We start from the raw sequence: 71,129 nt of genomic DNA on the forward strand, positions 1-71,129 counted from the left end.
TCACTGTGCCAACACCACCATGAAGTCCAAGACCATTTGACCAGGCAGTGTTCGATATGACAAGATGGAATTAAGTTGGGTCTTCTGTGCTTAGCTCTGTTTTGAGAGGAGACATTCATTGCCTACTTTGATTTACTGATGGAGGTGAAGACAACTGGGGATGAAATGCATCAACAGGCAGCTGCAGTTTCTTGTATCCAAACAAAGAATCTGAGGGACAATATTTGTATGGTGATATCAGAAACCAAACCTGTTCAAGTAAAGGGAGGTTTCCTAAATTAGGAAAGATCTAGGCTGACTACCCAAGCTTTGAAAAGGAGAAATTATTCAGGTGGTGGTCCATTCCACCACCACCCTTTATTTTTTTAGCAGTGCACAAATGACCAGCAGTATTGGATGCTAACCTGTAACCAAGATCAGCCTGAGCTTCTCTGCCAGGACCCTCTAAAACCATGGTCCCCTGAATTGGAACCCCTGTAGATAGGAACCCTTACACCTTTGATTTCCCTATACTTTGAGGATTTCACAAACCTCTGCTCCTTCAACACAGGGAACCTATGAGTCACTGTGTTATGTATGACCATGAGTTTGGGTAAACCATGGCTCAATTAACCATGGGGAAGCATCTTCTGCAAATAAGTCAGAAAAGCCTACGAATGCCTCTTCCTTTCCCTGGTTGTAAAAATGTAATAATAATAACAATAATAACAACAGCAACAATAAAGCAATTCAATATTCATGGACTGTCTTTCTGTGACCCTAAAATAGGGCTGGGCTAAGATATTCTGCCTAAGATGAACAAGAAAGTGCCTCCCCTCACTTTCCATATATAAAAGTCAACAGATCTACCAGTTCAATCTTTGTTTGATCATGGTGTTGGACAGTGTCCTTGCAACCCCAGAAGCAGTGCTGTAGTTCAATGGGCACATGGCAAACTACAAAGTTCACAGCTATCTCTCTTCCTATACATTGGTACCATCTCCCAACATCTGCCTCCTGAAGCGACTGCTTCAAATTGCCCAATGATAGGATTGGTCTTGCATTTATATCAACTATCATTAGTAGGTGATTACCTCTGCATAATGATTGCAATGTTCTTGGTGCTTCTGTTCCAGGACCAGAGAAAATTTGTTTATTCTTATTCTAATTTGTTCCTTCTTTCTCTCATTTTCTCCTCATATTCACTGTTTGGCCTTTTTATTAAGGGTGTGAAGATCAAGTCAAATCTGATTTGATAAATTGATTTGATTCAGGTCTATCACTGATTTGATTTGGATTTCCAATCTGGATTCATGAATTCAGGAGATCTTATTTGGATTTGATGGAGGGCCTTTCTGCACACAAACAAAAGACATCAAACTGTCAGAACCATCTGGAGGCTACTGGTTTGATTCAACAGTTTCATCCAAATCAACGATCCAACTCAGAAAGTCAAGCCTGTTTGTAAATTATGTTGAATCAAATCTTCACATCGCCTTATTTTCTTCTTGCTCAGTAGTCTTGTAATAATACAGTGGAATCTCTTTGCTCTCTTGATTCATATGGTCTCTTTTGCAGGATAATATATTGGCCTGACTTATCATTGGGGGTGGCCAAATAAAAATCTTGCAAAAACCTTGAGGATAATGATGAAAACCAGCTGGAAGCTACTTCATCTTCCCTGCCCCCCACCTCACACGCTGAGAAAAGGAAAAGAGAGAGAAAAATTGCCAGGAGTTTATGAGGCTTGACCTTTTCCTGCTTGCCCTCCACCCACCTAATCTGCTTGAAGAAATCTTTCCATTCCTACCTCTCTTGTATTTCTCTCAGGTATCATAATTTGTTGGGGAGCTGTTTTTTTTTCTCTCTCTCTCTCTCTCTCCCTCTCCCGACAAACTCTCTTGAACAAGGAAAAGTGAGGGAGATGATAAATCCAGGCCTTGCTATCAGGAAAACAACATATGTGGGGACAGTGGATTTGCAGCTGGGCTATTTTCTCCCTAAACCAGGCCCTTAAAATAGTTTTTTATTTGTCCTCCACTCTCATCAAAGCATTCTGCTCTGGCAAGGGAGTGAGAGGCATGCTTTAAACTAAGGATGCATATCCTGTACTTTAGAGCAAGTTGGAAGTAAACAAGTGAGGTCAACAGTGCCTACTGTATATGGACTCATATTGAAGAACTACTCAAATGTCCTTGGTTGAGCAGTACTTGAATAAAACAGAAGAGAATGGAATGAAGCAAACCTGTAGGCATCCATAAATAGTTCCTCATCTCCCTTCCCCCCTACCCTCTTGCCTTCTTGCTACTCAAGTATGCTGCTCTTACTAGTCCGTCCTCTTTTCACCCTCCAAGATCTTCATGGTGCACCGTATCTTATTGTTTAATTCAGATATCTGGTATTCTTCATTTCAAGATGTTCCAGTTCTAATTTCTTGAGAAAGTAGCTTCAATCTAGCCCAATTGATGGTAAGACTGCAAGAAGTGAATGTCACATCAGAAATGCACATCAATAACTCGCAAAACTTTTCCTGATGAATGTCTTTGGCAAATCTCTCTCACACACACTTTCTATAAGGTTCTCAAAACTTTATATAGTTTTCATGTTAGGTATCTTTTTATGACAGATATGTTTTTAACTATTTATATTCTTCAACACATGTCTGCATTACAGTTATCACATCACAGCTCCTGGAAATAGGGCTGAAGCAGTAGTTGAAAGATATTCCCCCAAAGAAGTAAAGTCTAGATTTTGTAGCTAGATGACAAGAAGAAACACATAGAAATAGAGGCAGAGGTAAGTCTGAGGTAAAGTGCTTCTTTAAAAAATATGTGAGTTTTTTCTAATGACCTATTTGCTTCTCTGTGCACAAAGAGCCTATCTGTAAATTAACAGATGTTACCTATTCAGTATAAAAGTTCAAGGCAAAAAAGCTGACCATGGAACTAAAGAACTGTAAAACAATAGCAATTAGATGTTTCTTATTGGGCATTAACTTCATCTTGCTTTTTTATTCTGGATAGAATCAAAGCTAACCAAACTGGCAGAAGTACAAAATATACTGAATTAAGATTAAACATACACCTCATTTCTAATGTCTGGAAGAATCAATTATGTTTTCTCTGCTCCTAGAAGGATTACCCTTGAATGTTCTATATAGTTGGTGTCCATAGAAGAAAGTGTTTTCTTTATTCTGTTTGTTGTACTTCTGACCACACTTATCTTCTGTTAAAGATATGCAGTTAAACACTTAACAATGAGCCATTTGTATGTTTGGATAGATATAGGTGTAGAAAATCTCAGATCAAGGACAAATAGGCTACCTATTGATCTTTTAAAACACTTGGGGTTGGGGAATTAAATGACATGGATGAGCAGAAACTTGCTATAAATTGTTACTCTGGGTTACACATAATATAAACCCAGTTCAATTGTTTTGTTTCATAATATCCGAAAAAACTGAAGACTTTGATTTAAGTCACTTGTGGTCAATGTAAGAGAACCCATGGTGTTTTGCAATTGGATTCTAACAGTCAATACACAGCAGGGTTATTGATTCTTCTAACCTCACATGAAAACATATTTTCCAAACACTAAGCCAAAACAAAATTTTGATCTGTTTCATTGACAGATCAGAGAGCAAAGTGAGATTTTGACTTTTGCCTTTCTCTTTCACATGTCATCAAATTTCATGGCCTCGATACAATACAAATACATAGGGTGTGCAAGGGAAGGATTGGGTTTCAACAAGTCTGAGTCATGATGCCAAAATTGGTTTGGTGAACCTTTTTGGGGTTGCACAAAATAAAATATTATATGATAACTTAAAACATATCTCAAAAAAAGAGGATATGAAAGATAATAGCATTGTGAGCAACACATGATAATCAAATTAGTTTTGCTGTTTTAAAATTACAATCCCAAATAAGTCCCATTCATCTTTTAATACTTCTTGATGCATTAACTTTAGGTTTTCTGCACATGTTATTGTAATGGTAGTAGCTGGTCATAATAAGTTCCTCAGCCTACATAAACAGAACTTAAGACTGTTAGATTGCACTGATCACAATGGCAAAGGAGCACGGATGCTAAAATTAAAAACATCTTTAGGTCATCAAGCTGGGGAAGATATATCACGGTCCTTGAAAGCTCCAGAGTCCAAGCTGGCAATATGCCTTGTATGGCGTGGGTACTGCCTTTCCATCATAGTCTGCTTAATGTTACCATTTTCAACCTTATGCTCTCCACACCCAACATTTCTAGTCTGCATAGCAACTACTTGCTGGAGAGGTTGGCAGGTGTAACATGTGGAGAGTACTAGGCTGGTGTGCATGTGTTCATGTATGTATGAGAAGTGGTCGTGATGCATTAGGTTGTCATGGTATCCTGCTAGGCAGCAGCTGTGGTGGCAAGGCATCCAACTGATGAGAGTGGTTGGCATGGCAACCTCAAGGGGCCTGCCTTTATTCTGCCCATACTTAAAGGTTTGGGTGGGGAAGGTCTTTCTTGGAGTGGTTATCCTAGGACCACATCTGCTGGTACTACTGCCATAAAGCACATGATGAGGCCCATCTTCAGCCACTGAGGAGCCTTCTGGAGGAGAGGGCGGCTCCTTAGATGCCAGGAGCGCTCTTCCCTCCTAAGAAGCGTGTTGCCATGGCGCCAGTTTCAACGAAGATGCGGTTGCCATGACAGCAATGCGGAAGGCAAGGTGGAAGGAGCACCACGCGCCGCGACCTCCGGACGCCAGGGGACGCTGCCGAGCGGAGGGGAGGCGGAAATGTGATATGACATAACGCGGGGTGGGCACTCTATCTTCCCGCCGCTTACTCTATGGCATCTGTCCGAATTTCGGGTTTCTGCGTCGTTTCTGCTTCCAGGATGGTGCTGCCAGTCAGCTGCAGAGAACTCGTTGGTGGGATTAGGTCCGCCTTTTCTGGCGGAAAGATGGCGACCGCCAGTGCTGTCGAGTGATCGGTGGAAGTCTTCCCCGTCAGGAGTGAGTTGGGGCGGGAAGCGTCGCGGTGGGGCTTTCCCTTGCTGCATCCTCCCCTGATACGCATGGGGGCTCTGGTCCCGCGCGTGGGGAGGGGAAACACGGTTCTCCACGCTCTGTTCGCTGTAGCCCCAGGGCTGCCCCTGCCTCTTTCAACTCTCTTCCGGAAAGGGGTTTCGATCACCCCTCTGGGCTCTCCCGTAAGAAACTGAACCGGCGAAGGGTCGATTCAAGCTGGTCCCCAAACCCCGGCATCTTGCGGGCCGTAAATCATTGAAACCTCTACGTAGTCATTGAAATGACTGAAGGATGCCGTGGCCCCAAAGGACCTGCGGGGGAATTTCCCATTGTGGTCTCTATTTTCTTTGACCCGGTGGCCCTGACGTTATATTTCTGTCAAGTGGGGGAAATCGTTTCTCTGTGAGTGAAACTGCCCACCTTAATAGATGGCTAATTCTGTAGACTTCCCTCCTTCCACTTAGGTGAGAAAACTTCTGTAGAAAGGGGGGTGCTGGCTGGTTGGGTGAGGAGTGAACACCTCTGACTGCAACGTTTTAAGAATGCCTTTTATTTACAAGGCTTCTATCCTGCCTTGCTTCCAGGAGACTAAAGCGGCACACGTAATGCTCCCTCCTCCAATTTTCCCTGCAACAATTACCCTGTGAGTAAAGTTGTGCTGAGAAAGAATAACTGGCCCAAAGTCACCCACTGAGTTTTTATGGCTGAGGGTGGATCTGAACCTGGATCTCCCCACCTCATTGGCTCTACTTACCTACCTACCTACCTACCTACCTAAGAAACTCCCTTCCACCAGATCAGCTCCGTATTGTCTATCCTGACTTACAGTAGACTTTCAGGCAAGTGTTTTTTCCACCTGCATCTAAATATTTGAAATGTTCTAAATATAAAATATTTATTCTGCCGCCGAGTTATGACCATTTTACATATGTTTAAGAAAGAAAGGGGGGGCGGGGGAGAACAAGGAACAAACTAATAATATTCAGTTTAAAGTCAGCTGAGACATACTGCATTCTGCCCCAAATTTGGAAACACTAGGTAGAATGGTTGGGCTTGGATTCAAATTTCTATTCAGATTCTAAAGTTTTTGTCAGTCCAATCTACCTCACTTAGTTACAAAGGAAAAAAATATAAAGAAAACCCTAAGAAGAAAGATGGAAATCCATGCTATTACAGATGTATTGCTGCTGTTTGAACCCCCTCATTCTTATTTGCATCAGGTTGGATCATATTTCATAACAGGTTGAATCAGTAGTTTCAGCTGCTCTTTCTGATATTCTGAATTACTAGATTACATCATTGCTACTTCAAGTTGAATGAAATACTCCAAAAGAGGGATGGGTTTTCTCCTAATTTTTAATCAAGTCTTCTGAGCAATTTGTAATTTACATTAAATATTAGCTTGTTTCATTTGGGAAAAGAAAAAGGAGTGCCTACATAATTGTAAGCATATTATAGCTCAGTTCATGTGATAGTAATTTTGGAAAGCAGTACAAAATATTGGAGAATCTTGTGGCAACTTAAAAATTAGTATATTTGTTATGACATAAACCAGAGGCTGAATTCACCCTGTCATCACAGATTTAGTTTTAGAATTGGCTGCCTTTTGTAAGAACACAAATGTGTTTCATCTTAAATAGATGTGGGTTTAAGACTGACGTCTGTTTCCTTGAATGTCTTCCTTCTCTCTACAGTTTCACTATCATTGCCCCCAAATTTTCCATTACTTGACAATATGATCTGCCCTGTGGCTCTATCAGATCCCAGCATTCCTGGGACATTCTCTGTTTGAAGAAATTAGGATGGAACATGAGAACCCAACCATCAGACCTCGTCGGATCCAGAACCAGAATGTAATCTATCGTTTAGAACGTCGAAGGATCACCTCTGGAAAAATCGGGACGCACTGGCACCAAGTCCGCATCTTCCATCAAAACATTTTTCCCAATTTTACTGTGGTCAATGTTGAGAAACCACCCTGCTTTTTACGAAAGTTTTCCCCTGATGGAAGGTACTTCATTGCCTTCTCCTCAGATCAGACTTCTCTGGAGATCTATGAATACCAGGGGTGTCAGGCAGCAGAGGATCTACTCCAGGGTTATGATGGAGAGATCTTGGCTAATGGCAATGACCAGAGGTCCATCAACATCCGTGGGAGGCTCTTTGAACGGTTCTTTGTCCTTCTTCATATTACCAATGTGGCCTCCAATGGTGAGCACTTGAACCGTGAATGTAGCTTGTTTACAGATGATTGTCGATATGTTATTGTTGGCTCTGCTGCCTATCTGCCTGAGGAGCCTCATCCTCCCTTTTTTGAGGTTTACCGCAACAGTGAATCAGTGACTCCTAATCCCAGATCTCCTTTGGAAGATTATTCTTTGCACATTATAGACCTTCACACAGGTAGGCTGTGTGATACCCGAACATTCAAGTGTGACAAAGTCATCTTATCCCATAACCAAGGACTCTACCTATATAAGAATATCTTGGCTATTCTCTCTGTGCAGCAGCAAACTATCCATGTCTTTCAGGTAACTGCTGAAGGCACCTTTATTGATGTACGAACTATAGGACGCTTTTGCTATGAGGATGACCTTCTCATGCTTTCTGCTGTCTATCCAGAGGTCCAACGGGATTCGCAGACAGGAATGGCAAACCCATACAAAGAGCCATTCATCAATTCTCTGAAACACAGGTTGTTAGTCTATTTGTGGCGAAGGGCAGAACAAGATGGGAGTGCTATGGCTAAAAGGAGGTTCTTTCAATATTTTGACCAGCTGAGGCAGCTTCGCATGTGGAAGATGCAGTTGTTGGATGAGAATCATCTCTTCATCAAATACACAAGTGAGGATGTAGTCACATTACGAGTGACAGATCCTTCACAGGTAGGAATCTAGCTTTTTTGAGGGACTTACCTGACAGATTGTTGAAATTACTTTGCCAGTCATTTATACCCTGTTGTTAAACCTTCCCCAACACTGGTCCTTCCAGATATTTTAGCTTGCATCTTATATTATCCTTGACTGTGAGCCAAGCTGTTTGCAGTTGATGGAATGTGTAACCTAAAACATTTGGAAAGTCTCAGAGCTACTGTTATCCATGCTTCCAATCAATATACTGCAATGAGGTAGTTTGTGCTGTGAAACAATAAGTAGAGATTTCTTGAATTGCATTGAGAGACTCCCCTAGTCCACCCTGCTTCCAATCAAGACTACACAAATTCTTTCTGTAAGGACAACAGAAATGAAGGCGCAGTTATTCTATATTGGTTGACGTATGCTTGGAAGGTCTTCGAATCTGGAGGTCCCAGTTACAGTAGACAAGTCACAATATTATAAGAACCCCACTGAGTTAGACCAATGGGCCATCATGTGGTGTCATATAGGGACCAACTAGACGCATTCAAGAATTTGTAAACATAGAAGAGCTATAGCTTTTTTCAACTGCTGCTCTTCAGCAGTTGATACCTTTCATTCTGGAGATTAACACTTTGTCCTAACTGGAGTTGTTAACAGTTCCCCAGGTATATGAAGTAAGAGGGGTAGGAACTCAAAGACAGTTTTTCTGTAGTAGACTTCACTTTGTGGAACAGTCTTCCCACCTTCCCCCTGACTCCAGGCCTGGTTGGTGCCCATCTTGGCGTCATTCCCGCATGGCATCAAAATGCAATTTTTCTATATTGCCCTTAAGGTATAATTATCATATTAGGGCTGATGCCTTTGGTTAATGTTTTATCCGTTACTCTTTTATTTGATTATGGGTATTTTGGGTAATTTTATTGTATTTTGGTTTTGTCTGCTTGTAAATGGTAATGAGTCCATCTGATTCAACTGTATACAGAGATGAAAATAAAGAACTATCAAACTTAGTAGCCACTGATAGCTCAGTCTATCCGGTACCCCTTTAAACCATCATTGCCTCATTAGATGGCAGCAAATTCTGTAGTTTTTGTGTGTAGAATAAATAATCGTTTTGAATTACTGTTTTGAACTTCTCCATATTTTGTTTAAATGGGTGACCACCAATTTTAAAGTATGAGAGAAAGAAAAACTCTCTATCCACATTTTCTGCATGTACAGAAATGTACAGAATCTTCCTACCAGACTCTACTCCATGTAAAAAAAAAACCTCCGGTGCTGCCATATTTTCTCATGGGGGACTGATTCTTTTTAAAATGTGTTGATCAGAACTGTACATCTTATTTTAAATATGGTCTTGCATACAGACACACACATTACTGTACTGGCTGCTTTATTTTCAGTTATCTTCCACATGATTCCTAGCACAGATTTTTGCCATTTTATAGGGTTAGCATTGTCACTGAAGTATCTACTATGACTACAAAATCCTTTTCCTGATCAGTCAGCTTATCTCTCATTAATGTAAAAGTTGGTTGTTCAGAGTAAAAAACAACCCTGAGTCTAATATGGTTTGGATTCCTGAAGCTCTGCTTTGGCTGTTTATCTTCACTTTTCATACATTTTAGATGCATACAGACATGCATCCCACATGGAGCAAGAGATGTAATTTGCCAGGAGACCTTCTTGCCATGCCTATACACACGGCAGGGACTAAAGCAAACAATGTTCCCCCAAAGGACTGATAAATTTCAGTTATCTAAAGAAAGAAAACTCATGCTGGCTGACAGGACAGACTTCCTGGAGGGCTTCATAAGATTATTGCAAGAATGCAGAAAGAACCCAAATGGTAGGGGGTGGGAGTGGGGAAAGATGATTGGTGCTGGATAAATTAACCCAAGATTTAAAGAAATGATGGAGGAACATATCCTGAGAGTTAGCAAATGTTGATAAGGGTGTAAGAGAATATGAGAGAGTTATTATTTGTAGAACAAAAAAGGAACAAAAGAAGGTTGAACATTCGGCGAAATGGGCCTTTATACAGTTGTTATATGACACGGTATCTCTGATTGCACTCTTCAGTGAAAAGCTGTATGTTTTTTTGTTGGGGTTACGTCTTAGCTCTTCACAATTCTCCCTTACTTAGGTGAGTAAGCTGGGCTCATAAGACATTTACTTGAAGCCGATGCTTCTAAAACTATTGGCTTTTCTTGATGGAGAATCAACATGGTATGAGGTTTTTCAGATAATCACTTTGTTGTGTATCCAATATGCAGTGTTTTCAGTTGCTTGTGGCAGTTCAGTGGAGGGCCTAAGCACACCTATTGTGATTGGAAGTGTCGTATGAAATACGGTTGCCTCCATGTTTCAAGCATTGATCGCTGCCACAGATATATGGCAGTATCCATTCTGAGTATTATGCCAGCCAGATCATGCTTCTAGAATTTCACTGCTTTTTTGGCCCCACAAATATCTTTGACAAAGATGGTTGCAGCAGAGCTGAATGGGGAGATATAATACAGAAATTGGTTCATGTCCAGCAAAGCAGGGGCTGGGGTCAACTGAGCATGGGGAAAGCCTGATTTTTCTTATAATTTTATAAATAGGTATATAACATTCATGACAATATAAGCTATAGCTTTTTTAAAAAAGAAAAAAAAAAGATTCTCAAGATGCATTGCTGGAAAAACTTAAGCAACAAGTCTCTAGAGATGCAGAAATATGATCAAGATTTTGCATTTATCTGCAACATATTTCCTAAGGAAAAATGTCTTTACCACTGCTTAGGTGACTCTGTAAAATCAAAATATACCTTTTCAACATTCTTGGATAAGAACAACAGTAATTCAAAAGAAATACTTAATGGCACTCATCCTTTCTTTTCCCAACCAGCAGGAGATCCTAAACAGTACACTGTTTACAGGCAGCAACAGAGCACAGTGCAGTTTAAAAGACTCATCTCAGCATGTTAGAAATATTAAGATAGCAAAAGAAAATGACTGTCCCCCAACCCCTTCCCAAATAAGTCGTACAACTCTCACCTCTCTGCATATACAGGAGTAATCAGCTGCCAGCTCACACCTGACTGAAAAAAAAAAGAAAGAAAAAGCCCCATCTCCCAGCAGGAGCAAAAATTAAATCTGCTTCTCTGAGAAGAAAAGCAAAATAATGTTTGGCAGAGAAAGGAGAACTGGAACATCGATGTGTCCAGTTTGAAATAAACAAAGCAAAAAAAGAATTGGAGGAATTTCACATAGCTTTGCAAATGATTTGACAGTGGTTAATAACTAAGTTAAATTTGCTCTCATTTCAGACGGTGGAAAATACAATGAATTAGTGACAAAATGCAGGATTTTTCCTGTGCCCAGCCACAAAACAAGCATTTCCTTTGGTTGCTGGGTAGTGGTGGGAGTTGCTTGCTCACCTGGTTACTACCTCTTCTACCCAACTGGCATCAATTTCTGCTTCCTTCTTCCAGCCTTCGTTTTTCGTTGTGTACAATATGGTAACTACTGAGGTAATTGCCGTCTTTGAAAACACATCGGATGAGCTGCTGGAACTCTTTGAGAACTTCTGCGACCTCTTCCGCAACGCCACCCTCCACAGCGAGGCCGTTCAGTTCCCTTGCTCAGCCTCAAGCAACAACTTTGCCAGGCAGATCCAGCGCCGGTGAGCCTCATGCATTCTGTTAACCCAGTAGGAGCCACAAAACCAGCAAACTTGAAGGGGCTAAAACTGGACTTCAGTTTCAGCTCCCCAAATTAATTGTATTTGTTCTCATGTCTTCAATATATATGAAGGGTGGCCAGCCTTTTGGTAGGCAAGGCTGATATTTAACACTTTTGGGAAAGGGAAGAGCAGCAGTGGGTCAGGCAGTGATGCAGTGTAGGTGGGACTGTGCCACACTGTATTTTTGTAGATGGGGAGAAGCAGGAATTTGGCTTTTTTAAACAGTTATTTGATTGATTGATTGATTGATGGATTATGTGCGATCAAGCCATTGTCAACTCTTAGTCACTACACAGATAAATTTTCTCCATGTCCCTAACCTTGTCTTTCAGGTCTTCCAACAGTGCACCCACCACCACTATAACTGAGTCCCTCCACCTTGCTTCTGGTCATCCTCTTCTTTTCTTTCCTTCCACCTTTCCCAGCATTAGAGCCTTTTCCAGAGAGTTAGGTCTTCGTAGGATAATATGAGGCTGGTCATTTGTGCCTCAAGTGAGAACTCTGGATTGATTTGTTTGATGATCCATCTGTTTGTTTGCTTTCTTAGCTGTCCATGGTATTCTTACTTTACAGTTTATATTACAGCTTTTCTGTCTTGCTATGCCTCTTATTCTTGCCAGCTGTAGTTGGAAGGGACTCCAGGAGCTGCACAAGATCCTGGGGACCATCTGGTGTATATGATGCTTTAATAATAACAATAACAACAACATTTCTATCCAGTGGCCTCCAGATATTTTGGACTACAGCACCTGCAGTGCCAATATTTGTGCTGGCTGAGGCTGATGAATGTTGAAGTCTGAGACACCTGGAAAGCTTCAGATTGTCTGCTTCTAATGCAGACTCTTAAAGTATTCCTCACCTTGTAAGATAGATCATTATGAATATTCTCATATACAGTGGGGCAAAAAAGTATTTAGTCAGCCACCAATTGTGCAAGTTCTCCCACTTAAAAAGATGAGAGAGGCCTGTAATTTTCATCATAGGTATAACTCAACCATGAGAGACAAAATGGGAAAAAAATCCATAAAATCACATTGTCTGATTTTTAAAGAATTTATTTCCAAATCATGGTGGAAAATAAGTATTTGGTCAATATCAAAAGTTCATCTCAATACTTTGTTATATATCCTTTGTTGGCAATGACAGAGGTCAAACGTTTTCTGTAAGTCTTCACAAGGTTTTCACACACTGTTGCTGGTATTTTGGCCCATTCCTCCATGCAGATCTCCTCTAGAGCAGTGATGTTTTGGGGCTGTCGCTGGGCAACACGGACTTTCAACTCCCTCCAAAGGTTTTCCATGGGGTTGAGATCTGGAGACTGGCTAGGCCACTCCAGGACCTTGAAATACTTCTTATGAAGCCACTCCTTCGTTGCCCGGGCAGTGTGTTTGGGATCATTGTCATGCTGGAAAGACCCAGCCATGTTTCATCTTCAATGCCCTTGCCGATGGAAGGAGGTGTTCACTCAAAATCTCACGATACATGGCCCCATTCATTCTTTCCTTTACACGGATCAGTCGTCCTGGTCCCTTTGCAGAAAAACAGCCCCAGAGCATGATGTTTCCACCCCCATGCTTCACAGTAGGTATGGTGTTCTTTGGATGCAACTCAGCATTCTCTCTCCTCCAAACACAACAAGTTGAGTTTAGACCAAAATGTTCTACTTTGGTTTCATCTGACCATATGACATTCTCCCAATCCTCTTCTGGATCATCCAAATGCTCTCTAGCAAACTTCAGACGGGCCCAGACATGTACTGGCTTAAGCAGGGGGACACGTCTGGCACTGCAGGATTTGAGTCCCTGGCGGCGTAGTGTGTTACTGATGGTAGTAGCCTTTGTTACTTTGGTCCCAGCTCTCTGCAGGTCATTCACTAGGTCCCCCCGTGTGGTTCTGGGATTTTTGCTCACCATTCTTGTGATCATTTTGACCCCACAGGGTGAGGTCTTGCATGGAGCCCCAGATTGAGGGAGATTATCAGTGGTCTTGTATGTCTTCCATTTTCTAATTATTGCTCCCACAGTTGATTTCTTCACACCAAGCTGCTTGCCTATTGCAGATTCAGTCATCCCAGCCTGGTGCAGGTCTACAATTTTGTTTCTGGTGTCCTTCAACAGCTCTTTGGTCTTGGCCATAGTGGAGTTTGGAGTGTGACTGTTTGAGGTTGTGGACAGGTGTCTTTTATACTGATAACAAGGTCAAACAGGTGCCATTACTACAGGTAATGAGTGGAGGACAGAGGAGCCTCTTAAAGAAGTAGTTACAGGTCTGTGAGAGCCAGACATCTTGCTTGTTTGTAGGTGACCAAATACTTATTTTCCACCATGATTTGCAAATAAATTCTTTAAAAATCAGAGAATGTGATTTTCTGGATTTTTTTTCTCATTTTGTCTCTCATAGTTGAGGTATACCTATGATGAAAATTACAGGCCTCTCTCATCTTTTTAAGTGGGAGAACTTGCACAATTGGTGGCTGACTAAATACTTTTTTGCCCCACTATAGTAGATGATGAAATTGAGTGATTAGGGTTATCTAAACAGTAAGGAGCAGCAAATAGAATAATATTTCCTGAAATTCACCTTAGTGAAGAGAACATGGAGCACTCCCTGTTTCCTAACCTCAAAGCAAGCAATTACTTTACCTTGTTTACTACAGACCAGTGTTTCTCAACCTTGGCAATTTGAAGATGCGTGGACTTCAACTCCCAGAATTCCCCAGCCAGCCATGTTATGTTGGCTGGGGAATGCTGGGAGTTGAAGTCCATGTGTCTTCAAGTTGCCAAGGTTGAGAAACACCGCTATAGACTATTTTTTTCAACAGCTTATCAAGCACAAGCTGCTCTTCAAAGTCTTTCCTCTTCCATTTGCATTCTGTCCCCCCATCCCCACCCCTTTGCATAAATACAGGAATCAGGATTAAAGGGGATGGATTTCTATCTTATCCTTTGATTTCAGAAGATCTATAGCTGTATAAACCTTTTAGTTTTTGTGTAGCTCATAGAGATAACATGAATTAAAGAGGTGCATTGCTAATCCCTGTCCTCCACCCCTTTCTGATGTCTGTCATATTTTGTAATTTAAAGAGTCTACTTCTTGGAATACACATATCAATTTACTTCAGGACTTATTTTCTCAGAAACCTGCTTGACATTTTGAATAAAAGCTTATTGCACAGAGTCTGTGTTCTTGGCAGGGCCAGACGTTTTAGGTTTAATAGGTGTGACTACGAACTGAAGAAAAGTTTGAGATTTTTCCTGTTAATTTTGAAAGGCTGTTGCATTCTGGTATTTTGCTTGAATGCAAGAGGTTGTATGAACAATGACCTTTTAACAGTGCAGGGTGATTTGGGTTTCTCTAAATTATTCATTTCTCTTTTCTTGAAGAAAAAGTATTTCAGACTTCAAATGAGTTAAAGTTTTAGTTACAAACACATTTAATGAAGTCTTCGTTTTCTATGGCTCAGCATCTGGTTACCTCTTTCTGATTAATTGTTCTGCTAGGGTTCCCTTTGGCACATCTAATCCAATCCCTACTCATTTTGACTGTATCCTTGTCCTTCTACCCATCATCCATTGAAATGAAGGCTCTGCCATAAAAATCATTAAGGGCTATAAGTTGCACTAAAGTAATTAATGGTAGTAGGCAGGCTTCCTTTCTTGAATAGTGTTTTTGTCCTCACTGATTTTCTTACAGGGAAGCCTTTAACAAGCTTCTAAGGAATCTTTCTTAGATTTGCTGTGGAAATACAGTCTAAAATCATTATGCTGCTCAATTCCCCTTAAAGTACAGGTGATTCACTACTTCAGAAATGATGATGATGATGATGATGATGGTTGGTCACACTGTCAGCTGGATTTGGCATTTTTATCCACCTATCAAGTCCTTTCCAAGGACCCATGGTAGGCAGATGATGATGATGACAACGACTACTACTACTACTATTATTTATCAAATTTATATGGCCACCCACCTCACAAGAAGTGATCTGGGCAGCATACAGCCAAATATATATATATATATATATATATATATATAAAACAATAAACATGACAAACACAGTCATGTATGTATGTATGTATGTATGTATGTATGTATTTTTAAAAAGCACACACAAGAGATTCGATCAACAATGGAGCCATCTCAAGATATCACCAGTCCCCTGCCAGTCCCCTGAGACTCTCAGGCCTGATGACATAACCAGGTCTTGAGGGACTTCCGGAAAATAAGGAGGGATGAAGCTGACCTCTCTTTGAGGGGGAAAATGTTCCATAAGGCGGAAACATTTATTTATTTATCTGGTTATCTGCCTTCATAGCAACATAGTTTTTTTTTTTTAGATTTTTTTTATCCCGCCTTTCTTATTTTTATATATACCTCAAAGCGGCGAACATACCTAATACTTCTTCCTCCTCCTATTTTCCCCACAACAACAGCCCTGTGAGATGAGTTGGGCTGAGAGAGAGTGACTGACCTAAAGTCACCCAGCTGGCTTTCATGTCTAAGGTGGGACTAGAAAGCAGTCTCCTGCTTTCTAGCCTGGTGCCTTAACCACTTGACCAAATTGCTTCATTTGTATCCTAATTTTTCTTGCTTAAATTTTAATCTCAAAACAAGCACATGAAATAGCCAAGTTTGAATTTCCATGGCTAAGTGGGATTTGAACCTGGTCTGTCTAATCTGACTGTCTGAATGATGCCATTATTTCCTCTAACCCCGTTCAATAACCACAGTTGTTCTTCAAGGTCTTAGGCAGAGGTTCTTCACAGCCCTTCTTCTTAACATATTTTTCCCCAAGAGATACCAAGGGTTTGTCACAGCTAAACTCCAGTCCTTTTGTGAACTCAGGATACTTGTTTGTCTGATTTTCCCAAAGCCAATATATAGTAGTGGGTGGGTGGAAGGGAGGAGATGTGTTTTTTTATTTTGTTTCTTTCAGCTTTATAGCCTTCCCCCTCTCTGCTTCAGTTTCAAGGACACCATTGTCAACGCAAAGTACGGAGGGCACACAGAGGCTGTGCGGCGGCTTCTGGGTCAACTTCCAATCAGCGCACAATCATACAGTGGCAGCCCTTACCTTGACCTCTCTCTCTTCAGCTATGATGATAAGTGGGTGTCAGTCATGGAACGTCCCAAAACATGTGGCGACCACCCAATCAGGTATGAATAGTGCCTGGATTTCCATGATTACAGTACAAAGAACAAGCTGTTGCACATGGTTTGCTTCCAAATTAGCCAGGAAACAGGTGATCATAAAGCTTTTGACTCATTAATTGGGCAACTAATAGGGTCCTTAGTTTGATCCACCATAGGCTATTCTTATGTTTAATTTACTGTGATTTTATTGATCTCTTTAGTGAAAAAAAAGGCTGCCTGACTGGTTTACAAATGCCAAAAGTGAGATAGGTCTTCCGCTTGGGCTTCTAATCTAAAAAAATGTCACACAGTGAAAACGAGGGAGGAAGGAGAAGGAAAAAGAAAGCATAGGATGGGATTGAGAATAGTCCGTGTCACCTGATGAAATGGCTGTTAGCTAGGTGACATGGGTGACAAGGATAGACCCCAGAATAACTGAAAGACAGGGAAAAAGGAAACAAAGAAAAAATACATTGCATTTTTTTAAACAATAAAGTTAATACTTATTAACAATTGATTAACAATTAAATATAAGACAATACTTAAGTCTTAAACAAAAAATTAAACCTTGACTACGCAGAATCCCATTGATTAGGTTTCCCATAGCATTGGCAGAAAATCAGTTCATATATAAGTAGGTTGTATATGTCTTCCATTCCGGATTTTAAGTCAGATACACGAGAGTCTTTCCATTGGAGTAAAACAGACTTCTTAGCTGTTGCCCACAGAAGATAAAGCCAAAGATATTTGTTCTTCGATAGGTTCCGAGTTTTTGGAATATAATTCAACATTGCGTTCACATATTTGGCAGGTATATGATCCCTGCTGTGATAGTCCTTCAACTGTGTAAGGAAGCTTCTGGATTGGGTTGATACAGCTGAATTAGGACAACCGATCTGAGGATTTTTGTGCCCTGCTACATGTATTATGAATATGTGGTCTTCCTTTCGTGGGGTTGGATCACTGGCCCATTTAGCCTGAAGCAAGAGATGCAGATTGGGACAGGTCTGCAGCTGCTGCAGAAGATAGTTATTGGAGCTATGAAGTGTGTGCTCTACCATTGTGCAACAAAGACATTTGCAGCGGGACATGAGGTCATGGACCCCTCTGGCCCAGATGGCCTACTTCCTGGGTGAGGAATTCCTGTTGCTGAACTGCATTTCTTAACATCTCTCCCCACTGCTGTTCTGGCTAAAGGTGTTGGGCTTTGTTGCTCAGTAGCATCTAGAGGGGCAGAAAGGCCTCACTTCTGATCTGCTTTTAACAGTAGCAGCTGTTGTTTTCCCTACTTGATTGAAGTTTATTCTCCATCTTCTAGTTCCCAGTTCCAGTCTGCTCCTTGTAACTGGTCAAATGACAAACATCAACCTCAAGTGGGTTCCTTTGTGGTACCTGGCTAAGGAGATGGGTTAGCTGACTGCTTTGGGCCTTTCCTTATTAGTATGCCTGAGCTCCAGCATAGTTCTCCACCCTTAGGAATATTGAGCTTCCTCCTCTGAGCCACGCTTGGCTTACTTTTGAGTTCTTCCTCCCTCTTACACCATGCTCCAGCTGCTAAAATGCCACATTTTGTGCTGGGTTAAATGGAAGATGGCAGGTCTTTTGCCACCCCCTCCCCGCCCACCTTGACCCACTGCCAGATTTCTCAGCTGCCCTCTAGCCTGGACCAATAGGATGAGCAAGAATGCCTGCTGTTGATAGTTGAAGGGCCAAGATTTAGGCAGACTGAAAAATGTCAGAGGAAACCTTTGGGAAGAGCGTTTTAGAAGCCAAACAGTGTGGCAGGTAAGCTTTCCATTTTTGTAACAATGGGCCCCTGGAGAGAAGTGCTCTCCATTACTGTTCTTATTGGCATGCATCTTGCATTTCAGTGTCTTAATTTCTCTGCTGCGTGCAAGGCAGTGGAAATGGCCTCTGATTGCAGAGCACTTTTCAAAAAATAGATTTAAAAATATGAGACAGAGCCTATCTTGGAGATTACAGGGCACTTTTCTTGAGTATGGCAAATTGCCCTGAATTAGAACATGAGGTGCAAACTCACAGAACGAAGTTTGCTTCCCTTCCCAGTTCCCCATTCGCCTACCAGCTCCTCTTCCTGGAGAGAAGGAAGCCATTTAGAAAGTCAGGCTACCCAGACTGTTGCTGTTCTCCCTGGTTTTTGTCTCTTAATTGTCAGGCTAGCCAGGGCTTTTAGGAGGAGAATATAAATAATTGCTATTTAGAAAGAATGTGAAGAATTCAACAGGCTACATCATGAAACCTGGAGGGTATCTACTTATCCTAAGAGCATCCTCTTTCCCACTCTGTTTGCCGCTGAATTGCATGCATATTTTGAGGGAAAGGGAGATGTGGAATCTGCATGATAAAGTTTTGAGCAGAGAGCAGAAAGCTGTGAAAATATTAACCTGCAAAAAAAGAAGGGAGAAGCAACCCCCCATGAGATCAGCGTCAGTTTAGCTCTTTTATCTCACTTTTGTGAAGCAGTATTTTTAAAAACCTATTTGCTCATGGAATCCTTCTCATGCCAATGTCACTTGCAAGGGACTAGCTGAATATCTGAGGTTGGAACCAAGGTATTGCAGAAAAAATTGACAGCTTCCAAGGGCTTGGTTGGTGTAGGGCTGAGCTAGGCAGTGGGCAGTTCTCTGGCACTCAAGTTCTCTGCTTCACTTGAGTAATTTTTCTCTTAGCCCAACATTCCTCACAGTCCACCTAAAATTGGAGGAGGGAGTTTTAAATATGCTGCCTTGAGCTGCTGTGGGAAAGGCAGGATCTTAACAATAATTAATAATAATGTACTTAAATCCCATCACCACTCATTTGCTAAAAGGCAAGCTTTCCTTTTATTGAAACGTTTTTTAATAGACGTGTTCTAATGGTCTTGCCTCCTTCCCTGTGTTGTCTTTGCCTTGGTCAAAATAGCTGACTTATAAGAGATTGTTGCTTCTTTAGTTCTTTGTGCCTGAAGACTGGCCATCCAGCATCTTTTTTCCCTCTCTCTCTTTCTCCCACTCACAGATTTTATGCCCGAGATTCTGGTCTGCTGAAGTTTGAAATCCAAGCAGGACTTCTGGGTCGACCCATCAATCACACTGTCCGGCGCCTAGTGGCATTTACTTTCCACCCTTTTGAACCCTTTGCTATCTCTGTGCAGCGGACTAACGCTGAATATGTTGTGAACTTCCACATGAGGCATAGCTGCACGTAGTTTTGCTCTGCTGTAGGCACTGAATAGAGACATTTTGTCATGGATACCCCAAAGCCAAAGTCAGGCTGAAAGAAACCAAAACACTAAGCCTCTTTGGAGTGATGCTAATTTAGTCCTGTGATGTTTGACTCTCACAGGAATGCTGGTGCTGATGAATCCATAACTGTCAGATGTCTCTTAATTTCTTTTTCTCAGGTGTCAACCATTCTGTCATTCAGCACAAACCAAACAGATTATTTTCTAAAGTTCTCTGCTCTGATACTTAACTTATTACTACATCTTCTTCTACTACTACTACTACTGCTATTTAGCAGGGTGGATGGGAGGGTGGGGGGCTTCAGCTGAATAAGCCATGGGAAATCCATTTGTAGCAAGGCAGTTATTATTTTTCTCTATCTTTTAATAGATGGATAAAAGTTCTTCGGTCACTATTTCAAGGAGGTTGGTTGGTTCCTTAGTTGGAGATAGGGATATCAGTGTCTGCTTTTTCTATAGGCAGGGGAGATAATTGGACAAAATACTCTTATCTAGACACTTTGAAGCACCCTTAGTCTTTAATCCCCTCATATTTCTCTTTAGAGGGGGAGAGAGAACCCGTGAAAGGGTTTGTGCTGCCCAGCTTCTGTTCTGTGAAAACCATACTGCATACTTAATCTGCCCATCTTCCAAGGGGGCCTATGTGGAGCGGTAGGGTTTTGTTTTGCTAATAAGTGATCATTCCAATAAGTGTCCTGCAATATGGTGCAGTTGCATTATGTGCCTGCTTGACTCCTACAGGTTTTAAATGAGGAAATTGTCAACTTGTGTTGGCCATGGGAGACTACAGCACAGATGTAGGCTAGCCGTCTTGGAAATCCTTGGTTACAACAGCCCTCTTCCCTGCCTTCCATCAACTTACAACCAGGTTGAAGGATGGGCATGTTTTAGATACTCATCTAACGTTAATCTTTCCTTACATTTGGTGCCAGTCCTACTCTCTTGGCACCAATTCTCAGCAGGAAGCAAGATTTTCAAAAATGACATCTGTGAGGCCATTTTCATATGCTCCAAATTATAGGCCTTTGTATATGACCCAGAAGTTCAGGGAAATAAAAGTAACAAGAAGGTAGAGTGTTGTTTACTCTTTTGGTGCCCTTCTTTCTCTTGCTGTGTTTGAATGCCAAACACAGGGGGAGGATTTCAGGGAGGGGAGGGAGGACTTCAGTAGCTTTTGGCTCTTAGAAGGGAGGACTTCAGGGGAGAACTTCAGTAGCTTTTGGCTCTTATGAGGACTAGAAGAGTTCCCATGAGATCATCTGTAGAGCATCCACCCCAACATTTGTTTACAAATGTTAAGCTCCTAGTTTTGAAATTGCCCTGTGAGCTGAGTCACTTGGTAAGGCAAGTCAAAACAGATGTTTGGTTGGATATATTTGGACATACTTGCTAAGCTTATCCATAGATTGCTGTAAAGAAAAAGATTCCTTTGACTTCAGCTTGACTCGTAGGGACTACATGAATATGCTTACGTTACTTTCTTAGCAACAATACCAAAGTAGTTTGCTATTAACTTCTTTCAGGATTTTTTTTTTTTTCAATTCCAAGTTCAGGCAACAGCCCTGGAATTTCCTGGTAATCTCCAAGTCCTGATCTTGATTGGCTTTTTCCAAATCAGTCATGGCTGGTGAGATGTCAGTTCCCTGAGGTTCATGTTTTGTTAAATAAGGCATAATTGCCTTTATTTAATTCAACACAAAAGGCAGCAGTAAAAAAAAAGTGCTAAAAGGGAATCAATATAAATACATTGGGTTTACAAATTGAACTAGACTATAGTTTGCTGAATAGTGGTCAAATCCCAGTCAGCTATATACCAACACATAGATCATAGTTTTGCAAAAGATAATGACTGAGTTCATGTAAGATGTAAACCCAAAATCTAATAAGACAAATGATAGCTTAGATCAATGTGTTTATCCTTGATTGGTTGACTTGGTGTTATTTATTTATTTTTCTTTACTGTTGGTCTGAGCTGAAAAGACATAAAAGCAGTTAGAAGGAATGGGATGATTCCAAGAAGTTGGATGAAGAGCTGCCCAGAGTCACCCTCTGGGGGAGATGGGCAGCATATAAATTAATTAATTAATTAAATAAATAAGTTGGCCTCTAGAAGAGCCTTCTTGTATGAGTTTGAAAATTTATCTTGCTTGGCATTTTGTTCCCACAGCAGTCAACCGAATGCTTTTGGGAAGTTCACCAGCAGGATAGAAAGGCAACATAGCTTGTGTCCCCCCAGCAACTGATATCTGGGGCATACTTTCTGGGATGCTGGGGATACTACAGGGACAGCATGACTAGTAGTTAATTATACACTTATTCTCCATAAACATAATTCCTTTTTGAAGCTGTCTAGTCAGATGATCATCACCATGAATTATGGCTGTGAATGTCTCAGTTTTGCTTTTCTCTCTGCCTTCAGCACTGCTGGATTTGAGGTTGCTGAATAGATACGCAAGTTAATTTCAGACATTCTGAATCAACATGAAGGTAGGAAGCCTGAATGCAGGCAATGCTTTCAGAGCCATCCATTCCCCATGACAGAGACCTGAGAATGTTGGCAATAGTGACCAGCGACCAGTGATTGGAGTTGCAGTAGGCAGGCAATAGCACTTGTTTCCTGATTTGAATACTTTTCCTTCTACATACGTACCCAAATGTATTATCAGTTCCAAGCTAAGTTTATATATATGTTTATGTATGTATGTGTATTTCAAGATAAAGCTCTGCAACCCCCTAAATTTAATAGATAAAATACTGATCCCTGAAATCAAGACTTCCCCTTCCCGAGTTGCATTAAGGTTCTACCATAAATGTTCTAAATCAGGATGTGGACTCTCTGGTCCATGGGCCAATTCTGGTTTTCTAGGTTGCATCATCTGGTTGGGGAGTCTCAATGGATGCCCCATCCTTTTCCCTAAAGCCTCATCCCCTTCTCACCGGAAAGCACAAAGGAGGATTTTTCCTGACCACGCACATTCTCTTAGAGAAGATGCAGGGTAAGCAGAGATGGTCCCTTAGGAACCAGTACATTAAGGTACCTCTACTGGGAACATCTTTGGCATCCTGCTTTTCAGTGCTTCACCTGACTTCCTTTTGAAAATGTTCTGGGTGAGCAAAATCAGCTTATGGTCCCCTGAATAGATCGATTTTCTGGGAGATTTTAAATCATCCTTGAATTGGCTTCGATTTTAGAGTGGTATGGCTAGGAAGGAGTTGTTTCTGTCTTCCTTCCATGTGCTGGTTTCCTGATCAAAACTGCCCCCAAATATTTGCTCAGACCTTCCAGCATAACATGTTTGTCACAAAAAAATCAGGGGAGGCTGTCCCTTGAGGTCTCTTGGTTTTTTTTTTTTTTTAGAGAGGGCTTTGTTTGTTTTGTAGGCAACAGTGTGAAGTTTTGGATTTGTTCTACTGCTGTCCTACTAGAATCAAAAGAGGGAGACATGGATGAAGAGTTCTGAAGTTGGCAGTTCACAGCGCATGCTGACCTTGTGATTTAAACAGCGATGTAAATGCAAAGTATTAAATGCGTTGGGGGATTATCGATAAAGGGTTGCATAATAGAACCTCCAAGCGGTATTCTTTGCAGCAGTTCCTTTCTTTATTTTCTCATCTCCCCTCATCTTAATATCCTCTTTGTTTTTAGAAAAATGAAAAGAGGACCTGGCAGTAAGGCAAATATTTACACTTCATCTTTTCCTCCCTCCAGACTACAGTATAAATGTGATATCCAATTGTGATAAGAAAAATAAATCTTAATTCTATTTTTTTAATCACTTTATCTGTCTCCTCTTCACTTTCACCTTTGTGACAAGCAGCGTATTAGTGGCTGGCTGAACCAAAATGGGGACAGCCAAGTTTCCTTACTCCTGCAGCTGATCTTTTTGCATACAAAAAGAATATGGGATGAAGGAAACAGGATTCTCCTTCAACAAATAAAGTACTTCAAATTTAACTCTTCATTACTAGTTTCATAATAGCCTTTTGTAATACTTTTAAGGATTCTGAGTCCTTCCTATTTGTTACCATTTCCTCTAATCACCTCCGTGTAAAGCATTATCTATTTGAAGAATTTTGCCTTTCTGTTCAGTGAAACAATGGCTTTCAGAGTTGAATAAAGAGTGGTAATTAAACAAGAAGAATCTGGCTGGATGACTCCAAGGGTTCATCTAGGCTGACATATTTTAACACACTGGCTGTGTTTGCACAACACAACAATCATCCTTGGTTAACAAAATACATTTGTTGTATTCCCATAACATGATGAACAAACAAACATATTGTAGCTTAACATGATGGCCTGATTCACACAACATAAAAGATAATGTCTGGTTCCTACAATGTACTGGACCACAAACTACCCAAATCCATTTTAGCCTAGTCTAACAAATTGTTCACTATGGTCACCTGAGTGCATTCAGAAGGCTTACAACCTTGTAGAAGAATGAACAACCCTTTTCCACTCTTGTTCCACTGTCATCCTGTGATTAAGGATACAGCATATAGCCTTCAGTCTGGTAGCCACTGATAGCCCTCTCCTCCATAAGCTTGTCAAATCCTCATTGAAACTTGGCCATAATCACATTTGTTGACAGCGACTCCTGTGGCTTAACTGTTGTGTCTATTGATCTTGAATTTGCAAGGGGCAGTGATGTGGAGGAGGAATACCAACTTTGGAACATGCCAAAGTTTACTACATACTATTCTAGATGGAATGATCCCATTGAGAAGAAACACAACGGGTAATGTAAATAGGTTCTGAAACTTGGTGCTGATAGCTAATTCAGATATGCAATTTACCTCTTGAGTCTGCAGTCACCAAGCAACGGACCTACTTACATGAAGGACTTTTTTTTAGGTGGAAGGGCTGAAACTTGGGAATCTGGAACCAGCAATTTCTAGGATAGAGAGACCCTTTATGAACGCATATTCCAGCTGCATTCCAGAGCCATCAAGACTAAGTGTCTGTTAGTTTGGAAAGGCAGAAAGACAAAGCCAAAAGGAGCATAATTATATAAGCTCAGAATTCCTTCTTCTGCTATGGGTAATTAACTGTTGTGCTGGAGGTTTTATTCTTGCCCGCAATAAACTTTATAATCTAACCAAGTCATGTCTGAGAGTCTTCTGCCAAGACTAGTCAAGTCTTGTCTAGAGAGCTATGACATTTTCCTCACCCCTGGAGAGAAGTCTGAGACCAGGTCTCCCAGGTGGTAAGCAAGGAACGTTTAGACACGAACTCACTGGCCATACTAGCGATCATCCAATTAAATCTCCAGTTTATTTTTCAAACCCCAGCCGCAGAAGTAAATTAAGCTGGCACAAGATGAAGAATGGCCCCTGCCTGGAAATGAGTCAAGATGGCTTGGGCACCTGCAGAAACTCCCATCCTCAGATTGACTCAGAACATCAATTAAGAAGAAGCAAACCTGGCAGGGGCCTGTCTGGACTCCACATGTGCTGTCCATTTAGTGGCTCCTAGATGCTCACTGAACACTTTAAAGATGGCAACTCAGAGTTTAACATCCATGTTGCTCGTAGAAAGTCCTCTGGGAGAGGATCAAGGAAGGCTGTGGTTTCTTTGCTCATGCCTATGCTGGCATGGAGCTCTTGACAACTGCAGTATCCATGGCAACTGGAAGAGAAAGCCCTGCCAGATCCACTGTCCAGACAGCAGAAGCGAGGTGCTGGTGATGCTGGTAACTGTGAAGAAAAAAACAAAAAACAGCAACAACAACAACAACAACAACAACAACAACAACAAAAATGAGGTTACTTGTCTACTTTCTGTTTGCGAAAAGGCAAGTTTCTTGTACATATCAACACAGTGTTCACAGAACATACTTAAGCTAATTGTTGATCTAATCCATTTCTTGGGTTTGCCCATTATATTCAATTATGAACTAACCAGGCATACTGATACACACATACACAAACCGAATGAAGATTAATCAAACTTAGCATGTGTGAATACAGCTGCCAGGTACCTCTACCTAACCTGGTTAAGCAAAGTGTGGGAACATGGCCATAGTGAAGCTTAGAACTGCATACACTACACTCTGGCCTTTCTTTCAATCCTCTTACAGAAGGACTATGGCCATATTATCTAACAGCCAACCTTTCAAATACAGGTCTGACTATATGTAATTATATTATTTGTTACAGTTAATGAAAAGTGGTTTATCAGAGGAGTATAGGTTTCATTTGAACAAGGCTATTTTCTAGTCCCATACCGTGCCTGAACAGTGCAGCAAGAGCTCTTACTGAAAGGCAAATTTCTGTTTCACACGGGCTTGTGACAAAGCACGGTGATCTACTCCAAGTAAAAGTCAGAAATTGCACTGTTCCTTTACTTAATCCAAAGGTTTTGAAGCTAAGGGCCACATTCAGCTCTTGAATGATAAGCAAGAGTTGCTCTCCAAACTCTAGGTGAGGCCAGAGCAAATTGATTTATATTTAAACTAAACTAAATGCAGCTAATATGTTTACTTCCCACATATCCAATAGTTTTCCTGTTTTATCACCTAAAAAATACAACCTTGTGGCAACTTTTGAAGTGGTTCCGACAGCCGGAGCCATACATTATTTTGAATGGAGAACATCCAGCCTCAGCATTTCAGATTGTGCACCACTGAATTAACTAACCCACAAGATCTCCAGGCGAGATCAATTAGATTACCAAATAATTGATTTCTTCATCCTGATGTGTTACTTAATGAGCACCCCACCCCACCTCACCTCACCTCTCTGCAAGTTTAAGAGACAGATTTTGCTTCCAATGATGCTTGGCAAATAGGAAGTTAATCAAGGATGTGGTAGATGGCAAAATTTATGAATTTCCAAGTGCACTGCAATCCAAGTTAATTGGAAAACATTTCAATGAGGAAAATCTGCAGAACAACTTGGGAGGTCAATGAGATCAGGTGCTTCAATGAAAAACATGGAAGAGGGGCTTATCTGTACCTTGGCCACCATGATTTCTACTCCAGAGAGAAATGGCAAACATCTGCCCGCCTCTCGTCCCTGTTCCAAATTGGGTCTCTCCAAATTACCCAAAGTGGTGATCTGTTTTGCGATACATGTCCTAGAGATGAGGCAGAGGCTTCATTTCTTTAATGGTGAAAAATAACACAGCTTGGCTCAGAAGTTCATCTTACAAGTTGATTTTAGTTTCTGTTGATCCCCACCAACTGCTCCTTTGCATCCGAGAGTTGACAAGCCTGTAAATTGATGGACATCTGTTCAAAAGCACAGTGGAGCAAATGGAAGTCCCAGTTCTATGAAGAGTGGCAAAAGAGCCATTTCGGACAATTGCTCAGGCAAGTTGGTTGCTTTTGGGCAGTGGGAAGGAAAAACTGCAGTCATCTGTCTTGTCTTTAGTCAGAGACCTGCCACTATAGGGGCCTGCAATGAACTTAGAACCAAGCCATGAACATTTGAGCAAGCAAAACACTGGTGTTCTCCAGTTTGTACTTCACAAGTAAAGTTGATTCCTTTAAGCTGCAAGGTCTCAGATGTTAAGCCAAGGTCTGCAGCAAGGAACAGGCTCCCTTGCCTAATTTTATTGTATTTTTCCACTCTCCTGTTTTTCAACCACGGTTTGATCAGCAAACGCTAGCAGGTGGCAATATGTTTAATCCTTTGTGCAATGCTTGACTGATTATGTTTGCAGGACATGGTAACTACGGTTTACTGAACTAATTCAATTGCTCAGGTCTGTAGAACACCGTCACAAACTAGCTGATCCCATTTTAGACTTACACATTGTGAGAATATGGCTACGAGGCTAGTTAGTTCAGGGAAATGACACTGCTGTTAAATATGCTGGAAGAAAGAATCAACAGCCCTGAGACTGAAGGAACAGAATCTAGAAGTTACATTTGCAAGCTGGTGACAAAGAGCACCTTGTGCATCTTTAAGACTTTAGTCCCAAATTCTGTTTTTTGTTTTCATTCTTGGGGTGGGTACAGAGACACTGTTGTGCTGATTATCAGTTGCTTGGGCGGGGAAAAGAAAGTGGGAGGAATAATGTCTTCAAGTTCCATTTATAGAATTCTTGGAGGCATCTACACTGGACGGAGTGGGAAAAAGGATGCAACCTTTGATCTTGACCTAGTGGGTGAGCTAACCAGAACTTAACCCATAGATTTACTCTTTCTCCCTTCCCCTAATTCAATACTATTCAGTTCTTAAAACTACCAGATACATTTAACCATACTGGGGGGTGCTTCCCCCGCACCCCAAATGTTTTAGCTAACCACAAGTTCTTTTTATCTTCTTATTTTCAGGGTGGGGAGCAGATAACTTATTTGGCGGATAGGGGAAACTCTAAGCTCCAATATATGTCAGATAGATTACTGTCAGCCTTGCGAAGCACACAAGAAGCATGCCCAGAAGTACTAGTGGTAACTTTATTGTAAGATTACATTAATAGAATCCTGCAAATCTGAAAATACATCTCTTCCTCCTTGCCTTTACAGCCCAAGAAACTAGGGAGGGTCCCTTCTGAGACATATGCCACACCCCCATTCCTTCTGAGGACTCAGCTGCTGCTTGTCTGACTGTGGTCTAGCCTGTGGCTCTTCCTTCTGTTTCCCAAGATCATTCCCAGGTACCATTACATTTACTAACTTGGGGCAGCAGGGGATAAGTTGTTGCCCTTCACAGGGCCAGGTTTTGGCCAGAGGCCAACAGTTGCTGACCTCCTCTGCTAGAGCTTTTCGCCAGTGTACAGATTTAGGCATTCAGCAAGTCCGGGGCAAAGGCAAGGAAAGATTAAGGCAGAGCTGCATCAATCAGTGCATTATAGACCCTATGAATGCACAATGCCCACTAGCAAAATCTGTCCTGTGGGAGGGGGTTGTTCTCCCCTTCAAGGTTTATGAGAAGTAAAGAAGTGCTGTAGTCCATTACTGAACGCTTCCATCATAGGCCTCTTGGATGCTTTTAGGCAGTTCAATAACAAAAGCCCCCAGCAGCTCCCAAGAGTGCCAATTAAAGCTAGGGTGTCTTTCAAGGAGTGGAAAAGGACAGAAAACTACAAAAACAACAACTGGTGGGCCCTTGACTTCCTTTGCCCTGCCAAATTGCATTTGAGGAACATGGAGAAGCTAAGGGTTACAGCTCAACCAGCTTTGGGGAAATGGTTGGAGGGGATTAAGAAAGCAATTGAAGGGGCTCCAAGAGGCTGAATGGTATTACTAATATTATCATACATTTTGTGCTGTCAGTGCTGCAGAGAGCTTGGTAGAGCAACAATGAGAGGATTAGGTCTACGCCAGGAGTAGCTTACAATCTAAAATGCAACATAAGAGGTAGAAATGGTCAAAGTATCAGCCAAACTACATCTGAAACCCCTCAAATTGCTTCCTGTTCTGAGCAGTTTACTTTTGAAAAGATTTGAGGCCATCCATGGAATGGGATCAGTGTGGTCCAGGAAGAAAGCAGGACATTTCTTACTAGGCTGGAATAGGATATTTTGCATGCACCAATGACATGAAGACCTAGCTCTCTTGAGAAAGCTCTAATGCTGGGAAAGGTGGAAGGAAAGAGAAGAGGACAACCAGCAGCAAGGTGGAGGGATTCAGTTATGGTGGTGATGGGTGCACTGTTGGAAGCCCAAGTTAGGTTTTCTCCATGATGATCTGTCCCTATGTGGTTGCTAAGAGTCAACACCAACTTGATGGCATATAATCCAATTACATGATATTGGCCCTGCAGAGCTACCAAGAATTCTAGAAGGATTTAGCTCAGGAAGTTGCCCAAGGCAAAAGGATGGAACAATTCCTTTCCCTTCCTGCTAATCAGGGCAAAGCCACAACCCTCCCCATGTGGAGAGACAGGATACTGTAGAACTGGGGATGGGTGGGAGGAGTTACTGTTCACTTTCCAGCCTATTTCTCTACATGCCCAGCCAGCTGCTGCTAAAGGCTTTCTGCATGGCTTAGCAAGGCAAGGAAATTCTATTTAAATTATAAATTCTATTTTTACTTAAATTGTTTCTATACTTGACTATAGTTAGATATTAGCATTTCCCCCCTCTCTATTGGAAAAGTACCCCCCCCTTTAATGATGTGTTTGAACTTTGATGTGTAATTGGCCATGATCTCCTCTTCCAAATAGAAATAAGGCAGGAACAATTGCCAATGAATGTTCAATAAACTTCTGTTCGCTTTCTCAGTTACATTGTTCTCCCTCCCTCCCTCCTTCCTTCCTTTCCTTCCCCATATACTCAGTGTCAGCTACTAAAAAGCACTCTCCGTTCATTAACAGCTCAATCAGAGCATTCAAATAAGCACCTACTCATTTGCCTGAAAGAATTGGCTTGAAAATATTTCAGGGAGAAATGAATGAAAATGAGCATGTTTAGGCTTTTTAAACCAGGTTGGCTGATATGGATGTCTTGGAATAGAGGCAGACCAGGTTTGCTATAATAACTTGGTAGTCCGGTTCTCCAGGAGATCAATACTAAGGCTTGGATCAGGTTTTCTGCAGACCTTTCACCCCACTTCCCAGCGAGGGTTCCTCAGTGTAATGGTCAGAAGCAGGAGTTACCTTGCTCTGTTTGTAGTCTGTGTAAGTTTTGAAGTCAGGAGGGTTGGTTGGTGATCAGAAGCTTGTGCTAATTAACCTGATAACTGTAGCTAATGATAAGTTATGTGGCTTATGCTAATTAACATTATGTCCTCTTTTTTCACTTCTCCTCCCTAGTTTTATATCATGATTGGTTGTGTAAGTTCTCTTTTCTTCTTCCACAGCCAACTTGACCCACCTGTAGTAGTTGTTCAGAGAAGCTGGCATAGGGAAGAACAAGAGGAGAAGCACAGTTTTAGCAACATTGCAAAGGGGTTAAACATTGGAGGATGTTGGTGGCAGGCTTAAATTAAACTTTACCATATAGTCTATTATTCCTGGGAGGGCATCACAGTGGCTGTAGGATGTCTCAATTTCCACCTCTTTAAAACAAAAAATAGAGATCTGTCTATGGAGCTTTCTCTAGACAGCACTGCGGCCAAGTTTTATCTTCCCGTTGTTGTGTTCTTCTGGTGTGATGAAAGGTCTAACAGACTCTGTGTCAGCCCTGTAAGGTAGACCATACTAAGAAACAAAAACCAGGTAGGTCTAAAGCTACTTTTATTAGAACAGTTATAGTAACAGAATATTGCAAGTCTGAATGTGCTTCCCCTCCTCCCTCTTTTATCTTCATGTGAATTGGTTGGTGGGGGGGGGAGGGGAACCTGTCTCAGGCATCATTGTAAATCTCTTTCTTGGTATGGGCTCAAGCCATGTTTATCTGATCATTACCTTGGTAACAGATCTTCCTCCATTTGTCAAGGCCATCCTTTTTACTCTGTACATACTGGGAAAGCAGAGGAGGGAGTAGGCTATTATAGAAAAGCTTCCCTTGAGAAAGAGACTCAGTAATCCCACTATCATTACGCTAGGTATAAGTTGATCTGGAGAACTGCTTTAGCAGGCTTTCAGTATTCTGTTAAGTTACCCTACTAGCAATAAAGAACTTTTCAGAAATCCAAGTGGTTCTTGTTTCCTAAATTTGCCCACTCCAAAGGGCTTGACAGCTGAGAAGGGCTATGTCCACACTCCTGCTAGGTCTGGGATGGGCAAGCTGTGATCCCCAGACACTATCTGTATCTCCTGGCATACCTACAATTACATTGCCAAATGTTGGTTTCCCATCATTTTGAGGCAGAAAACCCATGCAAACTATAGTGTAAGCCTAAAATAGGAGTAATTTGTGAAAGAAATGTTTTAAAAAATAGCGTTTCCCACTTGCACAAAGCAATCCTAGCCATCTTGCACCCACTAAGGACCTAAACCCTGCAAAAGTCACCAAATATGGCAACAAACTATTTCCCATCCCTGTACTAAGGTGGTTTAAGCAATAAACCTTTGCTTTCCAGCCCAAAATGGAATCCTCCTTGAACATCCTGGTCCCACACATTTTGCATTATTTCCCCAACTCCTGGGACCCTTCCTCCTACCCCAAAATCAAGTCTTTCACTCTTGTGCTAAGCCATGATTTATTGAAGAAATTACCACTGGCTAATTTCTCACAGCTTGCCCAACCATAACTATGGCTTATCTACCACATTATGACTTACTTCAATATGAGAATTCAGCCAGCATATATCAGCCTTCAGCTTGCATGGATTTTAAAGGAAGGTTGCTGGGACTCTCCTTTGTCCTTCATTAGTCACATATCCAGCATTTATTCTGCTGTGGAGGGTGTGTGTGTTGTTTAGGCTGATGGAGTTTGTTTGCAAATCCTTCTAAAGGTTATGCTGAGCTGCAGGATGGAGCAAAGAAGCAAACATGTCAAGATGTTCCCTTTCCCTGACCTAATGGGCAACGGGCAAGGTAAAAGCCGCTGCTTCTAAGCGAGGTGGATTTCAAGTGCAAAATAAACATATATCCAGAGAAACATAGGAACCAGATTGTGCCAGTATGATGGTGGGGGAAGAGAAGGGGAATCATGCTCCTTGTGGCAGCAAGTCAGGTTTTCCAGACTAATTTAACAGCTGCATGGATTTTATGATAACGCTGTGGATTTTAAAGAGGAGGCCCAGCCGTGTCACCTCTAGGTCAAGCACCTCTTGAAACTTTGAAATCTCACCTTTCTGGGGAGAGAACGATGTATCTCATAGTGGAGTTAAGTAATGTTAGATTCTAGGCTGCATTTACAAAACTCAGTAATTTGTGGTTTCTGAGCTTGGCTTAACCAGACTGGCTGAAGTTCACATACCGTGCTCAACGCAAACCCTAAAACTACAATTTAATCATCGTGTTGGATGAAGGCAGCTGTTGGTCTTATGGGACTTTAATTATTTCAAAATTACTAGTGTAAAGTACCGTAGTGCTTTGGGCCATGGCCAACTGCTCCAAAGTCTACCCGATGACATTATTACTCATTTTATTTCTATGCAGAGAAATTCAGGACTAACATAAACATTTCTCTCTCCCTCTGCCCCCCTTTCCCAGCATGTAGTTAAACTATGGAACTAGCACCCAATCTGGGTGGTTTTCTTTATATCTGAAATGTATATGCCACCCAACCCACATTAGACTGATCTATGGAGGATCAAACTATAAATTGGCTACTAATATTGATAGCCACCCTCCTGAATTATAGGCAATATAGGTATAGATATTTGTAGCCGGGAAGCTGTAGAAAGTGGCTAGCCTCTTCCAGTTCAGGCTTGTGAGGTTCCCAAAGGCATCCAGCTGGCCAACGTGATACAGACTAGTGCAGTGTTGTCCAAACTTGGCCACTTTAAGATGAGTGGACTTCAACTCCCAGAATTCCCCAGCCAGCCATGCTGGCTGGGGAATTCTGGGAGTTGAAGTCCACTCATCTTAAAGTGGCCAAGTTTGGACAACACTGCACTAGTGGAACTTATGACCTAATCCAGCAATGCTCTTGTAACCTATGAGGCTGAGTTGTTTAATGGTCTATGATTCAGCTCTCACCATAGGTGTGTTAAAGGGCAAGAGAATTACTTGCGCAAATGTCTAAATAAATCTCCCATTATTCCAAATACGAATGCCTAGCAAAACCACAGGATAGGCTGGGTGGTGTGAATTCCTTAACCACATAGCTAGGGCTAATTCCATGGGTCTTTCCAATGACATCAGGAGATCAGAATGGCTGCTTTAACCTACGGGGACATTATTGACACACTATTCCCCAAAGGTGAAATTAATGTACCTACTATAAGGCACCAGCTCTTAAACATTAGGTGCACATTTTATTACTTTGAGTGAGCTACGCCAACCTGGAAGGCAAAGTATTGTTTATCTTCTATGTTCCGCATGCCTCCTTCCATAAAGAGATTCTTGTTCACCCTAGGCAACCAGACAAATGGCAGTTGTTCCACAGACAGAATAAAAGGGACAAGTCACCATCCCTTTTGGTAGTGGTGCTCAGCGAAATGCAGCAAAGATTTTGCAGCAGGAAGAAAACAAAAAGTCTTCATCCAATCACGGTGATTAATCTCGCACATTTTCTTAAAAAAACACCCTACCAATTAAAAACCGAAGTGTACGATACCTGCGACAATTTAACTCCACTGCAAAATTATTCCGTTTCCTTATTGTAAGAGGTAAATGGAACTCTAACCAGCCTTCCCACACACTGTGCATTTCAAATTGTTAGAGGAATAATCATCGTAATTGTGTGTGTACGTGCAAGTGTGCATTCTTGCCTCGAGCTGGACATCTCCCACTGTAGGTTTCATAATGAGCCTTTATAGACTGCCTTCCCTTATGCCATCTGGGCCTGGTTTTGCTCCCTTCGCTTGGGGAGAAAAATATTTATCCCAATCTTGCTTGGCAAATTGCTTCAAAATTCGAAAGTACTGGAAGCAAAAGGGTGAAGATTTCCGGGGCGGAGAGGCGGCGGAGGGAGGAGAAAGAAAAAGAATCCTGCTTTATTACATAACAAAGCCAGGAAGGAGTTAAAGAAGAAAGCTGTCTGGTTGCCATGGTGCCCTTTTCTTTTAAAGAAGAGCAGAGTTGATTACAACATTAGAAACCAGAGGAGCCCCTCCCCTCCCTCCCCAAAGGGAGGGGGAATAATAGAATCCGGAGGGAGGGAGGCAGACCTGAGGTTCTCTTTTAGTTCTGACAGCTGGATCAAAGGGAGCACTGTGTGCCCCATTAGTGCTGATGACTAAAAACAAAGCAGGCTTGCTAACTTCCAGCGTCTAGTCTCCTCCCTGCTCCAAAGGCTTCCTCCAGGACGGCTGGCCGCATCATTGTGGACCCTGGTGGCTGGGAGTTTGAGGGAAGAGAGGAGGTTTGGGATCCAGGCCACTTAAGGCTGGGGGAAGCAGGGCCAGCTAATGATTGGCTTGCTCTCCCGGGTGGCTGCTAACCTGCAGCAGCAGCTTGGGACGCTCTAATGCCCCGTGATGGGTGTGCAGAAGAAAAGCGGACAGCTAGCACCTGCTGAAGCAGCAGACTCCCTATTTTGGATCAGGTCCCAAGAGAAACGCAGCCCGTGCGCCTCACTTGGCTGTGGTTTGTTTAAATTGTGGCTTATTGAATAAGCTACGGTTGCTTGGGCTCACGCTCTCTGCATGGAGCCAAAACAGGACAAGCCTTCTTGTGGTATGTAAGCCAGTTGATGACCGAACGTGTGGTGTGAACCTAGCTATCGTTGTGTTTTCTGAAAAGGCAGCTTTGGGGGCAAGAGATATTCTTGGCGATCAGGATGCTGACTCTTGCCAACTCTGAATTGCGGCACTGGGGATCCCAGGTTTATGTTGTGTGAACCTAGCAAAACAAAAGAATCCTGCTTTCTTTCAAGTCACCCATAGCTGCTTCCCCAGAATAGTTCCTGGTGTATGTTGAGTCATCAGCCACGTATGGTTTTGCCACTGATGGTAAAAACTGTCTCTGGGACACACCATGAAAGTAGCCTTCTTGTGACTGTAAGAAACTGCTGGAATCAATTGGTTAGAAGGTCCAGAATGCAAGATATTCACTAATGTTGGCTTGCTGGCAGCTGTTTCTCATACTTCCTAATGTCTTACTGCTCTGACTGGAATCCCTGCTATTTCCTACCTGACTGGAAACTGTAGCGGAGATGAGGTCTCTGTACTTGCTGGTGAGCCATAAATATTCTCCCTGGCAAGTGGATCTGTGGGCCCCTCGAAAGAGCCTCTGAGGTGGATCCCAAATGGCCCAGTGGGGAATTCTGCAGACGGTGGGAAAGTTGTTTGGCCCGTTGCAAATGGAAAAAGACCTGTTCATCGTAAGTCAGCCTGGATCTGTTCTATTTGCAAGGAAGGAGTGGTTGAAGCAGCCTGGATCTGATTAAAGATAACATTAAAAAAAGATTCTGTACATCACATTAGAAGCGCAAAGCAGCACTGAAGAAAGATGCAATTCAAAGGGCTCTTTTGAGATGGAGGCAACAGTTTAATATACATACTTTATAAACATAGTCTCTGGTTTGCCTTCCTGTGGGCAAAACCCAAGCCTGTCTCTGTTCTGAAAGTTGCAGAAAGATGCACAGCTTGCCATGTAAGCTATTTGAGATCCAGGCACGGTCTCTTCTCTTTCTCTCACCTGCTCCATTCCCCTCACAGCCTTCGTGCTTTCCGAGGGCGGCAGCCATTGTGAGGAACCGGGGTGTTGTCCGTGATGGAGATCACCTCCAACCCACCTAGGGTTAATCCTTGGATGGCTGCCTGAAAGGGAAACAGTGGTATCAACACTGCGCTCATGGAATGCTAAGCCATGGTTCACTGAAGTAGTTTCTAGAATAAACCACCATCACTTAGGTTTGGATAACCTGCAAAGCCCTAAACCTTGCTTTGCTAGTTACAATTAGCCTGGTTTGTACCATCTGTATGCTGACCCCAAATGAAACCCCATGCTAGTTTTGCAAAATGTGGGAAGCCAGCTCAAGCTTTTTGAATGAGAGAGGGAGTTTTCTAGAACTTGCTGTTGTCTTTGCCAAGAATTAGAGGCTCCACAGAGTTTCAGCATCTGCCTAGCTTGATGACGCCCAGGATTCAGCATCTTACCTTTTGCATGCAACAGAGCTACATCTCTCTATTTTTCCCTACAGAACAATTTAAAAATCAAAGGAGGCTGCCTTATATTTAGGCAATGATTGGTTAATCTATCTTAGCGTTATCCACTGGTGCTTCGGATTCAAAAAGCTGCTTGGTGGGGGCTATCCAGGCTATACCCATCTGTAGCTCCTTAAGCCAAATTTGTCTTGAATTAAAGGTAGCTTTTCCCAGGATTATGCTGCAACTGCAGAGAGAAGCCATGCAATCCTAAGGAAAAGATGTGGCTGCTTTAAGAAGTTGCAGACAGGTGCTCCATTAGCAGTCCCTCGAATTGGCTTTTCACCTTCGCCGCCAAGCTGGATCATCCCCAGCAGCCGTCTCCAACCTGTTGAACTCCAGATGTGTTTGATTTTGGTTTCCATTGCCCCTGCCAGCATGAGGAAAGGCAGGTTGCTGAGAAAGTATTGGGCTTTGGGTCAAACACAGCTGGAAGATAGCAGGTGGGGAAGGCTGCTTGAAATTGAGAACAACTTTCCAGGGTTTTCAATTTTTTTTAGATTTTTTTTATCCTGCCTTTATTATTTTTATAAATAACTCAAGGCGGCGAACATACCTAATACTCCTTCCTCCTATTTTCCCCACAACAACCCTGTGAGGTGAGTTGGGTTGAGAGAGAGTGACTGGCCTAAAGTCACCCAGCTGGCTTTCCTGCCCAAGGCAGGACTAGAACTCTCAGTCTCCTGCTTTCTAGCCTGGAGCCTTAACTGCTAGACCAAATAATTGCTGTTTCTCTCCGCTTACTTGCACAGCATGGCTGTTCTCACTTAAGGGATATCACTCCATCACAGTGGTCCTTGATAAATGCAGGAGTCAGTCACTAAAGGTCCCCTATTTCCAAAAGAATGAATACAAAGAAACTAGAAGTGCTTACCAATCGCCCAGGTCCCAGGCCTTTCACAACAACTCGTACGTGGTGCACACCCTTTTTAGATGCTTTCTGGACAGGGAGACAGAGAGAGAGAAAAAAATTATGCAATGAACCATAGGGCATAATGACCACTACTCCAACATTCAACCCAGATCCTATTGCCCTTTCATCTGAATAGAGGCTTCTGCTCAGTGGGACAAACAGGGCTATTTTCTCTTGAAGAAAAGACATTATTGATCTGATTGTAATTTCTTTCGTTGTTGTGAACCACCCCGAGTCGTTGAAAGTCAGGCAGCATCCAAGTTCAATAAATTATCATCGTCATCATCATCATCTTCCTAGGTTCAAGCCCCAACATGCCAATCTAAACAGCAGCCTGGAGCTGCTCATTTTTCCCAGTAGAAAAACTTGTGGAACAGGAGCATGGGGGAAAGGTAAGGGTGATAGAAGGTGCTTTGCAGAAATCTAGGATCTTTGTCCTATATAAATATGGAACACAAGGCTGGCATCCTTTTCTGGTTTGTGGCTTAGCAAAATCTCTCTTACACACCAGCCTTGCTCAACCAGCACCTTCCAGGACATTTCACTTCCAGACTTCCAGTCAAAGCACCCACTGGCCATCTTGGCTGGAATGCTGGGAGTTGAAGTCCTGCACGTCTAGAAGCTTGGCGAAGGCTGTTATTTGCGATCATTTCCCAGACCTGAAATCACATGCAAGTTAACAGTACTCACAAAGGTAATTTACATTCAACCCACCGTAGACAAGAATTGTTGCAGCACACAGAACCTTGCTACATTTAAAACAGGAAAATTAAAGTGCTCAGCTGGAAACTCTCCATTTCTGCTATGCCTGTAGCTCTGTTAGATGCTTCCTACATCCAAAGTGATTAATGGGAACTTCTAAAGGAGCCTGACAGAGGATACTATAAGTCTGTTGAGCTAAGATTGCCATCTAGTGGCTATTTATAAATAGGGGCCCTAGGAGTCCTTGATTTACATCTCCTTTTCCCTGATACCTTATAAAATACAGGATTGTATTTTATAAATACTGTCCTATTTTGCATTGATATGACATTATAGGTAGTCCTCGCTTACCAAATGCCTCATTCAGCGATCGTTTAAAACTATAACAGTGCTGAAACAAATAACTTTACGACCAAAGCACGCATTTACAACCTTGGCAGTGTCCCTCAGCCACATGATTGCCATTACAGTTAGTATGTGTTGTCCTGTGCCTGACCGGTTGTTTCTCTTCCCCCCCCCCCTTGCAAAGCAGAAAGACTGGAGAGGAAGGGATTGCAAGAGAGTAAGCAGGCACACAATGGGGAATCCACCAGGCTGTTTGCCTAGTCGAGCAGGAAAGTCATGTGATTTCCCACTTAGTGACAGATTTGGTGGCCCCAACTATGGTCACTAAACAAGGACTACCTGTATAAACACTCTACCCTTACCTCTGGTATCCATCAAGATGAAGTGTGGTTTACAATTTCTTTTAACAAAGAAAGAAAATGTAGAAGCCCTTCCAACCGTTCAGTGACAATACCTCACTGGTTTCCTTGTAAACGGATTTCTCACCACTTGGTGCCAAAAGGTTAAAAGATACAACAAATCTAGGATTAAGGAGACTGAAGGCTCTGCCCTTTTAATATAGAAAACCAAAAACTATACAAAACCTTCAGATTCTGGAGTTAACGTATAAAACCAAACAGTTCCCTGATCCTGGTCCCTGATTCATTTATGATAATTCATTCATTTGTGATTGTTCCCTGGTCATGGTCTTATCTATGCATGGCCAAATGGATTCTGGAATCCCACAAAAAGGGATTCAAAGGGGTGCCCAAAATAAGGGATTCCTTGGAAGTTAAACAAGAGCTGCTGATTTAAGAAAACTGTACTGATTTCAATCTGAAGAAAGAATAGCTCCAAGATCTGGACCCACAGGATGCCGACTTACAGCTGCTACTGCCATTCCAGTTGTTTGTGCTGCAATAGCTGTGGACTTCTTTGCATTCTTGAATCCCATGAAGCCACAGGTTAGCAGGACCAGAGGGACCTTCTCAGCTGTGAAAACCTGGATGTGAGTGCTAGAGGTATCATGGGAGGATAGGAGCAAAATTCTGTTAGAAATCTGTATGCTGTGCTATTTTTGGACTCTCCTGAAAACTGTCTGAAAACCAACCCCTAACATTTCAACCCAGCTCTTGTGTTCTCCCATGGGGGACAAAAGGTATGCACTGATAGCAAATGGGTGAACTAGGACACCAAAGATTTCATTTGCTACAAGGGCAAAATGCGAAGGAAAAAAATCACTGCCAGTTTGAGACACACTGCTTATCCCAATATGCATTAAAAAACCAGGATAATTTTCCCCAAGCAGCTGCCCCTCCAGATGTGCTCAGACTGCAGCTCTCAGCGTTTACAGCCAGTATGTTTGCTGAGCATTCAGGGATTTTCAGGCTGCCTTAGACATTTAATAATTTGGAAGGACGCAATTAATCCTCAAAGGGGTGGGGGGAGGTGAACCTCTGGCTGCTGAGCCTCTTCTCTGTCACCCCCAGAAGTTCCTCTGACAATTATTGCTGAAAATTAGTCAAATCAGTGCTCGCCATTTTAAGACAGGAAACGACATGAAAATTATAGTAAGTTCTACAAGACCATTAACCTAACTTACAAAATAGCCCCATCCAAGAAAAAAAAATCCAGCCCCCTCTACTCTGCGTCCTTCCTCTGCCCATTGTGGCCTTTCGACTCCCAAAACAAATTAATTGTAAACTCGGTCACTGAAAGTTTCCCTACTCCAGTAAGTTTCTTGATATTTGGGTTGTCTTTAGCCAACCTGGTACAAGGATAAACTGACTATTATCATCATCATTTACACAGAGTCACTGATATGCCCTGGGAGTTGCGTGAGGGCTAGATCAGGCAAGGACAGAAGCAAGGAACTGGGGACCAGACTGCTGTGTTTGATGGGCAATGAGCAGGTGTCACCTGCAAGATGTTCTCAGCCCATTATGCAGTGTGGGCAGGAGAGAGATTGGAAACATGCTTCACTGTAAATATGGCTTGCATGTTGCACTTGGCAGTGGCTGGATTTCTTCTTGGATGGCTTTCCGAGAAGAAATCTCTTGCAAGAGACCTAGGTTATTAAAGAGCTGTGCACTTGAATCCCTACCCACGAAACGTCTAGCATCAGTTGAATGACCGCCTGTTCTGCATGAAGGATCTCCCATCTCTTACTTATTGTAGGTAGCTTTGATATGCACTATTGGAATCTCTTCAAACTTCTTCCCATCCCACCGCAAGGAGCTTTCTTTTCCCAGGACTGGAGGGAGATAGCTGAAAACAGCAAGAGAGAACATCAGCCACGTTGCAATGCACTTCAATAGCTCACGCAGCCCCCCAATATTCAAGAGATCTAAGGGTTATTTTATTAGATTATCAATAGCTATCTTTGTTCAAAGTTGCTCGTGCAATAGGATTGTACTGAAATTCAATCTCCCCCTCCAGCACATGCATTTCATCTGATCATACACCACTGGAACACACTAAGCCACATTGGAAACAATGAGACAAATTCATATCTTGCTATAGGTCTCCTTAGAATACAACTTCTGAGAAACAGCTTTGCATTTCAAAATCTGGCTCTTCCCTGCCACGCCTGAAATTATGCGGAATGTGCTATTCACAAAATGCCCAACTGCTATTGCAATTATGCACACTGTAATTTTTTCTAAAAATAAGTAGCTACCTGCATCCTGGAAAGTGCAACATTAACTCACCTGAAGTCCTTTGGCTGTACAGCATCCAGCTCTTTGTCTGTCGCCGAGTCTGAGTTCTCCAGTAACCTCTGAAATCTCTGGACACCTGTTTGCATACTCCGAGAAAAGGCAGTGCTGAAGCTGTTGTAAGGAAGGAAAAACAAGAGACCCTATTTCAAGAACAGCATGTTGAGGAATGAGCGCAGAATTCAAATGAACTGCCAGGGCTGCCCATTGCTTCCAGTTGCTGAGAGGACACAATTTTACAACACTTGACCTTCCAGATGTTGAACTCCAGCAGACCCAGACTACCTGGGCAGTGGTGATGGATGCTGGGAGTGAAAGGGCACTCAGAAACTGCAATCAGTTTCCAAAGATTCCATTTCATTCCTCTTCTACCCAGAAAGAATCCGCATGCTGTAATCAACAGCTGTTGTTTGGCCAAACCTAAAGGTACCCATACACCAAGCAAGAGTATCAATCTTGGCCTTTGCTGTCATGTCTGAAACTCTGTGCCTGGCTATTTAAGCTGATTGACTTGCCTCTCTCCAACATGGATCAGGCTAGAAAGTGGGAGATCATGAGTTCTAGTCCTGCCTTAGATACAAAACCAGATGGGTGACTTTGGGACAGCTACTCCCTCTCAGCCCTAGAGAGAAGGGAGCAATGGCAAATCACTTCTGAAAAACCCTGCCAAGAAAACTACAGGGACTTGTCCAGGCAGTGGCCAGGAGTCAAGACTGACTCGAAGGCACTATAGGTAGTCCTTGTTTAGCAACTGCCTCATTTAGTGACCGTTCACAGTTATGACAGTGATGATAAAGTAGCTTTGTAACCAGTTCTTGTGCTGATGACCTTTGCAGATCTGTAAAGCAAAGGAAAGCTGAAGTAAGATCATAAGCTCATCATGGTTTCACTTAGCGACTGCTTTGCTTAAAGATCGAGTCGCAATTGTGGTCACTAAACAAGGACTACCTCTTTGTGTGTGTGTGTGTATGTATATATACATACATACATACATATATACATTTATATATAGACCACTGAATCCGACAAGGGTTCATAGCAGTTTGTGAATAATAGTTATTTGATAATTATACACAATTAAGGCCTCCACAGTAAAGACACAAAAGTTAAAATATTTAATTCCGTCTAATTCAGTCTAAGCCTAATTACAGTAGCTCAGCAATAGTATCATCAACCAATCCAATAAAATGAACCACAGGAAGAGGAATAACAAACAGGTAAATATATTGGTATCTCGTCCATCATTCCCTTTTCTAATGCTTAAAGCTTTTCAGGGAAAAAGCCTGTGCTGTTTTTTTCTTGCTGATGCCTGGTGTAATTTCTAATAATTATACTTATACAACCCTTTCTTTAGAGGCAGTAAACGGGGATTCAAGGCTGCTCTCCATCCTCATCAGCCACGCTCCCGCAGGCTTGCAACGATGTGGGATGACAGAACCCATGGTTCCCAGGAAGCATGGGAATTGTAGTCGGACTAGAGGACACGTGCCTGAGAAAGTCTGGGTGAAGCCTTCCCCCGGAGAAAAGGGTGGTATTAAGATCATTTGCCATGGGGGCCCAGGATGATGGAAGCTGTAGTCCTCCAACTCATCTGGAAGACATGGGACAGCTCAATGCTTGCGCAGATCAACATCGGGGAATTGGTCTGGGACCGTGCATAAGGCTGAACCTGTTGGCTTTCTGCCTTCCTCCGCAGAGTATAACCCTGAAAAGCGGGAACGCGGCACTTCCAGCAGCAGCCGAATGAAGCCCTAGAACGCGTACCGACCACCCCACTTCTTCCCACCTTACCCCGAGCCCCCCAACAGCCCTCGCCAGGCGACCGCCAACGCAGGAATCATGGTCCCTCTCTGCCACCGTCCGGGCCCCTCGTTCGGCTCCCCAAAGCTTCCAAGGGGAAAGGGCGGAGTCTCCGCCGTTCAAATATCGCGGTGCGCTGCTGAGAGGGAAAATGGCGGCGCCCTATCGGTGAGCTGCATGAGCCTGACGCCGCCATTCAAGATGGCCGCGCCCTCGTTTCGGAGGATCCGTACGGAGAGCCGACGGCTTGTCCCCTCACTCGTCTAACAATGGAAGTGAAACGGAGGGGAAGTTACCACAGAGATGTCGCCGGCTAGAGCGGCAGACCTAGACCCCCGAGTCGCGGTTTGTGGCCTGGGCGTTTTTTAGAGTCGCGTTCACTCGCACGAATGAAACTTATTTATCGAGTGGATGTTACACCAGTCAACCCCCTTTCAGGCTATTGGGTCACTCCGTGGGATTGGCTTCAGGGCCCTGCGGGAATCCAAGGCCCTCAAGTTGAGCAAACCACGGTTCAGTCCTGCGGGGTAAAAGCGTCGTGTGAACGCAGCCAGGGCCGCGATCAGACGCCGCTTCTAGGGGCTGAGAGCACGAGTCTTCTGAACGAGGCATGTATGGTGGTCATTTGACGCCGAACGAGGCTTGGCTTTGCATCGCACCTTAGATGGCTCAGGGGGCTGCCTGAACTTGCGTGGACCGGGACAGCCACTGACGGGAATTTTTGGGGTTCCGCGTGTTGGCTGAACCCAGAACGCTTGACTCAGCTTGTCCCAAGCGTAAACTCGGTAACTTCCCTGAAAATAAAACGATGTTTGAGCGAGGCCGCAACAGCTTTGCGTGGGCCCGCCTCCCGGAAGCGGTTCTTCTCGAGCTCCACCGGAAGCGCCGGCCGCGTTCCCGGTGGGGCGGGGGAGCAGCCGCGCTGCATTGTGGGCCGTTGGTGGTGAAATGGCGCCCCTCGGCCGGGCGCTGCTCTCCGTCCGCCCTTGGGGCCGCTTCCGCGCCGGCGGGCGGGCGCTCTCCGCCAGCTCGGCCGCCGCGTCGGGGTGGAAGCTGTACGGGGCGCTTTGCCTGCAGCGGCGGCCGGTCCTCGCGCAGACCCCGAGCCCGGAGGAGGAGGAAATGGCCGAGCTGACGCACCAGGTGGGACGGCGGACTCGCTCTCTCGGGGGACCCGGGAGTCCTCCGCCCGGGAAGGCCGTGGGGGAGCCCAGCGATGCGGCCTCGGGTCTGGCTGCGGACACCTGGTCGACCGGGACCACCGCCAGATCTTGCAGCCCCGAGCACGGGTTCAGGCTTGGGTTTCCATGTTGCCTTCGAGTCAGCCTTGACTCCCGGCGACCTCCTGGACAAGCCCCTGCAGTTTTTGGCGAGATTTCAGAAGGGGTCTGCCGTTGGCTGCTTCGTAGGCTGAGAGAGGGGGACGGGCCCAAGGTCACCCAGCCGGCTTTGGGCCGTAGGCAGGACTGGAACTCATGGATCTCCCGGTTTCTAGCCTGGCGTTTTAAGCACTACACCAAACTGGCTCTCAGGGGTTCGGTACCCCCGGTGATACCCCAAAATCGCCTTTCCCCCATCCGGAAGAAGCCCAAGAGCGCAGAATCCCTGCTGTGGAGGCCAAGGAATCGGGCGCCTTAGCAGAGCGTTTCCTGGAATGCGGGGTTGGAGCAGGTTTGGCTGTAAGAGCCCAGATCAGGTTAATTGTTTCATCCTTAGTCTCTCATGATGTTGGGGGAAGGAATTGGATGAGGCTGATCCCACAGAGGCCAATGCAGCTTGAGACCCAGTTAGCTCTCATTCATTGCTCTAAACCAGTGTTTCTTAAAGTGTGGTCTGAGGACCCCTGGGGGTCCCCCAAGAGTCTGTGAAATCAAAATTATTTGTCAGGTTTTGAAGGTATTTGCAAAAATTTGAAACAACGCCACTCTTCTCATCATTTTTTATTTGTTTAAAAATATAGGGTTTTTTTCATGAAAAATATTTTATTTATGTAAATATCTAATGGGTTTAAAATTGTTATTTTTACATGATTCAGTAAGTATTCCATGAATGCGTCTATTTTAATTTTTAATAGGGTAAATATTGATAAATATGACCCATACAACAGAAGCTCTTTTGGGGTCCTCCGTAATTTTTAAAAGTGAGAAGGGGTCCTGGGAGCAAAAGGAAACACTGATTTAAAGTACAGTAGTATTGTCAACATCATCTGTGTTCCTAAAACTTTCCAGAACTGCAAAGTACAATAATGCCTGTAACTATGTCTTTCTCTGGAAAAAAGATCTATCTTTTCCTAGCTTAGTGCATTCTAGATTCTTTGATAGAGTGGGACTTAAAATATGAAAGGATGAGAACTACTGCTGTGGGGAACCTCAAACCTGATGGATCAATGGCCGCATTGACACATTGTGCTAAGCTATAGTTCATTTAATTGTGATTTACTGAAGGAGGTTCACATGACAGGCTGTATCATAAATGAACGACCCAGGTTGAAAAATGCTGCTCTAAGGTGTGTTGTAGAAGCTTGCTGGCTTCTACAGCCTGGCATCTTGTTTTTCTTTTCAGATAGAAATAGAGAAAAGCTTGTATTCAGACCATGAACTCAAATGTTTGGCAGAGGGTGAGCTTCTCCGTCAAAGAAATAAAGATAAATATGATTTTGCTGAGAAGATTGTCCTGGTCCAAGATATTGAAGATATGTGGGAACAGAAATTTCAGAAGTTCAAACCTGCCCCACGGATAACAGGTTCAAGTCCATGCTTTTTCCCGCTAACTTTGTTGAGTATGTTTGGTTATAGCCAAATTAAGATGAATTCTATTGAATTGGGAGAACGGCGTGCTTTAGGCTTCAAAAGACCATTGAGAATGAAATCAGCATTGTTCAAGTCAGATAGCAAAGACAACAATCTGTTTTTTATCATTCCAGAGTCCAGTATTCCACATCATAGTCTTAAGTTACAGAGAGGCAGATTCTGGGTTATGTAAGAAAAAGCTGCTTGAGCAGTCTGAGAGCAAACCAGCTACAAAGAGAGGTGGTGGTTTCCTTTGTTCACTGTGTGAAAGCATCAGGGATGCTTTACTCTTGATTCCTGCACTGAGCACAGAGGCCTCGTCTCACAATGTTTCTTTGATTTTGTGAGGCTGGTGAAAGTAGGACACAGGCAATGTGTGGAAAAAAGAGTGGCTTTCAGTGCACTCTTAATTGGGGTGGGAGGTAGAAGAGAAACAGTACCTAGGCCAAAGCAGAACTGATTATATACAGAAAAAGGTGAAACTTGATGACTTCCAAAGAATAATGAACAGATATCCACATGCAGAAATCTCATGAGAAAATCATATGATTTAGCGTTTATTCCACCAACTCTAAATACCAACATGAAAGTCATTTCATTTCTCCTTTATTAAAAGTACGTGATCAAGTCCATCCCAGGTTGATCAGTTCCAAGTGGCCTTGGTTCCAATAGGTGGATTAATCAGAAGCTGCCAACATTAAGGACGCTGAATTGTAATTGGATGAAAGAAACTATGTGTGGAAACCAACTGCAATGTGCAGTTTCAAATTTCATATTTTTAAACATTAAATATGTTCAGAAAAGTCTCTCTCCCTCCCCCCCCCCGACACACACAATCAGGTACTAACTGTCATTTCTGATTTGAAAGAATGAACTTCTGTATAATTTTTCTGCTTTTTCACCTGCAGGCATTTCCTGCTTACCATAGGCAACCTATTAAGTGGCAGTCTGCAGCTCCAGTGAAGCATTTGGCTGCTTGGCCTCCAGGCCAGCTAAAACCAGACTGCTTTTACTGTTTCAATTGTCAATATAAGTATTATTAAGTCTGGCTGAATCTAGGTCTTTTCTGTAAGTTTATTTTTTATGTGCTGCTTAAAGTTGGTTGATTTTACAATGTTGCTGTGCCTTAGAAATGATTTTTGTCAGAGCCTTGCAAAATCAAAGCCAATTTTAAGCCAAGTCACTGGGTGGAAATTGGATATTGAATTTATCTACATTACTACTTTTTAAAAGAATAATGGAGTGTAGACACTGTTTACTGTCAACTGAAGCAGGAAAGAATTGTGTGGTCGGTTCAGTTTGCAAATTACGTCTACCTTCTTGCTGGCAAGTTGTCTTGGCCATTTGTTCTTAGCTCCTTTGGGTCATTGCATGCAGCTTTTTTACAAAGATTTCTGAGTTGGTTCTTCTCTGAGTAGCTGAATACTTTTAATGGCGATTTTTTTTCTGAGCAGATGCTGACCGAAACAATGATCGGACCTCTTTGAACAGAAAGTTGGACCAGAATTTGCTGCTGCTGGTTAAGCAGAAATTTGGGGATGAAGATATATGGGTATTGCCCCAGACAGAATGGCAACATGGAGAGACTTTGCGAGACACAGTAGAACGGGTCTTGGTCACCCTCCCAGGTCAGTGATATCTATATTCTTTAAAAATTTTCCTGTTTTCCTTTCCCTGTACCTTCAGTTTCCTCTGTTCTATATATTTTTCAACTGTAAGCTTTTTGGGACAGGAAGCTATCTTTTCTTTTTGAAGTGTCTTGTATATAGTGTTATCTAAATAATAATACCATGTCTACTTTGCAGTAGTCCTTGGGTTTATTTCATGGTGTGGGATCATGGTGAAAGTGTGTTAACTGACTGAATACATGTATTTTGTGTGTGAGAAGAAAGTCAGATTTGTTAATTTTTGAAGAAAAAGCATTTTAAAAAGGTCTCTATATCATGGTAAATCAATGATCTGCAACATTGAGGTCATGTTCTTAAATATACACCTGCCTTTTTTATTTTTGCTTCTCTTGAAATCTCATTTACTTTCCTGCCAAGAGGCTTTATAAGTGCATTTATTTCTTCCTAGATGTATTTTCCAACCTTTGCCAATTGTTTAGTGAAAATGGCAAAGGTTTCTTGCAGTCTCTGCAACTGAGGACAAGTTAGTTCTGCTTGGAATATGGAGTTGTGCTGATATTTGATTTATGGTAGCTGATGTGCTGTGCGGCTAAAAATGTCTCTGGTTCAAACTTTGCCTCTGCTGTGAATGTTATGCCTAATGCAAACTCTTCTTTTGCAGCCTTGTCCCAATGTCTGGAAATAAAGACATCAACATTAGCATCTTGCAGAATTCTTGTAGGAGTATAAACTTTGATCGAGGGGCTGGATGCGGGTCTTGATAGCCTTGGTAGTGGCTCTGAGGGGCTTCCAACAGTTGCTACTGAATTGCAGTTTTTAATGTAATCGAAGAAGAAAAAAATGCATGTCTGAAGACTTAATTATTGCATTTAATAATAATTTAATGCAAGATTTATATTGCATTTAAATTCAATGAAAATAGCTTTAGTTTTGTCCTGGGTGTATCTACTACTTTCTGGAAGGTAACTGTGGCAACTGTGCAAAGGGCATTTGTAGCCCTTGGCTAAGAAAAAGTTGTATACCCCTGCTGTAAAACTTACCAGGTATTATGTGTGGATAAAATTTCATAAGCACGTATGCTGTTCTTCCCTGAGATGACTTTGGGGGAGATACCTGGAAGGTAAAATCAAACAGCTTACCTTCCACCTTCCTGTGCTTTTTCGAAATGCTGCAAAAATTTAATTTTATCTTCTCCATTAGGGTTCCTACCTACTTTGCAAAAGTGTAGCACATAGGAAAAGAAGAGACATTATGCTTTTTTCTTCAAAGACTTGAAGGAGCAGGAATGATCACAAATAATGGTTGTATTTGCATGGAAGGAATAAACTAGAATTCTTGGATTATTGTGTTTTAAGCCAGTCTGCATAACTTATTTAATTTGCTTTCTCTTTCTTTTTCTCGAAGGAAGAAAGAAAGCAAACCTGAAACATTCAAATTAGCATTAAATCCAACCTAAGGATTCTAGTTTATTGCTAACTGACAAGCCAGGATTTATGAGTGAATAACAACAATGCAGGGCTTGTTTGGAAAAAGGTTTGGATATACAGTAGTGCTAAGCTGAATGTTGGTGGCTTGTTGCTTTTTGAGACAGCAGCTAATTTCATGCTTGTGGTTCGCTTATTTGTGGTTTAACATATTGAGTGAACTCAGCTGTTGGGCTTTATGAACCATGGCTTATGGAACAACATAATGTTGAGTCCCAACCAGTTGCAGTTTAACCGTAGTTAAGTGCAGAGGGGCTTAGTACAATAGAAACCAGGTCAATATTGACAAGCAACAAAGCACTTTAAAAAGGGGGGACAGGGATGAAATTCTTGTTTGCTCTCATTGTGCTTTTTCTTTTTCCTCTTCTTTCCATCTTCTGAATCTCCAAGGAATCCAGATGCAGGCCAAGTTCCTAGGAAATGCACCCTGCGGCTTTTACAAGTTCAAGTTCCCAAGGGCAATCCGCACAGAGAGCAACACTGGAGGAAAGGTGTTCTTCTTCAAAGCCTTCTTGGAGGCCAGCCCCCAGTTTTCATCCAAGGAGAAATTGGACTACTTGTGGGTCAGCAAAGGAGAGCTGGGGGACTACTTGAAACCTGCCTACCATTCCCAGGTTTCTCGGTTCTTAGTGGATATCTGAACACTAGAGCAATTTTTCCTCTTCTTTCACCATCAGTGCGGAAAGAAAGGGGAGTGACTTTATTTTGACAGAGGAGATGACACCAAGTATGTTTTGTATGTGTAGAAGCTATGTTGGGTCCAGGACAAGGATAATAAAATAAAGACTAAATAAAAAAACCAAGAAACAGCAACATCTACTCTCTGTTTAAGCTGTGTGGTGTCTTCATTTCCTCACAGTGCAAACAGCCACCCAAGGAAGCAGAGTTGGTAAGGCTGCAGGCTAATCCTGGGCTAACAAAAACTCATTCTCTGGGGTACCCAATGAGGGTGCCTGTGTGATGCTTGCTGTTGTGTACAACCTAAGCTGAACAGCTTCTTTGCTCACTGGGACATAGGGCTTTCCTAGGGGTGTAAAAAGACAACTAGGTAAGAGGGTCCACAAAAAATACTGCCATGAGTCAAGAGCATGAGAAATGCAATGTGGTGGGGTGGCAGGTTGACTGAGAATAATCAAGCAGATGGAGAGACTGGAATGGCAATGTGCCCTCTTCCTCCATAATTACTGGATTTAATGGTAGGGCCCCCATTTTCAATTGAGAGTTGTATTATTTATTTGATTTATATACCATTCTGGATCTCAAGGTGACCTTTGAAGCATTCCCTCCACAAATGAGTAGTGAAAGAAACTGTTGCTGCATTCACATAACCTGGTTAGCTGAACCATGATCTCAATTCTTTGGGTTTGCAAGTGAGTCTGAATCATAAACTACATAATCAACTGATGGCCTCTCAGGATGCTTTCCATTATGTGGAGGCCCAGCATCTTCCTCCTGCGTTTGACAGGTTCTTGGCAGATGGGGAACTCTTGATTTTAACCAGGAAGGTCTTGGTGCCACATGGGAACAGTGTACAGCATGGGCTTGCATAAGCCAGGCTGAGTGGTCATTGTCTCACTTCGTCTCCTAATTCTTAATATCCCACTGTGCCAGGAGAGAGTACGCGTACCTGTGTAAATGGTCCAAATATAAGGCACACCACTTGGTTGAGCAAAAGGCAAGCTTGCAATTGGCTTTTATTCTTTAAGAGGGGGTGGAGTGTGTTTTGGGTAGAAACTGAGGTGCTCTTTACTAGCTGGCAGATGAGAACTGATCAGTGGGGACTTTGGTCTTATTTATTGGCCAGGAACAGGCAATCTTTGATAGATTGTCAACTGTTTCCAAACATTGTAGACTTGCAAAGAAGTAAACGGGTCATTTCGACAACATCCTTGTAACCTGAAAGAGAATAGTCTGTTCAGTTTCTGCTTTTTTGAGATGGTGTGGTTTCAAGACTTGAGCTACAGAGGGTATTATCTGGAACTGTCCAGAGAGACACATGACAAAGTTTATATTTGTGCATTCAGTGTTGGCTTCAGTCCTATTGTGATAATACTGCAACTCCAGAGTTGATGCTTCCTCTGGACAGTGGTGCAGAACAGCTCATGATGATTCTCCTAAGCTGGATTCAAAGTGGAGAATGTTTATACGTGGTGTAATTAGTAGTATAGCTTGGGATCTCTCCTTTAGCCAGGTAACAATGTCTTGTCTTCCTCCAGTAGTTTTTGGCCCCCTGTAAATCAGCTGGACTGCCTTCTAGTGTTAGCTTCATCCCAGATTTCTAAGTGAAAGGAAAATAAATTCCCAGCTCTTAAAATAGGACTTTTGTAATCAGCAGAGGCATTTTTGACCTTTTTATTTTTGTCTCTAGTACCTAAAAAAAGGATCCATGCTTCAATTACATAAGTACCATGGCGGGGACTCCAAAAATATTAATAGAATAATTGGCGGAGACATTACATCAACCACTTGGGAGCTTGTCTTGCTAAGGGCCCCAAATTTTAAAAGAAGAAAAGGAAAAAACTTTATCTCCCCCCGCCCCACGCCAAAATGCTGCAGGCTACTTAAAGTGCAGCACGTCAGCTTTTTATTTTGTAAAAGCCAGGCTGCTGTTCCCAAGCTGTAGGCTTGCAATAAATAAAATAGATTTCTACAGCTTGCAGCCCCCTCCAACCTTCCTGTGTTCTGAAAACACCCTGGGAGGTTCCTTAGGGACTCAGCTGCTAAGATTTGGACAGGCAGAGCAATTGCAGGCTGTGAAGGGAAAAATAAAGAGGTAGGTATGGAGTTAGGCCAAAGAACTGCAAATTAGTTTCCCAAGGTCTGGTGTAACTAAAGTTTCTCGTGATGGGTGGGTGGGGAGGAGGAGGTTAAAGGCAACAGACTGTATTGCTAAGGGAAGGGCATGACAAAGTTTATTTGTGTGCATTCCCCATTGGCTTGGGTTGAGTCCTGATGTACATTAGAGCGTGATGCCTCCAGGGTGATACCAGATCTGGAGAGTGATAAAAAATGACTGTTGAGGACTGAGTAACTTGTGCCCCTTTAGAGTTCTTGCAATTGTAACTCCCACTTGGTGGCCCCCAAAACACTACAAAACATTGCAGCTGCCAGCAGAATGTGGCACCTTTAATTCTGCCCTCAAAAGGTGCAAAGTTGTGGGTTAAACTTTAGATTTAGCATACTTAATTGGCAACGGGAATCCTCCATTCTTAAAAAAAAAAACTCCATCCCCCAAAATACTGTTCGATGGACCTCGGAGATCCAGATTTTTAAAGAAATACAGGTAGTGTCCTTTCTGTAGAAAAGAAGCTTTTCTCCGTTGACCTTGAGGTGCAAGGAATCCCAACTTCCAGAGAAGCAAAAGCAGGGTGATTGGGGGGTTGTGCTTCATTAGACTATAACTGGGGTGTTTTGAGTCTTGGAAAAGCCTGGAAGAGTTGCTCTTCATGGGGGTAGACTGGAGTTTGGGCCTTCCTGATTTCAATTTCAGTTCTGGTTTGTTTAGAATCATAGAGGGGACCGGACTTTGGCTATTCTACATGTCTTAACACAGTCTTATTGCTGAATTGTAGCAATAGGATATTTGGTGAGTGGGGGGTGTGGATGTTCAAACAACTGTTGGTTGTATTGTCTGCGTTCATGTAACACACTTAGGTCAAAATACGCTTGGCTGGTTAGCAGCTTAGTGTGTCATGTGAACTAAGCCAGTGTAGTAAGTATATGGTTCTGCATACTTGTGAAGAATAATATTGATGACGATAATTTATTAAACTTTTATGCTCGTGATTCTCAATGACTCTGGGTGACTCCCAACAAAGAAATTACAATAAAATCAATGAAATATGAAAAATAAAGATAAATGATGGCAAGCATGATGAAGGGAGGCCTCTTACTCTCCCTCTGAAGGCCTGGGTGAAAAGCCAATTCAGTTGGGCCCATTCAGTGAACTGTAAATCATGGTTTAGCATTTTGTGAGAACAAAGCAACTCACTGGTACCATGGATATGGGGAAAAAAGAGTTTCAAAGACTGGTAGAACTCAAAATTTAGTCAATGCATCCTATATAATAGAACTGAGCCATTAAAGCTTTCTGACATCAAGTACAGTGGTACCTCTACTTACGAACGCCCCTACTTACGAAATTTTCAAGATACGACCAGCTCCGGCCCCAAAATTTACCTCTACTTACGAACTTGCCTCTACTTACGAACCGGATCCGTGGCCATTTTCCCTGCTGCCACGCGGTCGTGGCTTCCTGTGGGCGAGAACGTGGTAGCAAGGAGACGTTCGGTGAGGCTTGTGGTGTGTTTTGTGGCGTTTGGAAGGTTTTTGTGGCGTTTGAAAGGTTTTTGAGGTTTAAAAATAAAATGCATATGTTTCAGAACTGTTTAGCTGTATTTACATTGAACCTTATGGGAAAATTTACCTCGGGGTGCGACCAAATTCGGAGGGCGGATTAGCTGTATTTACATTGAACCTTATGGGGAAATTTGCCTCGTGGTGTGACCAAATTCGGAGGGCGGAACGGATTGACCGTATTTACATTGAACCTTATGGGAAAATTTACCTCGACTTGAGACCAACTCGAGTTGCAACCAGAGTCACGGAACGGATTAAGTTCGTAACTAGAGATACCACTGTACTATAGTGGTAGGTGTGCCTTTGAGTCAGTGTTGACTCCTGATGACTGCCTGGACAAGTCCCTGCAGTTTTCTTAACAAGGATTTCAGAAGTGGTTTCCCATTGCCTCCTTCCTAGGGCTGAGAGAGTCCTAAGGTCACCCAGCTGGCTTCGTGCCTCAGGTGGAACTAAAACTCACAGCCTCCTGGTTCCTAGCCTGGTGCTTTAACCACTACACCAAACTGGCTCACAAATCTCATGGCATACTCTGTTTTTAAAAGAGTACAGGAAAAAAAAAATCTTCCCTGTGGATAGAAAGCTACCATATATATATACATATTGAGAATGACTTTTACCTGTCTATGTGCAGGAGTATGGATATTTAATGTCCATGTGTTTGATATTCAGTTGCATGCAAAGTTTATCTTTCAAAGATGTAGGCCTTTTTCCTGGCCTTCTATTTTAGTTGGATCTCTTGCATTTCCTCTCCTTGCCTTATCTACTTATGAAAAGCAAGGCTTATTCAATCAAACCCCATCTGTTATGTTTGCTTTACTGTACTCCTGCTGGAATGAAGAAAGTGGGGGACAGAGTTTCTAGTTTTCTTGGCAGCCTTCCCCACATATAAAATATACCGAGGCTCTTTTTTTTCAAAAAAAGTTTGTTTATGTTGTAAATTCTTCCCTATCAGAAGCCTGCAGGCTTTTGGATGGGAATGTTTTTTTTTTTTTGCTGGCCATTTCTGAGAATCAGGGCTTGTTTTCTTTCATTTCCAGGAGTTGGCATCTGTGGTCAGAAAGGGGCCAATGATGGAAAAGGAATTCCATTAATGGTGGCCAGATGGCGCAGCCGCTCAAGGCAGGGATTTTCAAAGCTTCCAAACATCTCTTTCCCAAATTAAATATGCCTAATGAGGATTACTGGGTTGGCTGTCAAGGAACCCTTGCACAGTGAAAAGGATTATGAGAAGGGTGTCACGTTCCATTTGTGAAAGGCTTGGTCCAGGTTGTTTGACCCTCATTTATCCATGGGAATATCAGGTGTATGCAAATCTAGCCTTTCCCAAATTTGGTGCCCTCCAGACACGATAAAACTCCTAGAATTCTCCATCTAGGATGATGATGATGATGATGATGATGATGATGATGATGATGGTCGGCCGGCCTGCCTGCCTGCCTGCCTGCCTGCCTGCCTATCTACTGTATCTATCTATCTATCTATCTATCTATCTATCTATCTATCTATCTATCTATCTATCTATCTATCTTCCATCCATCCATCCATCCATCCATCCATCCATCCATCCATCCATCCATCCATCCATCCAGTTCAGAGGCTGCCTGACTCCAAATGACTCTGAAAGGTCTACACTTTAAAAAAGGTAAGGAAGAATTAAATGAGGGGAAAAAATCATGCATATCCCAAATAGAACCATACATAAGACACAAAACAAAAACCAACAGGAGCTCAACAACCACCCTATCCCAACAGCCAGGTTTCCAGAGATGTTCAGGACATCATCAGGGTGGGAGCTGTTTGGACCTCTGGAGGGTTGCTGTTCCAGAAGGCAGGTGCTGCAGTGGAGATAGCACTCTTGGGTCCCAATAGGTGACATCATTTAACTGCAGGGACCTGGAGCTCACTCACTCGTCCTGAACTTACTGGATGGGCAGAAATGATGATTGGAAATAAGTGGTCCCTCAAATAAATGGTCCCTGTGCTATAAAGGGCTTTACAGATAATAACCAGCGCCTTGAATTGCACCTGGAAGCCAATTGAGAACCAGTGAAGCTTGTGAGGCAGCGGTGACACAGCAACATGTTTCAAAATGTCCATGACTGCTCACGCTGCCACGTCCTGGGCCAGCAATAGCATCTGAGTGGTCTGGGAGTTGCAATTCTAATACTTTAGGCGGACAGCAGGTAGGGGAAAGGTTGATCTGTTGAGCAGTTTAATATAAAGAGAAGGGGAATGACTCAGTTCACACACCATGTTTAACTTAGTTTCTGCCCTAACCCATTTGCTGGATGCACAGGAGATACTAAACCATAAATTAATCAAATGGACTGGGTTTGTATAATGAACTAAAACTAACCAAGGTTAGCATACCATGCAAATGTACCTACTAGGTATTTAACAGATGTGATTATGTGGAATATATGTAATCTGACTCAACTCTTTTTATTGAGATCAGCAGCACAACCTCTGAGGAACCTTTGGATTCTCTGGAACACAGTTTGAAGATCCTAGTTTTTTTTCTTTAGGACCTGAATCCTCAGTCTGGTGTACTCCAGTTACGTTTGGGACTGCAACCGCTAGAATACCTAGCCAGCTCTCAGTGGTGTGGCTGTGGTGGCAGCCATTTCTCCAGACTGTATCAAGATGGGCATTGAATCCAGAGACTCTGCTTCTTATGAAGCTTGTCTGCCAAGCCCGACTGATGAAATTTACCCATGGAGCTGGGCTGTCTATTGACAGAAACAGATATTGATGCTCAGCCGGAGATACGCTGAGGAACCATTTGCAGCAGTTATATCTGTCTACTTCTTTGCAGGGGACATCAGGAAAGTGAGCCCCAGCCTTCACCTCTGGTCTTGTCAAATGGAGAAAGAAGAAAGCTGTTCCTCAAATTTCCTGTTCCCAGGCTATTTAGAGGTGGTATGCCAAACCTTAATATGCTCATTCTGCTTACGATGTATCCACCTTAGGGATTCACTGAACTCCCCTTTTCATTAAATTGTGGGAGTCCAGCTGAGATCTTAGCTTTCTGAAGAAGGTGTTTGTGGACTTTCCAGCATCAGATGCACTTCTGATTTGCTGCATGCTTTCTCACTTTCATTTATCTCCTTGCTTGCTGGGTGTGCTCTCTCACTTTCATCTATCAAAGTAATTACACATCATATTTATCCAGCCAGGCTTTACCCTCCCAGCCATTCTGCTCCTATGGAACAAAATCTCTGGAAAAGTAACTAAGTATAATCCTCATTTAACAGGGCAGATTGGGCAACCACTGTCCTCTGCTTCATCAAACGGAAATGATCAGGAAGGCTTCCTCTGGTGTATCTATCCAGACTGTACGTTAGCACTCTATGTGGGCATTCTAGTTGGTGGGAGGTGGACAACAGTGTATTGTATTGTCTCTAGGGTCAAAATCCTACCTTGCAAAATATAGAAAGCTTGGCTTGGACATCTGGTATCCTGGGCAAAAATGTTCCAAAATTCACTGATACTAAAGCTTGCCACCTCACTGAAACCTTATCTATCTTGTCAGAAAGTGTTACATGAAAGCTTTCTGCTGCCAACTTAATGATTTGTGAATTCTGAATAATTAGTGTAGGTGAGCTGTCAAATGCCATCCTTCTCTAAAGACATGGATGGATTCCCCCAACCAGGAATGCTCAGCTATTTTTATTTTTTATTCATTTATTTATTTATTAAAGTTTTCAACCGCCCATCTCCCCTCAATGGGGGAACTCTGGGTGATTCACAACAAACATTAGAACATAAAATATATAAACACATAAAACCTTAATTTAAAACATTACTAAAAAGAAGGAGAGACCAAGAGGATGAAAAATCTGAGGCTGAAGGCAGAAGGACTCTATAGGGCTAGCCATCCCCATGCTTGAGGTATTTTTAAGGTATTTAGGACTGAAATGGGAAAAGGACCTTGGATCTGGCAGGGGCATAGTCACTGTGCCTATCAACAGCTCCTTAAAGAAGCTGCATCTTCTTCTGGGCTCATACAGTAGCTATATGGTCTCAGGAAAATACACATTTAAGTTAAAGAGGTCTTTGCTGTGCAAGTATAAAAAAAGATGAGGTTTCTATTAAGGAGCTGCTGTCAGATACAGCAAAGGCACCCATGTTGGATCAAAAACATCTATCTTGCTTTGGATCCAAACAGCTGCAGATCCTTTACCCCTAACTATTGACCCATTGGTTAGTAAATAGAATCCCCCACTCTCTAGTGTATGCTTGATTTGTTAGTAATCCTAGTAGTACCAGCCATCTGGGGTTGTTGGAAGCAACTGGGAGAAAACAGAGTGAGTTCCTTATTTTAAAACTGAACCCTGAGGACTTAACTGGTTGTATCATCTCATGCTTCAGGGCCAGCTCAGCCATTAGACCAGTGTTTCTCAACCTTAGCATCTCTAAGTTGTGTTGGACTGAGGAATTCTGGGAGTTGAAGTCCACACATCTTAGAGTTGCCAAGGTTGAGAAACACTGCATTAAACAGAATGAGGCAGTTTTTTCAGGGAGCAAATACTGGAAAGTTGCAAAAATTTGGTCAGGGAGATCTGTGGGAAGAATGAGAACGAAGCAGGGGCCGCTCTGTCTGCTCTCCTGGGAAAGCAACTAGGTTTGTCTTTTAACAGCTTCCACTCAAACTGGTTGTTCTGAGACCTTTTGTTCAGTTTGAGTTTACTTTTCTTCCTTCTCTGTTCCTTTATGTCATGTTTTTAGATTGTACACCTGAAAGCAAGGACAACCTTACTATTGATCTTTATATGCCACCCTGGGAGCATTTTTCACCCTGGGAACAGCAATGTAAAAATAGTTTAAACAAATATAATCTATCAGACTAGGCCATATGTTCCAACTGTCAGGGATAGTTTCAATTTCCAGAAACATGTTCCTTGAAAAGCACTGTTCCTTTTCATTTGTTCCTATTTTTTGCCTTGAGGATGCCTTTTAAATGTGCATCTGTTGCAAGAGCTATTATTTTGCAAGTTGTGATTTCATTCCCTGGTTCTGCAGAATTTAAAACTCTGAAAAGGAAAGGAGCAGTCAATCTTGTTCCTTGCAGCCAGCTCCAAAGTTTAGCATCCCCTTGGCATGTTTTTGGGAAGCCAACAAGGAAAGGAGGATGCCCACAAGAATGTTTTGTAACTTAGCCTAACTCAAAATACATCATTGTCAAGGTGGAAAAATGTGCAGTTCAAAGAAGAGCAGGTCAAAAAGTTGTATTAGGCTAGCTGGTGTATAAAATGATTGGTCACAATAGGAAAAATAAGCTGATTTGTATCTGGCTCCTGAATAGGAACCAAGCACATGCTTCAGATACAACTCCTGCTGTTTCTTTTAAGGATATGAAACAGGTGCTAGGAAGATTGCAAGTATTTTTTTTTCATGGTCTTCTTGATTGTTCCAGGATGTGATGCAGTTTGTGCAGTAAAATGTGTGCACCAGTTGTGTCCATTTCTGGAACAGGAGGCCTTGCTCATGATCACTCATGCCCTTTTGACCTTGTGTCTGGACTACTGCAGGGTGGTCTGTGTGAGCCTACCCTTGAAGACCATTTGGAAATTTCAGTCCGTTCAGCATGTGGCACCCTGTGGCACCACAGATTCATCTGTGTAACACCACTACTATGGGAGCTGCATTGACTACCAGTTAGCTTCTGGGTACAATTCAAGGTATGAGTTATCACTGTTAAACTCCTGTATGGCTTAGAGCAGTGTTGTCCAAACTTGGCCACTTTAAGATGAGTGGACTTCAACTCCCATGGCTGGCTGAGGAATTCTGGGAGTTGAAGTCCACTCATCTTAAAGTGGCCAAGTTTGGACAACACTGGCTTAGAGCCTAGATGTTTTCAAGACTGAGTTGATTTGGTCCATCTGCTGGAATGGCTGAGGGAAGGCTTTGTGAAGCAATGTCATCTACAAGAATCCCATAGTTGAGTCTTCTGGGTGATAGCCTGCTATGGAACAACCTGCCCCCAGGTATTCAGAGTAGTCCTTCCTTGTTATGTTTCCAAAAAGCTATGCAAAGATGGCTCTTCAGCAGCAGTGTCTGCAGACTCTTGCTACTTCTATCAAAATAACAAAAACAGTGTTGTGGCATTGCACCACAAGGTCTTCCCCTTTGGGGCATGTGTACAATCTTGCAACGCATCTAGAAAAGGGGTGGGGCTTCCATCATGATGCTGCTTGCATCACTCTGACCACACACCCCCTCCCCCAGATGCTGCTGATCTTCAGGTAGGCTTTCAAAGATGAATGAAGATCACACTACCACCACAGTGTGGCACATTGGGTTGAGGGCCATGAATTGTTATTTAACTTTTTAAAACTGTCTTGCTTATTTTCTCCTTCTCTACATGCAGAGCCATTATCATTGGTGTGGCCTACCAAGAAATCAATCATTCACACCACGCACACTTCATCTGGTTAATGAATTTGCCCATTTTCTGACTTCACACATTGTAGTGAACTGGAAACTAACCAAAGTGGCAAATTTGCACCATCTACTTTCCCGAGAGCAAAGTAAAGTTAATATTAACTAAGATTAGAATGTTATGCAAATGCAGCCGCTAGGAATTTAACTGATCTTGTTAAGCATATGAACACAGCTTGTAGATCTTAAAGATTTATTTTTATGTCATTCTAGGATAGGCTTAGATCCATCATCATTTCCCTCTCGTTTAAGAAGTACCCCTGAGTTTGACCCAATGTTCTGCTGAAGGTTATGACAAAGGTGTGTGCATCAACTCTATCTATGCCTCTAGGTGGCAAGAATCAGCTGGCAAACTCCATTATCTAGTCCTTAATGTCTAAATGCTACCTCTACTACCAACTGTAAATGCTCAGCCAGATTTTGATCACAGTTCTCAATGACTGCTGGATTAAGAGCACATGCCCAAGCTAGTATGCTGTAATCATGTTTTCCAGCTTGGAAAACACCATGGCATGGCAAAGTTAGTATGTAAAGCATCTGACATGAGTCACATAGCAGTCGGCTGTCATTTAGATAATGGACTGTAACCAGGCAGCGTGTTTACTCGGGCCTAAGCCAGCATCCCACATTCCATCTTATTCCTATTTCTCATTCTGCTCCCCCTGCTTTTCTGGTTTAACATGGACACTTTCCAGAATTAATTTCAGCACTGACACATGGATAGTTTCCCACAGTGCTGACTAAGCAACTTTTCCCTGACAAGTTACTGTTGTTCAAGTGCGAGCACATTGCACTAAAGAGGAATCTAGAGGCTGTGAAGCCATCTCTGGATAATTGCTCTTTTGTATGAGCTCCTGGGCATCAGCGGCTTGCGAGGAAGGAAAACAAAAATCAAGGAAAACATGAACAGAAAGCTGTGTCACATTGTGTGTGCGTCGTGTTCTTTACAAAGATCAAGCTCTGGTAATTCTACACTAGGGAAAACTTCAGAAAGGAAAATTTTGTCAGTATATAAATACTGGCTGGTTTCATATATAGACACACTAAGCCATGATTTTTTTAAAACCATGACTTGTTCACTATGCCATAATTTGCAGAGTTCAAATAGACTAAACCATAAACCATTATATGTAAAGCAGTGTGTTTTGGATTCATACCACAGATGAAGCTAACTCCAAAAAAGCAATTACTGGATTGGCATGACATGTGCTATGAATTCATCCATGGAATCTTAGATCTGGTTTACATATCAGACCATAGTCTGTTGGAAAAATAACAATGAAATGGGGCTCAGGCACCATACTCAGCCAGAAATATCTGTGAACATACAACACTCCAAGGTAGAAAGAAACAAACTACAGGGTAATTTCACGGACTGTGTTTATCCAGGGATTAAATCACAGGTGGTGTGTCAAACAGGTGTGACAGTGACTGGTGTTGCACAGTATGCTAAACCATACTGTGGTTTATTTATATATGACTTAGTGTTACCTGACTCTACCATGATTTGTGGTTAAAAGTCTAATATGAATCAGTTTAATTGTATATTGAGTAAATTATGGTTAAGCAATGCATGGGTTAGTATTTTGTCTGGACCCAGTCAGCATTTTTCAAAGGTAACCATCCAGTTTCTGTTAATAACTTCTCACCACCACTTTCTGGTGACATGTTCCACTGCAAAACAACTTCCACTATTATGAAGCTTTTAATATTAATCAAGCCTTTTCCTTGTAGTGTGAACCCAGAAAGTGGCCCTTTTCCACCCAGGACTTCCTGGATTCTAGAACTGTGATATTCAAACTGTGTTTCTCAGAACCCCAGGGACCTGTCAGAATCATCCAGGGGTTCCACATGACAATTTCTGTTTCTATTGTATGATATGTATTATTGAAACATTAATTGTAACATTTTGCTCCAATGAAACGTATTACATGGAATGTGTATATGGTTTTTCACAGTGAGAAGGGTTCCTCGGGTATCTCAAGTTTGAAGACCATCGCTCTAGAGCAAAGAAGCTCTAACTTCATGAGCGGTCCAGTTCGCATATGCCATCTATTTGTAACAGGAAAATCAGTTTCATGTTTTACTACTTTCATTGAGCCAAGATTCTGCTAGTTGTTTCCATGGCATTCAGAGAAAGTACGGCAGAGGAATAATTCAGGTCTCTCATCTTGTGTGACAGAAGCAAGAATGGGTTGAAGCCCACTGACATATATGTTCTCCCTGTCTTCTGCTTTATTTGATTTTAAATTAAAGAGGCTGAGTTGGTGCTGCGTGCTCCTCCAGCATCTCAGCTACAAATAGCTGGAAATCTTTGGGCCATCCACTGCTGTGAAATGGGTGGCCCAGATAAAAAGTAGGCAAGCCAGGGAGCCTAGAAAGGAGGGGACAGTGAATTAATCAGGCCAAGAAATCTTTCTTTTCTGCATAGCTTTAACTAGGCTTGTTATTAACTCTCTGGCATTGGAATCTCCAGCATGGTTCCCCCTTACCTGCCTGGTTTTTCTTACAGTTTTAAAAAGTCTTGTAATTAAAATGTATTCATTGGGAAGTGAAAGCAAAGTGGCATCAACTTTATTTCCAAATTCTGTCCTAGGACCAGTGACATTCCTAAAAAAGTAAGGATGAACGGCTGCAACCCAGCTTTTGAAAGTGTGTTCTTTTGCCTGGGAAAAAGGGGAAAGATTTTCCAGTTGAATCAGGAGCAGTTTTACTAGTTTGCCTTCTAGTTTGGCAACCACAACAACCAATTCATTAACAGCCATTACCTACCCCCATGAAGGCAGCTAAATTGAATCATGAATTCTCAGATTTGCTCTCCAGTGGAGAACATTTGGAAACCACTGTTCCTTGTTCCTGGCAGTTGCTGAGGCTGGTAGACCAATCTGAGGATGCCTGCCTTGGGTCAAATGATAAGAACGAGACAGCTGGATCTATCAATCTTCTATTTTAAATCTCCATTGCACTATGGAAAATCAAAATGGCAGCTCATCGCTTGATGCTGACCAACACTGCTGCTTATCATCACCACGTAGGCCTGCCGGGAAACCCAGCACTTAGGAAGAAACCCTCTGAAAATTATAAATGGCAGTCTTCTCAAATCTGGAGTCAGTCGTTTTTAATTATATTGTTCCACTTGCCCTTCCTGGAAGAATCTTGCAAGATAATATTTCATTTTCATTTTATTTATCTCACCAACTCTGTATTGTAGAGTAAGGTGGGTAGTAAAGTTTTGCCTGGAGTTATTTGTGTTCACTGTTGTTTAGTCACTTCCAACACACTGTGACCCAATGAACGTCCTTTTGTCAGGATTGTCTATTAGTCTATTGTTATCAGTGACAGCTTTGAGTTCTTTTAAGATCAGGTTGGTGACAGTATCTAGCCACTTTATCTTTTTATCTCTTTTTTTTGTTGCCTTTGATTGTTTTCAAGCATCAGGAACTTCTCCAATGGAGAGCCAGTTTGGTCTAGTGGTTAAGGCATCAGGCTAGAAACCAGGAGATGGTGAGTTCTAGTCCTGCCTTAGGCATGGAAATTGGCTGGGTGACTTTGGGCCAGTCACTCTCTCTCAGTCCAGGACATCAGGCTTGGGTGACAAGCTGGTCGGTCAATTCCTGTCTCAGCCAATGGATCAACATTTGGTTGATCTGAAAAAAAGTGGTCCTGCACCTTTGGGAAAAATGGTAGGAAGAAAAAAAAATCAGGATCTTCCCAAATTACTTTTGCCTTCACATTATGTGTCTAAAATATCTAAGTTTTAACTTCATTATTAGTGGTTCTAGTAAGCAGACTGATTTTACATCTTTTAGATCATTTGAATGATTTATTCTTTTTGCCATCCACCATACTCTCAACAATTTTCTGCAGCACCACAAAGTCTTTTTGGAACTTGATTGTCTTTTTCATTATTTATTTTCCATTATTTATCCCTGCCTCCTCTCTGTTCCAGTCCCTTAGCCATTTCTAGGCTTTCCATTCCTGCTTGCAAACTGCAAGTAGTAGATGGGATATGGGAGGAAGACATATTTGTATTTTAAGAGAAGGTGATAAGTTACTAAAATTGTTTATCCTTGTTGTGATGAAAGGGGAAGTCATTTCTTCATATATTTCTTTTCTATTTTTCTTTCTTTTTTTCTTTTATGCACCTTCTGTTTTTTTCTTTTTTCTTTAGTTTCTATTTGATCTTCACCTTCTTTATTTTTATTATGCCCATCTTTGTATAAAAGTTTCCCTTTCTGTAATTTCTTAAACAAATCTCTCGTCCTTTTCATTCAGTGGTTACCCTCAATATCTTTGCATTGCTTATTGAGTTATAACTCCCTGTATCTTCTCGCTTCTTTCTTGAACATTGTTTGCACTGGCAAATTGTCCTTTGCTTTTCACCTTTCTTCAGTTATTTTCAATATGTCAGCAGACAGCCTTGCTGCCTTCTTTTGCTTTGTAAGAATGTCACAAGTTTCAGAATGGAATCCATTATAACTATGATTTACCTTTACTGAATAATCATGGAATGTAGCTGAGGCCCAATCTTGTTGGTCAGTATCAGGTCTTGTTTGGGCTGACCGACCAGAAATTCTCCAAATTTACTTGCGCAGCATATAGTCCATTTGATTTCAGTATTCATCCAAGAGTATCCATGTGTACAGTCATCTTTTAGGCTTTTGGAAGAAGGTATTTGCTATAAGCATTGAATGTTCTTGGCAGGGCTCTGTTGGTCTGTCTCGTCTTTCATTCTGTACACTGTAGGCAAATTTCCCCATTATTCCAACTCTAGCATTCCAGTTGCCTGTAATTAATATGACATATTTTGTTTATTGTGTCAACAAGGTGCTGCAAGTCACCGTAGAGCTGTTCTGCTGGGACTGAAGCCTAATCTTGGATCATCGTAATATTGATGGGCTTACCTTGGACTTGAAGTGAGATCATTCTGTTATTTTTGGGTTGTATCTGAGCTTTGAATCTTTGATATTCTTTTATTAATGATGGCTACTTTATTTCTTCTTCTTCTTTTTTCTGGACCCTAATAGAAGACTGATGCTCGTCTGAGTGAAGTGATTCATTCTAGTCCATTTTAGTTTGCTGATCCTAGAACGTTTAAGTTCAGTCTTGAGATTTCTGCTTAGGTTTGCCTTGGTTCACGGTCATGACATTCCAATGGTATATATTTCTTTGCTGCATCAAATTTTCATTTTGCCAGTGGGAACTTCAGCAGCTAGACATCCTTTCAGCTTAAATCTAGCTACATTATAAAACTTTAATGTTATTCATACTTGCTCTCTGCTTGTCAGATATCTTGTGAGTGAGGGGCTCAAAGTTTCATTTTGACATTCTGTGGTGTGAATATATATATATATATATATATATATATATATATATATATATATGCAAATTCCCAGAGTGAGTTGCCATTTCTTTCTCCAGTGGATTGTGTTTAGTCTTATTCCTCATCTATCGACCTACCCATCAAGGGTGACTCTTCTGAAAGGGTACACTTCTAACCATATGGCTCATAGCATCATTGGAAGCTCAAACACCTTCACCACTACAAGGTAACATTCATATACCATGTTTAACCTGGTGAGGTCAAAACCCTAACAGTTCCATTTGTACAATTTGTTAAATATTGACCTTGGTTAGTTTTCTGTCACTTAGTGGATTGTGTAAACCCAGCTTGTTTGTTTGAGGGTTCAGAGAATTGCACAATTCCAGTGACTAAGTTCAGTATGTTATGTAAATACACCCCTTCTCTTGTAGAGGAGCTCATGAAAGAGGTTCATTATAAGAAGGCAATACCTGCAGAAGGGTACCTAATGGGATGGATGGATGGATGGATGGCTCTCTCTCTCTCTCTCTCTCTCATATTTATATAGCCGCCCATCTCATACAAGGTGACTCTGGGCAGCGTACAACAATCTAGCCACTATCAACTAGACTTGAGGTTTTAAACTACTAGGTGCCCAGTCCTTTTGTTAAAGTGACCTGATGCTAAGCACCGTGGGATTTATGAGCGAGAAGAGAAAGGTTCATGGTGGTTTTGCATACTAGGCAAATTGTGGCTTATTTAATAAACTATAGTTGAAAAGCTATGGCTAAATGTGATGCTCCATAGACATTGTGGGCTTATTCAGTGATTAACCAGGGTACAAGGCTTGGAGTGCTATGTGAACCCAACTGATAATGGTTTATTCAATAACCATTCTTAAAGCAAAACACAACACAACCAGGAATTGAGCCCACTCACAGTTTTGGTCAATCTAAGTGGCATTTGCCAAACTTCCCATCTCCCTTTGTACCTGAGAATCCATCTGCCCAGAGTGTGGTAATGACCAACTCACGAAGCAGCTCCATCATTGTGGAATTGGCAGAACCCCCCTTTTGCCTTTGCAAATTTCTTGTAAGTACTTTCCAACAACAGGAACTTGTCAGAGGTCCTTCAGGGAAGGGGAATTAGTCTCATTGCTCAGAAATGTCCTCTTCAGTGAGATTACACGATAATGCATATGGATATGGAACAATGTTGGCCTCAGCCAAGTTTATGGATTATTTCAAAATGAAATTTCCTGTAATCTCCACCATCTGGCATCTCCTGCCAGACTGCTGCCAGCCAACCCCCTGCCACGGCGAAGCCACCTTGCAGGAGTAAGGTGGCAAGCAGTTTGCCAGCACAAGGTCTTTTGGCCACAGGTCCAAATGAGACTACTCCAACTTATGCTGAAAGAAGAATGGAATCAGTTAGGGGTCAAAGCTCTGCCTCTTTTTTGCACTTCCTTTGCCTTTTAAACCAGATGGCTTATCCCCAGGCCCACAGCGGTACATGAGCACAGAAGTGACGTGACTTCTAAGCCCATCTTTTTAATTGCTCTGATTTGCTTATTTGTCCCCTTATGTTTGCCAGCTGCTGGTGCATATTGAAATTGTCTGTTTATTTGGGATTTTGAACCTGCCCAATCGAAATGGCTTTGAATAGAACAGCAATAGGAATAACAAATTCAAATGAACTAGAAAAGGTGTTTTAAGCCTCTTTCCTTCCCAGCCATTTCCCCTCTGTTCCCACCCATCCGCATGGATACAGATATTGTCAGTCTTCTAATATTTTATGAATATTGATCTCCTTTGGAGGAGAGAGGACCAGTAGACATTTGGTAACATGTGTTTATTTGCAAATATATGCAAGTAGAAGACAGATAAGGATAAACAGCATAAGACTTCTGCTGAACAGCAAATCTATTACCTGATGTCAGTTCTGCAGAGAGAGAAATGCTTACTTTCTGCTACGGATCTTTCTAAAGGTTTATACATCATGCCAACCCATGGTTTGCTTATTGACTGAACAGAAGAGAATTGAAAAGATCTCCTCTATGTATCTGGAGGTTCAGATAAGAGGTTTTTCTTTTATCAATTAACTTCAGGCAGCTGGTTGTATTTTTAGAAGTTTCTTAATATGCCCACTATGGCTGTTCTATGCTGTTTTTTTGTTTATTTAAGGGTAGTCTTTCTCACCTTGGCCTGCCTTTTCCCAGAATCATGGTTTATAACTGCAGTGGTTGAGCTGCTGTCTTCAAATGTCATATCTGTTAATAATGGCTATCCCACTATTAATTCAGCCCTTCTCACTTGCAGTAGAAACAGGACAAAACAACTTCATTCTTAGAAAAGTGGCCAGGGTGCTTGGTTTTAAGGATTTCTTAGGGTTTAATGATTTCAGCAACAAGGGATAAAGGTATGGGAAAAAGAGCTCAGCCCAGCTGGTATCGACCTGTAGCAGAGGGAGATGAAGATGGTAGCAGTTTACTTGGTCGGCTTTTTGTTACTGTTGCTAGTAGGGTTGCCCAGGTGTCAAAACTTTAGGATCCTCGTTGACATCTTCATCAAGTTGCTTTGTGAGGAATAGATGAGGAATTGGACATGCTTTAGTTCTGATATCATGACTTTCAGTGAAAATGCTTGAGTTGCACTGAAAGAATGCTTAAACCATGGTTTACTGAATAAATCATGCTGAATATGTGTGAAGCGAGCCAATTGTGTTTAAGTCATCAAACTATGTTTAAACAAACCCTGGCTTACCATGTTTTACAAACTCAGCCAATTCAGCAAGCCATGAGTAAGTAAATAATGGGTCAGATTATTATTACAGTTATAACATCGCATGCTCTAAAGCAATCTTTCCTAGCCTGGTGTTTTGGGACTATTAACTTCCAGAATTCTCAGCCCATATCTGGAGGGCATCAGACTGGGGAAAACTGCTATTTATATAAAAAAGTCTTTTGGATACCTACTCAAGAGGTTAAACTGGGCCAAGAATTGTACAGATTTTGTATTATGCTAACTAATTTGATGTTTTAAAAGAGATGTATATAGGAGCCTCAATGTGGCATGGAAGTCCAAAGGAATTAAGGTTAGATCACAGATGGCAGATTTTATCAAATTTATCATCATTCCTAAGGAGGTTTCTAAGGAGGTTTAGTCCTTACGAGCTTTTTGTTTTGTTTTTTCACCAAGGGTTTGTTTAAGGAGATTAACAAAGAGTTCGTAGGGAGGTTCAAATGGACCTAATAAAATAGACTAAGCTACAGATGTCACAAGTACCATTATACATAAAATTTAATGCTAGAAAATTAAACCACTGCTTCTTTGTAGTTGGGGGTTCCTCATACTAAGCCATAATATGCTTAATTATATTTTGTTGGAAAAGCCACAATGATTTGAGTTTATACCAACCTCCAAGGCATAAACCATGATTTACCAACCACAATTAGTTGATTCTTTCAACATGCTAAGCTAACTGAGCACTTTATGGCTTAGTGGGATACAGAACCCACCTATGAGGCATTGCTGCTATAGTTGTAACAGGGACAACCTCCTAAAGTGGTATCACAGCAGTTTGGGGGGTTACTATTTGTTACACTGACAATGTACACTTCTGTATCATTTAAAGCTGATGTCTATATTTATACAGCCTTTGGGAGGAGAATTTGCATATGCTGGGCGTTTGCAGGTGGGAGCTATTTTGTCCAACCCATCCCAATTCCTAGCGTGAAGCAACAGCTGTTCCTCAGGCACTAATGAGATTTGAAATGATTGCCTGCTGGGGCTATCGAAGGGCAGCAGGTCTGGGCTTGCTGCAAGAAGCTGAGCCAGAGTACTGTAAGTAAACCTGCCTTTTCCTTATAAATATTAATTTGAAACTGTCAAGGGTGGTTGAGGTTCAGCACGGAGAACTGGAGCTAGCATCAGGGGATGAAAGTGACAAATTGAATTGTGGCTGGTGTGTAATGCCAAGTGACATGAGATCTCTCAGTGGCATGAAACAATGAGGAATCTAGTCCTTTAGCGTGAGCAAAGGACCAACCAACAATATTCAAAAGAGTAACTTGAAATATCTAGTGCTTTGCAATTTTATGTTTGGGAATATCTTGTGTTTTTTTCCCTAGGAGCTGATCTTGTTTCCCAGTGTTATGTTCACAACAATATTGCAAGGTAAGTTAATGGGAGAGAGAGAGACACTAAGTTTATACATTGTTCAAAGTTATGATTGAACAATGTTCACACTGTTTATTTGGCTTGGTTTACCTTGCTCTACAGCTTTAAAGTGCTGTATGAATAAGGAAGTTGTCCAATTGCTGTGGGGATTTGATTTTTATCCTTGCCACCCCAAACTCAGTCCATTGTTGTCATCATGCCAGTGCCTGCTGGACAGCTGGCAAAAGCTTTTCTTTTAATGGAAAGAGACAGTATCAGCCATCTGGATGACCAGTTCATGTGCCTTCTTCCTTGACCTGACTATCTGCTATGTGAATCTTACAGATAGAATCCTTCTATCTTTCTGAAGTTTTGGGCTGCATGTGATCTAACCTGTTCTGATGATAACCTATGAAATGATCCATTGTGAACAAATTACTATCACTAATCTCCAGCTGTTTGATGCAAAAATGTCAGTGCTAATAGCCATGGCATCTATCAGGCAGGCATGAGAAATATCCTTGCTAAATATGGACCTTTGATCAAAGTCTTTCCTTGCTCTGCTTGCTTTCTAAAACATTTTAAAGCTGTTTTCTTAAACCCCAGAGAGCCAGAGATCACAATAATGCACTTTGCTTATTTTTAAAATTTGCAAATGCACAGCGAACCCTGGTTCCTGAAGGAGTTTCCAGCTGCAAGGTATTTTGGGGCCAGTGAGACCCAGATGTACCGTATGATGAAGACTGAGGAGGGGAAAATATGCTCACAATCAGACAGAGGCACTAAAACATAAAAACATGGCACCGAAGTTCATTTGATGCCCCCTTAAAAATGGTTCAATTGTGCTTGCTTTTTTTAAAAAAAAAATATCCTGAAACATGTTATAAAACCCTGCACTAAAATGGTAATGCTCAGGTGGCTTTGTTGTGCAAAAGTTATGTCTGCAGAAAAGGTAGCAAAGAGAGAAAGCCAAACCAACCAAGTAGAGAGAGTTAATTATGGTTTTGCTTTTAGCTGAAAGAGCAAGGTTTGGATTGTATCATAAGCCTGGATTGGAAAGCATCTGATTGTCCTAATAGCAAGTGGAATTTAATCTGATTTACAAAGCAGTTTCTGTGTTCTTAATCCCATATTCCTGCCTTTGCCCCCTGCACCCCCCTCCCCCCATAAGACCCATTCAGATTCTGGTCAGAAAATGGTTGGATCGTTGCTAGATTGGCCTCAACACAAGAAGGAGAAGAAGAAAAATCTAGCCGAAGAAAAACAATTTGCTGGATGAACTAACACACTGTTCTAATGAACTCAGCTGAGTAAATGGTCTTTTTACCTTATTAGGTGCCCCCCACAAGAATCCCCCCCACTTTTCTTTTCAGAGCCTCCTTCACTCTCTAGAAATCTCAGAGAACTGTGTGATAGTCAGTGCATGACAAATGTTGGCACAATGCAAGAAAGGCCAATATTGTTCTCTTGTAACTGTCTCCTATTTAATTTATTTTTATTTATTTAACAAATTTATATAGCTGCCCATCTAACCGGGAAGTCTGGGCAGGGAAGACTTTGCTGTTGATGCTCTTATCACTGTTTACTGAACCAGAAGGTAACATCACCAGAGGCTTGAACTCTGTGCTAGGCTATGCTAACGTAGATTGGGTGTTTGTGGTTCGGGATATTATAGGAACCCAGCTATGACCCAAAGCCTTGATCCTATTGATCTCTTTCAGCAAAGCACCCCATATATAAACACAGCAACAGTGGTTTATTAACATATTCAAGTGGGTTTATTATGTTGCGTGACCTGGTACAGCCAAAATTCTAAGCCATAATATGGTTTGTTGGTTTTGGCTTAGCATATGATGTGAATCCTATGAACTGTGCTTTGTTTTAGTATAATTTTTATTAAAGATTTTTTAAAAAAGGAAAATAAAAATGAATGCAAACGAATATAGAGTAAGAGGAAA

The 71,129-nt window shown here is 42.1% G+C and overlaps 3 protein-coding genes across 8 annotated transcripts; 2 read left to right on the forward strand and 1 right to left on the reverse strand.

Annotated features, from left to right (window-relative positions):
* The first annotated feature begins 4,829 nt into the window (after positions 1–4,829).
* Positions 4,830–25,008, forward strand: DET1 (DET1 partner of COP1 E3 ubiquitin ligase). Of its 6 annotated transcripts, none has more exons than XR_015797509.1 (7): positions 4,830–4,978; positions 5,578–5,832; positions 6,688–7,878; positions 11,330–11,520; positions 16,546–16,737; positions 19,732–22,444; positions 23,339–25,005. XR_015797509.1 is itself a non-coding variant. In XM_088148670.1 (7 exons), the coding sequence occupies exons 3-6, from the start codon at positions 6,796–6,798 to the stop codon at positions 22,402–22,404; spliced, it is 1,494 nt and encodes a 497-aa protein (XP_088004796.1). In that variant the 5' UTR covers positions 4,830–4,978; positions 5,578–5,832; positions 6,688–6,795; the 3' UTR covers positions 22,405–22,444; positions 23,339–25,008. The 6 variants fall into 6 exon arrangements, 5 of the variants coding, with proteins under 5 accessions (XP_088004796.1, XP_088004795.1, XP_088004793.1 ...); XM_088148670.1 differs by having other exon boundaries at positions 22,377–22,444; positions 23,339–25,008; XM_088148669.1 differs by having other exon boundaries at positions 22,377–25,007.
* A 10,865-nt stretch (positions 25,009–35,873) lies between these two features.
* MRPS11 (mitochondrial ribosomal protein S11) lies at positions 35,874–43,160 on the reverse strand. The gene is made up of 6 exons (XM_007427149.4): positions 43,003–43,160; positions 41,206–41,325; positions 40,664–40,762; positions 39,381–39,510; positions 37,430–37,495; positions 35,874–36,168 (listed from the first exon to the last, which is right to left on the reverse strand). Exons 1-6 carry the CDS (start codon positions 43,050–43,052, stop codon positions 36,061–36,063), a joined length of 573 nt encoding a protein of 190 aa, XP_007427211.1. The 5' UTR covers positions 43,053–43,160; the 3' UTR covers positions 35,874–36,060.
* Positions 43,161–43,924: 764 nt separating this feature from the next.
* On the forward strand, positions 43,925–49,725 carry MRPL46 (mitochondrial ribosomal protein L46). Its single transcript, XM_088148671.1, has 4 exons — positions 43,925–44,154; positions 45,574–45,754; positions 47,255–47,428; positions 49,303–49,725. The coding sequence occupies exons 1-4, from the start codon at positions 43,960–43,962 to the stop codon at positions 49,551–49,553; spliced, it is 801 nt and encodes a 266-aa protein (XP_088004797.1). The 5' UTR covers positions 43,925–43,959; the 3' UTR covers positions 49,554–49,725.
* Positions 49,726–71,129: the final 21,404 nt, after the last annotated feature.

The sequence above is a fragment of the Python bivittatus genome, unplaced genomic scaffold, assembly GCF_059951505.1.
Source record: "Python bivittatus isolate LINGU-HERP-01145 unplaced genomic scaffold, Pbiv_v1 ctg000530_np1212, whole genome shotgun sequence".
In the NCBI taxonomy this organism is placed as follows: domain Eukaryota; kingdom Metazoa; phylum Chordata; class Lepidosauria; order Squamata; family Pythonidae; genus Python; species Python bivittatus.

Coding starts and splice junctions, on each gene's coding strand:
- MRPS11 (XM_007427149.4), bottom strand. CDS start 43,052: ATGATTCCTGCGTTGGCGGTCGCCTGGCGAGGGCTGTTGGGGGGCTCG. Junction 40,763..41,205: donor GTACAGCCAAAGGACTTCAG/GTGAGTTAATGT, acceptor TGCTGTTTTCAG/CTATCTCCCTCCAGTCCTGG. Junction 36,169..37,429: donor GCCTGGGACCTGGGCGATTG/GTAAGCACTTCT, acceptor TTTCCCTTTCAG/GCAGCCATCCAAGGATTAAC.
- MRPL46 (XM_088148671.1), top strand. CDS start 43,960: ATGGCGCCCCTCGGCCGGGCGCTGCTCTCCGTCCGCCCTTGGGGCCGC. Junction 44,155..45,573: donor TGGCCGAGCTGACGCACCAG/GTGGGACGGCGG, acceptor TTTTCTTTTCAG/ATAGAAATAGAGAAAAGCTT. Junction 45,755..47,254: donor ACCTGCCCCACGGATAACAG/GTTCAAGTCCAT, acceptor TTTTCTGAGCAG/ATGCTGACCGAAACAATGAT.
- DET1 (XM_088148667.1), top strand. CDS start 6,796: ATGGAACATGAGAACCCAACCATCAGACCTCGTCGGATCCAGAACCAG. Junction 11,521..16,545: donor GCCAGGCAGATCCAGCGCCG/GTGAGCCTCATG, acceptor TCTCTGCTTCAG/TTTCAAGGACACCATTGTCA. Junction 16,738..19,731: donor TGTGGCGACCACCCAATCAG/GTATGAATAGTG, acceptor TCCCACTCACAG/ATTTTATGCCCGAGATTCTG.